The following is a 61,337-nucleotide window of genomic DNA, read 5'->3' as shown; positions in this document are numbered from 1 at the left end:
GCTTTTTTTCCAGGCACCCAACAGAGCAGGGACAGCCAGTGCTGGGGGTCCACCAGCAGCACCGCATCGTCCGTCTCCCACAACCCAGCCTGAGAAATACTTCCCCAATAAAGTTACAAAAAAGCCAGTCTTATTAAATATATGTATTTATAGGCACTTAGAGCACATAGGGTTTCCCTGTGTCACTTCCTGGGGATTTGCTTATAGTACCCTCGTCACAGATGGTGCTGAATGCCTCGATCTGGAGCGAGCAGGCAAGAATCGTTTCAGTTTAATTGCAAAATAAATGTTAAGCTGTCCCCGATACGTTTTGCATAAGGATTGCAAGTGCCACCATAAATACTAATGGGGCAAATATGCCCCAGTGTCAGTAAATCAACATCAACGGATATGAAAATGAATTAACTTCCCTTCAACTTTTCATTAAAGAATTGCAGTAAGATCTTGTTCAATTGAGTGCTAGTAGTATAACAGTTTCCCCTAACTGTTAAAAAAGCTGTTGCTGTACTTCTGCATAAACGCATCTAATGCGATGAGAATGTGTTTAGTATTTACTCTTCCAAAGTTAATACATTTAGGGGAGACATTTTGTGTGCTAAAAATAGTTCCTTGGTCTTGGATTTCCATGTAGGGCTGTGAAGTGATATGTCTGCCATGATTGCAACAGATGAATAATGAAAAATAAAAAGAAAACCTCTAAAAAAATAAACAAATCTATGACTAACCCACAAAAAACGGAAAAAACCCCCACTCCAGCCAAAGCCGACCCTGACTGAACCAGCTGGGTTTCACAAGAGCTGCCTCTGCCTTGACGTCTTACCCATCCCAAACTCCACTTGACAAACTCATTCCCTGCTCAAGTTAAAAATAGACTCGTCCATGTGACATGGAGTGTTTAACCAGGCACCTTTTTTTCATGGAGGATTGGGGGGGGGTAGGAGTGATGAGATGGGGCTGGTTTTGCCTGCGGGCGGCTCTTTCTGCTCCTGTGATGGCCTCATACATCAGAGATCATCCACGGAGCCGTGGTGAGGAGGTGCTCGGCCCCCAACCAAGAAGTTTTGGGGGCACAGGGTGAGCCCACAGCTTTGCCTATACCCATCCCTCATCCATGAGAGGGTGCTGCGGGAGCTGATCCTGGCCCTTGTCTTCGCAGGGGTATAAATCATGCAAATGGCAACCAATTCACAGGGGAATTAGAAGGAGGTAGGAGGAATGTAACCCCCCTCCAAAGCCAGGAGTCAGGTGCTGGGGGGGTGTTCCTGCTGTGACTGCCCTGAGAAATGAGCCCTGGGGGTGTCTGTGAGCTCTGCAGATGTGTGCAGTGGTGGGACGGAGCTTCCCAAAGTGGTGGGACAGCATTTCCCAGCCAAACCAACTCTGCTGAGTATTAGATGCAGTGGTTTTGCTTGGGAGCTGCTGCTGTACATTCAGATGTAACAAAGATTGAAATAATTGACTGCCTGTGCTTATATTCTAAGTGGTACTTTATAATGCTGACACCGAACACTAGGAGAAGATGCAGAGGTTAAAATATTGCTGATACCACTCAGTCATTAGCAGCCCTGCAATGAGCTTGAAACAGCCTGATCAATGAAATGGAGTTTTTCCTGGGAGGCAGGCAGGTCAAAAAGCGAAATAACATGTCTGCAGCCGTAACTCCTGGGAAGATGATTCTCGGGAAGGAGGCACTGGGTTTGTTTAGGATGCTGCTGCCATCAGAGCGGGACACCGGCCACCCACACGGGTCTGGACTAGCCACGTGCTCTGTCTCCATCCAAGCGTCCCCCTGTGCAGGTTGGAGTGCTACGAGTGGCTGCAGGCACCCTGCAAGCAAGAGAATTCCCTGCAGAAAACAAGGTACCGAAACCCCTTCCAAGAACTCTCAGCTAAAAATAGGTGTTTGCTGTATGGGCTACCACAGATAACACTCGTGCTGCGCAGAGGGACCGGCAGGCGGGGGATGAATTCCTGCCCTTAATAAGCGAGCAGGATCAATAAAGCATTTCTAAAAGAAGGAAATCAGCGATTTTTGCAGCTCCAGCTTTAAGACGACTCGGTTTGGGGGATAAAGCACAGCAGCGAGGATGCCAGTCCTTGTGCCGTGCGTTCCCAAAGACAGCTTGAGCCAGGTGCCACGCTGCGGGGCACAGGAGCCCTCGACACCCAGAGAGACCTGCACAGAGACCTGGGGGGGCGGGTGTCCCCCTGAGGGGCTGCTTCTGGAGACCCGTGGGGAGTGAGTTGGTTCCAATCTGCTCTTTAAATCCACGGCACAGAGAGCATCCTCTGGAGCAGCGCAGCCAGAGGCGGGTCGAGGACGTCCATCCTCGTGCCCCAAGCATTGCCTCCTCAGCACCAGCTCTCCTCTAGCAGCGAAATGCACCCATGGTTGATTTTTTTAGGCTTTTTGAGGCGCAGGGATGCTAAGACACGCAGTCGGGTGCGGGACAGCAGAGCCACCATTTATCAGCACAGCAAGAGCCAGACACGGGCTGAGCCGTGAGGACTTTGGTCACTCCTCTGCTCTTGAAGCCTGCAAGCATCTCCTCGGTCCTCTGCATGTGCTAGACAACAGCTATAAAACTGGCTCGTATAAATATACCAGGAGGAAGAAGCACTATAAATAGCCGAGCTCCGGGAGTGCGGGCTGGGAGCGGCGTGGGCACGGCACCGGCACCGGCACAGCCGGAGCCAAGAGTGTGCCGAGAGCAGCCGTGCCTCCCACACACTGACAGCAACCGCAGCCACCTCTTGACAACCCACCAGCCCACCTGCCAGGCATGGGCAGTATTTTCCAACCCCAGCATCAGAAAAGAGTCAGTGAGGATGAAGGAACTGCCCGGTCTGACACCAAAGGAGATGTCGCTGCCACCTCCGGCTCACAGCTGCCTTCTACAAGGGGAAAACATGACCTGAACCTTGAAACTTGGCAAACCTGGTCCTCCCAGCCCTACCAGGAGGAGCAGCTCTGGTGGGAAATACCCTGCAAAGGCATTTCCATCCAGCTCCCTTCCATCCAGCAAAGGTGAAGCTGGATGGAAGGGAGCAAGGACACAGCTGATTTGGGAGCAACCAGCCACCAGCACGTGTTACAGCGGTAACTGAGTGTAATTATCACTCAGAGACACCCTCAAGCTGGGAAAAGACTCAACTGCAGTGCTGCATGGATTATTCTCAGCATTGGTGAGTTGCAGGTAAGCCAAAAATCACTTTGGAGTACAAAGTGTTCCCGCAGTGCCTTGCAAGAGCCGAGCGGGAGGTGCCTCCTCTGGCCATAACCTCTCCGAGGAAGAGGAGGGAGCTGCTTCAAGAAGATGCTGGGGAAAAGCCCCCAGCAGCACGGGCAGTAGCAACCACGCTGGGCCCAGAGCGCAGAGCTGCCCGGGTGCTCAGCACAGCACCGACAGCCCAGTGCAGTCCAGCAGCCCCTGGAAAGCCCAGTTACGGTGCAAACCTAACCCACTGCATGGTCCCTCGACAGGGATTGTGAATGTCTGATGAACAACCTTCCTATAAATCATTTGTTAAGCCTGTCCCTTACAAACCTCCTCCGCTGAACAGCTTGCCAAACGCTGCTGGGAGCCAAGCAAGGAGCAAAGATCAACTCTAAACCTTAGAGTGATGATCTCCTCTCCAAGTCTGGTTGGGCTGAGCTCTACATACTTTCTAGCACTTTAAAAGACAGTTAAATTGGTTTATCTACCTCAGGCCGTTCAAAGTTTCCCAAGTTGAGCAGGGACGTGAACCCCACAGGGACTATACGCTGTGTTGTTCTAGTTCTTGCAGATTTCCTTGTCTTTTACCTAATATTTAGATGTTCAGTGATTCCTTATTTAACCACACCATGTTACCTGTGCAATACAAATGCAGCTGTGACATTTCAGGGTTATTGCCTTTGCAGCATCTGTAATAAGAGAAGGATGAAAAATGTCAACACACGTATGGGACAAGGCAAATATGCACTGAGTAGTCAGGGGTTTTTCTACATGGAGAGAAAGGTAACGGATTGTTTCCCATGTGACGAGTATAGCAGTTGCAAGGGGGAAAAAAAAAGATTGGCTCTGGGTGTTTTTATTGCTCTAGCCCTCCCTGCCCACCTCCCCTCTGGGTCTTGGCAGCATCTCAGCAGGAAAGCTGGAAAAGAGCCTGTTAAATGCAGGGCACAATACGCCAAAGCACCAGCAAACTCAGCAAAGTCTGTGTTGAAACGTCCCTTATGCAGCTCTGCTTGCAAGGTGGCATTTGGGTTTGGTGGTAAATAACAGGAGAGTAAAGGTAAACTCCTCGGCTTTCGTGGTGGTTTTCTCTGAACTACTTCAAAGAGAAGGCAAATTTTGGCTAAGGTGCCTCAAGAGCAAAATTAAATGTACTTTTGAAGGCTGTGAACTCCCCCGAGACGATTATTTTGGACTGGAACAGGGTGTGCAGCAGTGGGGAAGCCCAGGGGTAGGATGGGAGCATTTACAGCTTCTGGCAGAAATGCCTAATGCCCCGATAGTCACCAAAACCAAACCAGAGTCTGGACACGATGCTGAAAACTGTTTGTTCCTTCATTTCGGGAGAAATGGCCTGGATAAATCAAAAGATTTTTTTTTTCCCCTTTCTTACCTCTCTGGGCTTTGTTGAGCGCTGATGAGGCCAGTTTCTGCCAGCGGCTCTGCTTTCCCTTCTGAGTGCAGAAGGAAGAGGCCAACGCACCCAACGGGAGGACACGTCACCTTTGGGGTAATCCATCACCAACGAGTACCCCAATCTGCACCGTAAGCCAAGCTCTGCTCCTCTGGGACCACGCACAAGGGAAGACAGAGGGGCGCAGCACTGGTGCAGTGGGGACTCCGATTTTTTCCGTATTTCTTGCACCTGGGGACTGCTAATCCACAGGGAGTACCTTGGGCCTGGCTGCTTTTGTGGACTGCATAGAGTAAGAGCAGATTTATTTCCCAAATTAAATATTAACCTTGGTGTAACTCTCTGCTTTCTAATGGGGGGAGAGAGGATACCATTTATCGGCTTATGAGAGCGCCCACTGGCTTTTTTTTAGGCTTTCATAAAATCTTTGGCATAGCTAAGGATTCCCATCTCCTTACAATTAAGTGGATAACACCACTTGCCTGAGCAAACAGAATGACCTTACGCTAGTCAATGTGTGGCCAAGCGAGCCCAAGGGCAGCGCTGCCAGCTGGGCAGAAAGAAACATGCTCAGACCCTCACAAAAAAATCACATTTCGTCTGGTTTCCCAGGCTGAAGGTAGTGTTTGCTGGCTACTGAAGAAGAGATGGGATGCTGGCAGCAGTGAACATTCACAAACTCATTTTGCATTTTTTGGTTTCTGTGTGTATCAATGGAAGGGATTCAGTAGAAATGAGGGAAGCGGGGCATGGGGAAAGATTTGTTGACTGGGGCTTGCATGGATTTGAAGGGCTGTACCGCTGGGGTAAATAAGCAAGGAATTAGCTGGTTACTGAATGGCAGGAAAGAACCAGGAGTCAGTTCCCAGCAGCGACTGAAACATCTCCCAGACTCAGCCATCGGCTAAACCCAGCTCAAACGAGCTTTTGCAGCTCTCTGCAGGTAAGTGGCAGGAGCAGAGGTCCCGCTGACAAAACCTCTCCATCCCCTTCACTTGACTTTCTGCCCCTTTGTCTTTCCTGGCAAGGTGTGTGGGGCCAGGGCTGTGTGACCCCCCATGAGACACAGCACTCGGTGCAGGGCTGTGTCCATCCCCCCCCCCCCCCCCCAAGATGCTCCCTTGAGCTGGTATAAGCAGAAACCCTGCCACAGGCAGCAGTTTCATCCACATTTTGCTCTGAGATTTTGACTCATCCCAACCTGAAAGTCAGAACGAAACTCACGACGGGGCAGAGGGGGGGGATGGATGTGAAACACCGAAACCTGGGGGAGGCTTGCACCCGCGCCCGGGGGCAGAAGGCAGTGGGGAGGCTGCAGAGGTCTGACACCAGCTTACTGCCTGGGACCTCCAGCAGTCAGCCCCTCTGCTCCCAAGCCCGGCCTCCCGTGGGTGCTGCAGCCCCTTTTAGGGTGATCTTGGACACAACCCGAGCAAGAGGACGGACAGGATCAGTTCTTTCATGGAGAAATTTGTTCTTCATCCTGTGACACTTGTCAAATATAAATCTAAAGGAAAAGTCTGGACAGAAACACTGCTGTGGCCGACTCAGCCCCAGCTCTGCTCCAATAATGACTGGCCTAAATTCCCCCGCCTGCACGCTGGCTTTGTCCCACACCAGCGCCCCGCACAGCCGAGCTCTGCCACAGCTCGGTGCAGCTCAGCAGCACGGGGGGATGCCCGGCTCCCGCTCCAGCATGTGCAATTAGCACCCTAAATTATCAAGGCAGGGAACAGAACGTCTTCCTAACCAAGACGAGCAGTCTGCAGTGCCGCCGGTCCCAGTCAGGGCTCAGCCCCTGCCTTTCCCTTCCCCAGGGCTCTCATCGCCCCTCAGCGCAGATTTGGCACCTTCACCTGGGGAAGGGGAGGGAGGGGAAGGCATCGCTCGACGACACGAAGAGCATCATCATCATCTTCCCTACGAAACGCGTGAGTCACCTCCGCAAGGCGCAGCCGGTGTCAGCCCGAGGCGCAGGATCCCAGCGCCCTGCCCACACGCTGCCGAAGGGAGCCAGCCAAAACGAGCGTGTTTGGCTTCCCGGCAGCACCCGGCCCCCTCCTTCCTTCCTTCCTTCCCCCACCGCCACTTTCAACAGCCACCAGCTCTGCTTGAAAGGATGCTGCTTTTCAGAAGGTCTTTTTTTTATTATTATTTTTATTGGGTTTTGTGGTCCATCTGGGCCAGCTGGCTTTCAGAAAGAAAAACCAGGGCTAATCTCACCCCTCCCCAGGTTACACACAGCTCTCCAAGCAGTTGGTGTTGGGTCTGATGCAGTGGAGAGGGGTTTGGCTCCAAAGTGAGCTGCCCATCGCCGCTGCACACACGCTCCGCGCTGGCAGCACAGCCCTGCTGAGCACCTCCCCACCCCAGCAGCGGGGATGGGGACAAGGATGAGGACAAAGACAGGGAGAAGGACAGGGATGGGGATCCCCAAAGCACACCAGGATGCTCGGCATCGCCGCAGCCCAAGGGCCATCAGCTTCCCCGGGCTCTGTGCGTGCAGCATTTTTTGCTTAAAGATGGAAACAGGCTGAAGACGTTACCGCGATGATTTTGCAACTTCTCAAGCCTAATTTGATGGCAAAGCTGTGCTCCAGCCCCGCAGGCAGGCGATCGTGCTCCAGAGTGTGCTGGAGACATCGCTGCTCCTCCAAATGACACTGGGTTTTCCCCATGCACCCCTCCTGGTGGCCAGTGGGTGGGAGCTAGGCTGGACCTGGCAAAACAAAGCCGTGAATAAATAAAACCCTCAGAAAAAAAGCAACACTCAGCCTGCTGCAGGAAGCATTTGCCATGGCCCACCCAGCCCAGGGATGGATGGCAGCAGGAGCAACCCAGAGGGATGCGGGGCTGTGCACGGACGAGCAGCAGCACGTGGGAACTGCTCTTTTCTGCAGAAATACGAGGCCCCAGCAAGGTCCTGATGAACACCCCACCAGTGCATGCTCCAGCTCCAGCGCTGTCTCCAGGCAGACGTCTCAGCGCCAGGAAAGACATTTTTGGGAAGTTCAGTGCTACTGGGCTGGTTTGAAGCTGCCGTGGGGATCACACCGAGTGCCTGCAGAGCAGCTTCATTCCCCTGGGATAGCCGAGGAGCAGCTGAAGAAACTATCCCACCGCCCGCCGCGGCGCCTGCTGCACGCACGGAGGGCAGAGGGGCAGCTCCCAGCTTCGGCACTTTTCTTGAGCGCCACGTTAAGCATTATTTCAGCAAACGCTGCAGCAAACCGCAGGGGAAGGGCGGGGAGACGCTGAAATTTGCAGGCTCTTGTTAGGTACAAACGCTGCTTAGCTGCGCGGCAGTTACTTAGCCATGTGGTTTATGCAGAGAAATCGTGCAAATAAATATGAAGCAGCATTTGCTGTAGAGACTGAGCATAACCCGCCTGATGGGAGATGAAGCGTCCCATTTCGGCCGCCCGGGAGCTGCCGAATCCCCCAGCTCAGAGTCACACCGCTCAAAAAGCAATTTGAGAGCTTTTTCAGATGAAAGCTGTGGACAGCTCGAGCCAGAGGGAAATCGGTGCTTTCAAACAGAGGCTGAACTTCTTCTGGAAGTAATTGCAGGCAGTCATCAGGCACAGATGGAGGCTGGGAATAATAGCCCAAGCCTGAGCAGAAGGGTTTTCTATTAAATGCGATGCTTAAACTGTAAATTTCCCACAATAACCTGCAATACCTCTCTCTGGCTTTCCTCACGCAGATGTGAACCTCAACGTGAAATGCCTTTAAGATACAAACACGGCCTAACACCTGTTCTAACGTTTCCTACCCCACTCTTGTTGAGAGAAAAACAATAGAACAAGGCCGGATGGCAGCAACAACCACCAAAAAGCAAAACTGCAGCGAAGATGCCGGATTAAAGAGCATCTCCTTACGCAGCTCCCACCTGCGGGCGCAGCAGCTTTTCAGGCATTAGGGCTGAGCATCCCACTGGCACAACTATACCGATTGTCTTATAGGAAAAACTATATTCATAGAATTTAAGGTTGAAAAAGCCAGTTCCACACGGGAAGAGAGAGAGGCCTTGACTCGTGTTCTTTACAGTCACAATGCGTGGCATCAGCCATCGCCAAGGCTCAGCCTTGGGGTGTTCACGGTGCGGCGGGGTCCCTGCACCCCTCTGGCAGGTGCTCATCCTGCAGAGGGACCATCCTCTGAGCTCTGCTTCCAAGCAGATATGAGTTTGAAGGGCTACCAAGAAGCTGGGGTATACATCAGTGGTTAGAATGGTGGCTTTTTGCACATATTTTTGCTTTTTGCTGGTATTCCTGGGTACGAGAAGCCCCCTCCTGCTGGGTGCTCAGGACCAGTGAGGGGTATGGAGGCTGAGGGTTTCCCCACCTTGGGCCAGGTGGGACCACAATGAGCCCGGCCTCAAGAAGAGTCACTGCCTGCACAGCAGCACCCCTCCATCCTGCACAAATCTGCATTTTATGCTACAAGGGATGAAGATCCACTGTTCTCACAGCCATCTGATAGGAAAATTATTCCTTGGGAATTTCCTGAAGTGGGGAAGAGAAAAAGCCACCCAAATCCAGGCAGAACACCGCAAAAGCCTGCTCTCCTGCGCAGCCTCCACCACCCAAGGCAGGTCCCCTCTCCCTGACCCCTTGTTCTCCCCGGGATGCCGGCACCCACTCACATCCTGCACACTAGTGGTTTTTAGCCAAAGGCCACTGCAAACTCGACCGAGATCTTCAGCTCATTTTGTGTTAGACACTAAACAGACATAAGATGATCACTTCAACTTAATTATATAATAATTAAGCCCTCGTATTCCTGTCATCTGCAACTGTCAACGGCAGTCTGAGCAGAGCTGCTGCTCCCCTGGAAGAGCTGTCACTCATCGCTGCGAGCTTCTGAGAGGTGTCAAAATAGGGGTAATTTTGCCTGCAATGCCGGCTAACGGCTGTAAACAAGCGATCGTGCTTCAACTCGGAGCTCCGCCACGGAGCAGGGCCTGTGGGGATGGAGAGGTCCCTCTCACCAGCAGCGTGGGATAACATCCCAGGGCAGCACAGGGGGGTGCAGCAGCCTCGGTTCCCAGCACAGGGTCCCCCACGTCCCAGTGGTGGCACCGGCATTGCACCTCATCAAGTGGAATCACCTCCTTGCCTTGTGCGAGCGAGCTGCCTAAAACATGTGTATGTAAGCACGTTATTAGGATAAGTCAAACACAAGCCAGCATGGACTTTTCCCTGCAGGAACAGAAAATGAAGGCTGAGGATGGAAACGCGTCTTCATTTACAGTTCACCCAGAAGATACAACCCCCCGAGGCGCAGCCGAGTGCAGCCTCCACTCCGGCACGTGCCGAGAGCTGGATGGGCTCCCTCTCTGCTGGAGGAGACAGCAAGGAGACCATGTCCTCTCCCAGCGCTGCTGCTTACCGGGCCTCATCCTGCTCCCTCCCTGCATCTTCTGGGGCTGAACCGAACAGGCTGTATCATCCCCACTCTCCTGGGAGAGCTGACAGCCCCGGGAGGTCTATACATAAACCTAGGCTTTCTCTGTCCCCTTTGGCTGCCTCCTCTCCAGGACGAGTCACGGAGCTCCCCTTGCGTACACACACTGCTGGAATGACCACTTTATTATTATTTATTTATTATTATTTCATTTTCAAAAGCACTGTGTGCAGCTTGCAAGCTTTCATTGAGAATCGCTCCCTTGCTTGTCAAAAAATCCTGCCACCTTTGTGGTTTCCGAGCGAGTCATTACCATTGCTCCAGCAACACCCCATCAGCTGATGGGCGGGTGGAGAAGAATATCCATTCAATTAAAGCAATAATTATTACAGGAGAAGTATAACAACTTATGTGGAGCGTTTCCCTCACCCTTGGCTGGTGCTGCTCCTGTGCAGCAGCATGCACCCACCGCTGAGCTTTTCTTTCTCATCCGTGGCTTTCATCAATTCCGGATTAATCACCCTGGGAGGCAGCCGTGCCACATTGTCTCCTCCGAACAAGCACCTTCCTTACCCTGCCTGCAAGGAGCCTGTTGACCTCTCAGCCCTGCCTGCAGTCGATGCAGCTTTTGGATGGTCCTTGTCCAGACTGATTTGTTTGGGCGAGCCTGGCAGAGCACGCGGGAAAATAAAAGGAAATCCAGGGAGAAAGAGTCGCCACGTGCTTGGCACGTGGCACCGTGCCAAGCAGTGCCAGGGGGCACTAGCAATCTAAAACTATTGTGAGTCGAGAGAGCTTGATGCTGACCTTCCTCCTCTATCTGCTCTGTCCTCAGAAGGAGATTTGGGACGGGGAGGCTGGAGGAGGGCTGGCTCACGGCCCAGGGCAACCGCAGTGTGGTGCTGCCAGAGGTGGAAGCACCAGGATGGAGATCCTGAGCACCAGAGATCCCAAGGAGCCCTTGCAGCTGCGGTTATCATCACCACGGAGCAGATCGTACCCCGCATGCTGCCGGAGCACGAGCAGCCAACCCTGCCCCAAGCTACCCCCGTGCCCCCGCCGTCCCCAAATGCAAGCAGAGACATAGAGAAAACGCAGGAGCAAATCGGAGCAAAGCAGCTTAAATCTGCATCTCACACACGACTTTGTGCATCCACGTGTTTTTGCAAGGGAAAGCCATTAACCACGTTATTTTTCCCGGGTAACTCATCCAAAAAATATCGCTGCTCGTTGCAAGGGTGTGTTGGCTCAAAATAAGTGCTCCTCTGCCTTTTCTGACCCCCCGAGTTTCACTTTCTGTTGTTTTCCTCCATAGAGCAATTCAGTGAACAGCTGCAAAGGCTGTTTTGTTCCTTGGAAAGAATTCAAGCCTCTTACACCAGCTCCCTACACCGAAGTTCTGGAGACCATTGCACAACTCCCTGAGCTCCTAAAAAACATCAAGTGTTGAGAGGTTAAAGATTTTAAAGCCTGCTGCCACCTATGGATGGAAAGCAGTGAGAGCAGGAAACTCCTGGGGGCACGGCTGGCTGAAATGACAACTTGAACTCTGAATAAAAGCCATGGGTAGCGGGGAGATGCCAGCAGCCCTGGGCAAGACTCGAGCTTTCTCCTTCTTCAGACCAACTCAACAAGGCGCAGGACACAGAGGGCTGACGGAGGGTATTGGGAAATTTGCTACCCATCATGTGAATACACGTCGTACAAGAAAGGAAATAAGCCTTTTTATTGGCTTGCTGGATTAATCTGATTACGAGGGTTTTATTGACAGACCGTAGCTTGCCTTCTCCTTTCCCTAATTGTTCTGATTTAATTAAATCCTTGAAAAACCTGTACATATTTGCATTCAGATTGCTAAGGTGATAATTTCTGCAATAAAACTCTGCAGAATACCTAAAATGTACATTTGTGGGGCCACGGAAACTACAGGGTGGCGTGTTCTGCCCTCACTGGAGGAAACAGGGTTATCTACAACAGAGAGGAAATGGTGTTTTTGTAGCATTGTACGTAGAAGGGCTTTTAAGTCATGGATGAGGCTATCTGGTCCGTGGCAGGGGACACCTCCCACCCTGAGAGCATCCCACCTGCGAGGGGAGCAGTGCTGCCCTTCCCTGGCGGGACCAACCTCATGCCTTAAAGCAGACAAAGAGGAGAGGGTAGGGAGCACGGTGCAGACAAACGACCACAATTCAGTGTTACATGAGACAACGTTCTATACATCATAGTTAATGCTCATGCACACAGTATTCATCTCTTTTTTTGATCTGGTTATGGGCATGTGTGCTTTGAAAGTGGAAAGCTAACCAAAAGCAGGCACGGTCTAGTCTGCCGGTCTCGGACATCCACCACAACCACTGCCTTACTCTTTAGAAAATACTGAACACTTTCAACTCAGGGTTAAAAATGTCCTATTATTTTATTCCTTTTTGTAATCCCATGGGCTTCAACTTCTTGAAAAACCTGTTTTTCTTTTCTCCTGACTCATTTCATGAAGAAGCTATTGTTCTAAACTGTGACTCATCAGTTTGCATCACCCGCTCTCCAAACCCCTCAGGGCCATGCGGGCTTCGAAGCAGGCAATGGCAGCCGGCCTTTATTTACCAATAAATCGGCACTTCAGCGCTGCATTGACTCATCCCTATTTAAGCCTCGTTTTGTTCCCACTTCCCAACCATGAACCCGGAGTGATCATTCTGTTTGCTTTTGTAATCGTCTCTTATGAAGAGCATTCACACGAGGTCTTACTGCCAGTCTGCCTGCTGTTTACGTACAAAAACTTGTAAGGAGAGACAAGTATCTAAAGGCTTCTGAAATACCTGCAAATACCGTGTTTCCAGAAGCCAGCCTGCCATGAGGCAGAAAACACAACTGCTCGTTACTGAGACATACCTCCTATACTCAAATTCATGGGGGAAAGGAGGCCACCATCGAAGTTATCCACTTCATTGAAGATCTTACACGGATATTAATCATACATTTTTGAAATCCAAGTCCAAAGGAGTTCTTTTGGAGCTAGACTCCCCTCCGCTGCCCAGAGATACATCACCCCTGCCCAGCAAATGCAGTGTCAGCAGCAGCATGGGAGGCATGAGCAAATTTTGCATGAGCAAAACTGAGCCTTAAGAACACAAAGGTGCAAAACGAAAGGCTTGATCCTGTTTTTCTCATGCACCTAGACCTCAGTAATTCTTCTTGTGTACTTCTGCTACTGAATAAGTATCAATAAAGCAAAAGAAACTAAGGAGTTTGGATGCATTATTTCTTCTAGATCCCACAGTTGTCAGGACCAAATGATACTTCAGCGCCTTACCCTAAATATATGATGCTGCACTTTCTTGTGGGACGTAAATCACGGCTCTGATCTCCTGCAGCCGTAGTGCTGACTGGAGTCAGAGGGAGTTGTGTTTGTGGAGAGCCTGCTGCGAGCTCAGGCTGCTCGAGCAAACCCTTGCCGTGGTTCAGTTGGGTTGAGATTCATCTCAAGGGCAGGAGGATAGCACAGGGCACAGAGCAGCCTTAACGCTAACAGTACTGTCTGAGGCAGAGAAAAGCATGAGAATGTCACTTGAAAACCAGTAGGAAGACTAAAAAGAATGTCCAGACCTATGACTACGATTATTTCTGTTAGGTACCCCAAAAGTGGGTTGCACACCATGATGAGCCTAATGTGGGGCATAAATTCCTGGTTTTCTCTAACAGCCTATTGATGAAATTTTACATAGTTTAGTTTTTCTTGCCTTCCTACTCTTCTATGCCAACCCTTTCTTCATTTGCCTTTAGAAGGCTAATAGGAAAACCATCTGAAAGTCATCTCTAGCCAAAATTTCCACAGCAGTCACCAACACTTTACTGCTGGCAGGGCTGCCCAGCATGGGGCACAAATGTACTTTCATGGTGGAATGAGCCAAATTTGGGGCTTGGGCTTTGCTTTGGCTCTTGAGCACCAATTGAAACCTCCTCATCTGGCACAGCTTTGCACCACCAACCCCTCCTGTACTGCAGAGGCTTTGTGGGGGGGATGCTGCTCCTTTCACATCACCCCACAAACTTCCCAAAGACTGGTGCTGAGCACAGATTAATCCCTTGGGAAGCTATAGAAATATAGGCTAAAGGGAGCAGGTGCAGGGTTGCAACACATGCCCTATAGGTTGGATTACACATGAGACAGATAAAGGCACACACTGCTCCAGGAGGTTTGGGGATGATGGGTGTGCATGGAGGGCCCTTGCTGCAGTGAGGGGAGAGTTCGATTGCTTCTTCTGTGCAATGAGAAAACCAGGAATGAAGTAAATCCAGGATCCCACTGGTCTCTTTTTCCTCCATGTTTTTGCTCTCCCTCCTCGCATGACTTTTTCACCCAGTTTTCAGGATAAGCTCTGGTTTTCCTCCCACCTGCCAGCGCTCATCTGCCTGCACAGGCAGAGGCAGGCAGGCTGCTGCTCGTCCCAGTGAGCTCCTGCCCAGTGCAACCCAGTGCACAGCCCGCTCCCTGCCCGCTCTACCCCCTCTGGCAACGGGCTCTGGATCCCAAGGAGGCTGCTGAGCCTCCCTGCAGCAGCGAGCTACACCGAGTATGGGTGCTGGACAAGGAGACACCATGCCAGGGCAGACCTATGGTAGCCCTTGAGTACTGGGGGAGAAATTAAGCATCTGGGGTGGGGAGCATCACCGAGCTTTGCGCCTGGGCTCAGCGCTGGAGCAGAGCAGAGATGCCAGGGACGGTCCCAGCAGCTGCAGGTGGGACCCATCTCCTGGAGAGGAGCAGCAGCAGGGGAGGGCATGGCTGAGGCAGGCTCCAGCGGAGGACTGGGGCAGGACCAGCTCCTTCCCCACCGCAGCCTTGTACTGTGCAGGTCACCACTGGTACAAGCCAAGCAGCAAAGCACGAATGGCTCACTTCTCCCACAGCTTTTTTCCCTTCTTTTGCAATCTTGACACAGGGGTTTTTTAATTTTGCAGGAAGGGTCCAAGGCTCAGCTGCACATCCATTTTAACAAGAATTTATTTCAAATCTGGACTGTACAAAAGAAAACCTTTTTTGCGGTGATCTGTTTTTCTAGACGCTGTCTTTGTGAAGTGCTCTTAATATCTTTCCTTGTGGATATATTACAGAAACTCACAGCACCATCCCTCTTACCTGGTAATATACTGGGTAGTTTCTTTGCTTGACCTACTTCCCTTTCAATAAACATCTTCCAGCAGCATGATGTTCTGCAGTAAGTTCAAATCCACTTTGTACTCCCAGAGAGGTGCAAGACCAATGACAGCTGACCAGGTCAGACAAGGACTTCACCACCACCATCTCCACGGCGTGCATTTCATAATTTCATGTTTACAGAGACATAAATAGACTCCATCCCACAGTCACATGCGTGAGGATCTGTTACACATTCTTTGCTGCAGTCAGATTTGTAGCAGCTCTGTGAACTTCAACTCACCACCGTGACTGTAATTTTTTTTTTGTTTGTTTCTCCCTGCAAAAAACCAGCAAATGACACACGTAAATCTTTTACTGGTTCTTTCTTGCCTTCTGCCTGACAGCGGCTCTGGAAACACAAGCAGAATTTCTTCTTTGATAGAGGGCCCCCCTTAGAAATTTCTTTCCCAGGATTTTAAACAAACTGTTGGAGAAAAGCTCTCCCCAAAACAGCCTGAAGGAAAAAAAAAAAAAAAGTCATCTGTTTTTTTTAAACTTAGGAGGCAATTCAAATTACAGATTAGGAAACAAAAGGATATTACAGAAGTGGTAATAGCAGATGGCAGTACTAGAGGAGAGCTAAAAAAAAGAAGACAATAAATCAAAAAGAACTAAAAAAAGAAAGACTATAAATCAAAAGAATTTCGCTTTACAGACAAATTTTCAGGTACAAATGTCAAATCAACATAACCTTCTTTTGGGGATCTTCACGGGAGCTCTTGAGAGCCAGCTGTCACAGACAGACAGCAGCGAGTGGGAGCAAGAGGATGGGACACGTTTTCTAAAAAAACGCTCGAATAAACACCCCATTTTGTAGGAACACCCTAACTTCTTTACACCAATGCTAAAAGCGTCTCTGATGCCAGTAATAAAGCATAAGCTCTAAAAAAAGGCAAACTATATTATTAGCTCTGCCTCCTCCTGTCGTGCCTCAACGCCGTTTCTCCAGGCAGCACCCAGAACTCCAGCTGCTCTCCCCGCTGTAGCTGCACATCTGAACCTCTCCCACAGTATTGCCTGTAATTATTTATTCACCAGTAAAGCAAAGCTTTTCATTTGCTCTACTGCAAACTGCTTCTGATTCTTCCAGCCTTTAAAACCCCGCTATGAGCGCAGACTTTCACTAAAATGTCCTCCGCAATTTCATGCTAATGCATCTCAGTAACAATATTTTGAACAGATTTATTTAAAACCTCTTGTGTATATATATGCATGCATACATATTTATATATTATGTTACATTCATATACACACACAGAGAGCAAGGAACAGAAGAGTTAAGTGGCACACACAGGAGTCTTCCTTTTACAGTTCCAGTTTACTTGAACCTAAACCAAAAACCTGCTCTAAGAAAGCAGAGAGAAAACAACATTCGGGCACTGGGGCTGGAACCAACAGCCTAGGCTGAATTCAAAACCCAGCTCCAAGTGCCAACAGGCACGAGAGTGCTCAAAATACGGTTTAAAGTTTTGCAGCTCGTGCTTCTCAAGTCAAATACGTTAAATGAGTGACCTCAGCTTTGTCCTTGGGGAACAGTCAACCGAGGATCAGCAGTTTTCAGTGACTTAGCAAAAACCAGCTTAACTGCAGAATACTGGGCTGATTTCAAAACCACCTGACAAACGCTGGCATTACCATAGCATGCATGGACCGATTGAAACACAGCTGCTATCACTACCTGATTTCTCGCTCCCCCCTTTGCTTTCACAAGCACCCGTGTTTCCAAATACCGGCCCCAGGGTCAGCCCACGAACAAGCTGTGGCAGAGCAGCGTTAGGATCCCTGTTCATCACTGTTCTCCCTCTTACCTCGCTGGCAAGAGGATGTTTTTCAACCCAACTAATTTTCCCATTCCTCCAGCTGGCAACTTGGTCAAGTGTCTCCTAGAGATGCTGGCCCAACGCACAGGGTGGCCCCTGGGCCACGGTGCCCAGCACTGACCCCCTTCTGCCTGCTCACTGCCCCGCTTCCTGCTGCTAGCAAAGTTTTTGGGTTTCCACAAACCTTTGAGAAAAATTTGAACCAACTCTAATCTAAAATAAATTCCGACCTTCCTCTCAAGAGACACGTTCTCACGGAAAAGCAGCTTCGTTTGCTCAGAAACCCCATGTGCTACAAAACCCAAACCACTTCGGATCCTCTCGACAGGGTGGGATGAGGTTCCTCTCCTTAGCTCAGCTTCCCCACCTGCACATACTATTGCAAGCGCTGCCCCAACCCTTCCAGACCAGCAGCTTGTCACAGCACACCCCTCACCAACAAACGAGCTAAATCCACTCCTGGGTTTGGGTACTCAACTATTACTGCATTGCTAAGATCAGGGCTCCGACAGCTCATCTCTGCCCCAAGGTCCCGCTGCTCCTGGGAGTTATCAGACCACTTTTGACACTGAACTACCACCTTTGTGGGGGCAAAATCTAACCAAACCATGTAAATTCACGTTTGCCTGTGCCAAAACCAGGTATTGGGACCCAATACTGGAAGTATGCCTTTAAACTCTCCTTTTACAAGGATAGTGTTTATTTACATTTAGGAAAGAGAACCAGAAATCACACGTAGATCCAAGCTCTGCCCCCACTCCACACGTTGCAAGCTTTTGGGCTGTTCTTTTAACTTGTGAACTACTAAATATTGTCATAGTTGGGTGCAATGCAGTGACAGTGAACGGTACCCACGCTTAGAGCAGCTTTTCGCGCTGAACGCAGAGCAGGCGCCCCAAAATGCCCCCGATTTACACGCGGTCTGCGCAGTATCTTCAGTAGCTTGCATGTGATGAAGGCTTCTGTCATCACTCTGGGACACAGGCGAACGGAGCCAGGTTACAGGAGGCATTGCTTCCTTCGATGCTGCTGGCGGCTGCTGCGAGAGCTCCTCTCACTCAGGCAGTGACCAAGCCTGACCTAATCCCTCCAGACCTCACCTTCAACCACAGGTTAAACAAGGACAAGAGCCCTCTGCCTCACCAGGATGTTGAGGCAGCATGGGCAGGTAGAAAGCTTCGAGATCCTGGCATGAAAGGCATCCAAGGCTCTAAATATTATTATAAATTTCATACTGTGATGGGACACGTGCCATAAGAAATGGGGTCAAAAGGAAAATGAGGGATATGTCTTTTTAATGAGTATTTTACCATAACTGCTCACTAACACACACATCTCTCTTTCTAGTTGAAAAGCAATCAAGTAAGAAATAATTTGAAAAATGTAAATGAAGGAGAACATGTACTTAGGATTGGAAAATAGTTCTCTACCACAGTAGCTTAACAGGCTTACCTGGGGGCTGTCCCTCACAGGGCGGAGGGGATTCGGTTTGATAAGCACCTGAACTCAGTGGCAATCCCCACCCAACACAGTCCCATCGACGCTGCAAATCCCAGAGGGCAGCTGGGATCTAAGGCAGCATCATTTGCCTGTACGACTGGATCCTTCCAGCTCATTCTAAAACTGCAACAAAGGAAATGTCATTTTTTCAATGCCCAAAGAGTTTGAGTAGAGGATTTGCTTCCACGCACCCATGAACAGACACCCTAGCAGAGACTGAATTACTATTACACTCAGCTGAAAAACCCCAAACGTACTACTAGACCATTAACTGTCAGCACACCTTTTCTTCCTCGTTTTGATAATTTGACAAAACTATCTGTTTAAAACTCCTTTTCTTCAAATTCCAAACCAGAATTTTATTTTCTGCTGTGAATACTTAAATTTCAAGCATGAGGTGGAAATAACACCATAACAGACACATTAAGAACAGGTTTAAGAACACTTTCATTATTATATAAATTACAGTTTTAAACATTTAGAGCACTCGCATTTCAAAACAGAAAATGTTCAGTTCCACACTGAGATACTAGTGCAAAAAGTGGTTTATCTACGTGCAAACAAGTTACATGTCCCCACTGACAGCCAATGGATTAGGCTGTTCTTAATGTAACTCTGGAGTCCACAACTAACAATTACATTACCCGCTAAATCTGAGCACCTTGTAGTCAACAGAGATACTGGACTTTGGTAACAACCAAATACTCTGACAGTACAAACAAGAGAAGAACAATTCGACTTCAAGCAGACCTGCGAATTCACTGGGATTGGAGACCACCACCATCATGTTCCTGACCTGACTTTAGTTATAAATAAGTGGATGCCCAATGTTCTATTTGACACTCAATTCCAGTCATTAAAATGCAATAAAGCTCACGTGCATGCAGGTATTGTATTCCAGTGAATGCCACGGATCATCTCTGGCACATGATAGTCCCTGAACACAGGAATATTCATGACAAAAATCTTGATCTGGCACGAGGATAAATGAGGATAAACTCAAAATATCCTTCCCATCTCCAACACCAATAATTGTTGCTGAAAAATTTATTAAAACCAAGACTGAAATACAGCAATGCCTCTCAGTTACACAAAACATACTAAACACCAAGTTTCACTAGATCCAAGCAAACCAGAGCTTTTTCAACCCACAGATGCTAGAGTATGGGGTCACCGCAGTGAAATACAGGTCACTTTGTCAGAAGCAGTTACTGGTATCTTTGAAATCTGCGTTCATTTCTCTTAAAGAACTGTTACAATGTAAAACCAAAATGAGACACTTCATAAATAACATCTTTATTAATGGATTTTCTTTTTCACATTCTTTAAAGTGATGTTTAATTGAAATCTGCATAGTCAAGAGTGAAAAAAAAAAGTTTTTCATAGAAGTCAGACCCAAACGTGAACGTTGCTTTTTAAGTTCAGTAAGACTGGTCACAATCATGGGAATAAGCAACCTCTAGAAAGAAACGACCAGGTAGATGTGGAGAGGGTGGGGATGAAAACCACCAGAAAAACTCTCATCGGTGTATTTGTCTACAAATGAAGTCTTCACACAAAGACACACAACACCCATTCACATTCCTGTGCGTAACAGAACGTAAACTACAGAAGAAAGACGCTTCCTCTACTGAATGAAATGAAACAGAGCGAGATTATTTGTGTATTTAAGCGGGGGTTGATCAGCGATTCCCAGAACAGGAACCATTACAATACCCAGGTGGATAAACACAAGGTCCAGGTTTCTTCATGCCCTTACTACAACCACATTTCAACTAGCATCCTACAGTGGGAAACATGAAATCTGAGGTTTTCCATAATACGAGGAATTACTCTTATCACACACTTTCAAAGCAGTATCACCTCCCTTCTTTTTTAATCCTTAATACTATCACCCCTTTCCTTACTTCTAATGTTACCACAGTTGGTCGGAAGAGCAGGCGAAGAGGACCTCCCAGTGCCCACATAACGGCTCAGCCTGTGGAAGCGGTCTGCAGCAGAACACCTCCAGCTTCATTTCCATAAGCACAGGCAACACAGTCCCAAGTCTCCCACATCAACACCACCACGTGACTCTGCAAGTAGTATTTTTTTAATATTTACACCAACTACTGATCCTTCTGCTGTTCTCTGCACTATAACCATCATCAGAAAAATGTAGAGGAAAAAAAAAAGCAGTCTGTCCCCTACGTAACGGCTACCCCTACACAGGCAGTAAAGACTCACATATTGTCCACATGCTGGTGAGAAGGCCATTCCTTAGCTCCAGTTTTGATTTTGGCAGACACTACTTTACAGCTGAGCACTAGTTTAAATACAGGATTCTCTTCTGTTGGTCGTTTGGAAAAGCTATCCTATGCCGTCACTCCGACCTTCACCACGCACGAACCAGGCTTAAGACTTCACATACAATTGTGCGGTAATAAACCTCCGTGACAATTTACATTACTTAAGTTCTGAATTATTCACCTCATTCAGATGCACAATCTAGGACTGTGGGGAACTGATCACCAATATTCAATCATACAACTTCAGATCTGGGCAAGGAATAAGTCTCATTTATTTTCTATGACCCTATAGGCTTTAATTCTGAGATTCAAGCCCAGCAGGTCAAGAGAAAAAAGTTATTTATGAAATCAAACCAGTCAGAAACACATTTGCTGATGCAGAGATTGGCCACGTAAGGCCTAAAGTATTTTTGAGAAGACCTACAACAGGGAGTAAAAGGGATTCAGTCAAAACACTCACAGCAGTTTGTACTTGTGCAAGGGGAAAACAAACTACACAGTGAAACTCAAAGCCACCATGGTGAAATGGTGACTCCAGGGCTGAAACCCTACCCTCATTCGACAGGTGACAGTAAAACAGCCCCAGCACATGGGAGCACCATCCACAGCTCCATGGCAGTGTCAGACAGCGTCAACAAGACGCTGACAGACACACGTGCTGCAACACCCTTTCTTCAAAAATAACCTGCTTTCTCCTCGGGGAGCTACTGCACTCAGGGACGGGGAAAAAAAGAAGTCACAAGTCTGGAAACAAGGACTACAGATAACCAAATTTACCCCAGCAATGAGCCACTTGGGCAGCCAGCAGCTGCCACACTGGCGAGGCTTCAGGGCAAAACCAGAACAGACAATCCATCCCGTCCCAGTTCAAAAGGCCAAAAATAAAATTGGCCAGTTGAGTGTGGGCTGATAAATTTTCACAAGCAGCAATGGCAGCGTTGTTGTTTTTTTTTTTTTCCTGGCAATTTCACACACAAATCTTCTGGCAGGCCCGAAATCTAATGAAGAACAGAATATTTAGTGCAATGGTATTCTTAATTTCTTCAGAAAAACCCCTCTATCTTATGTTGCTTCAGGAGTTTAATTCAAGAGACCAGTAGAGTAAGACCACTTTTGACATCAGTTCAAGATTTACCTTGGCACAGCTGATTTATATGACTTATACTTTTTAATGGTGGTGGTTATAAGGGCATCGGATTAGATTTTTCCTTTACTAGTGCAAAATCCTAAAATAAATGCAATTTGTAGTCTGAAAAAAACCACCTTACCCTAACATACCATGAAACTACTTTGTGGCCTTCTGTGTTTCAGGAAAATATCCCACATATTCAGATCATCAGGCAGCCTCACTAGTTAAGACACATTAAAATGAAACATTTTCCATTAAAGTTGCCAAAAACTGGATTTAGATTTATTGCATGACGTTGCATAAGAAAGTATATTATTGAAAACCGTAAGGCATCATGCAATTATCCATCAGCTAATTATTTATTATTCCTTGAAAGATGGTTATATACTCTAAAGTTATAAAACCAGTTTCAAAAAAGTACATAAAAAAATTTAACATAAGCATTAAATATTTTTCACATGTTCGTAGTTTTTAGCTGTTAAAAAGTGCATTCAAACATACTGTACTGGAAAGTTGCTCTGACCAAAAACGGTGCCGGAGACTCGTTAAATTAAAAGCTGCAAAAGAATGTTGCATGGGATTAGAAAGCTCACAGGTGTGGTACTTCAACTCACAAACTTGCTTGAAATAATTCTTCAATCCTCATACTTACAGTTTTGCATACATTATATAATTAGCTAAAAATGTGTATTTTGATAACTAAACAGTCAAATGAATTCAAGTTACGTACACTGAGTGATCAAATAAGGAGCAGACTTAATATTCAGACACGGGACAGAACGTACTGAGGCGGTTTTGGCGTTAATCGATGTACTGTGCCATCCAGCGGAAGCCTTCTCCGTAGCCTTGCCTCTTCAGCACGCTGCACATGAACACCTCCAGCGGCCTCGCATTCAGCTCTTTCAGGGGGACGCTGCCCTGCGGAGAGACAGCAGCATTCCAAGTGACAGCACTGCTACAAGGCTACTTTACCTGGACATTTGTTCCTACGGAATGCCGTGATTTAACTTGTGTTGGATACTGGAATTTTAGAAAATAATCCGAAACGTGTACACATTACTAAGATTAGGGTCACCTGAGAAACAAACAAAGCGTGCATCCACATCTGGAGAGGGTGAAGTACAACCAGGACGCAACAGCAAGGACGTGCACAGAGAATCTGAAAGCTTGTACTTGGTTTTCAGTCACAGTTCCCTGCTCTGTTCCTAAGAGCTTTCCAAGCAGACTGAAAAAAGCATCTGCTACCAATCGTAGGACTGACCATAGCAAGAGTGCAAGCGGCTTGCTTGCCAAGATCAGCACAGTGTGATAAAGCCGTTGCTCGGCTGGAGATTCACAATGGCATCATCCTTCATAGACTAGTGCAGTGTGGTAAAAACCAGGGCAAGATACAAAAAAAAAGGCATTACTAACTGTTTATAGCCCATTACACCTACCCTAAAACTAACCCCTGCGATTCTCCTTCATGCAGAGAACTAGAAGGTAAAGGTTTGTTCCTGCTCAACCTACACTGCCTGGCACTGAACTTTCGGGGGAGCACCTACAAGTAAACAAGCCAAGAGGATTTACAAGACCAGGTGCCCTCCCCAGCAGAGCCACAGCGCTGGTCATCTAACGGGAGCCGGGACAGAAGCCACCCCAGAACAGCTTTGTCAGCTGCAGAGAAGCACCTTTCCAAGGGCAAAGGACAACGGAGCAGCTTGTTTCTAGTGCCCTGTACCCAAATGTCTCCTACAGCAGAACACCGTATTTATGTTAAATTAAGAAGAGCTGAAGTATCACCAAGATCCAGAACAGAAATCTGCCTTCTTGTTACAGATGCCAGTAGGAACTTTTTTTCCTCTCACAACCTACAAACTCAGACTTCTACGATGGTGTAAGCCTATTTCTAAGCTTTAGGTGAACAAGTACAAATTCTACTAAGCCTGCACTTTAAATGAGAAAAGTCACTTACTGAAAGCCTTTATTCAGTTTTCTCTTACAGTTCTCACTAGAACTATAGCCTGTGAAAACTTGCTCATCATTTAAAAATACTGCATAGGAAGGCTGAAGCGTCAAAAGTTATCCTAAGTACAATTAAGTTTTCTCTGAAAAAACGTGGCATTGAGTATGACATCAAAAAGTTGTAGTAGAGATGCACCTAACGCACACACACACACAAAGACTCCAGAATTCATACCATATACAGTTATTACGGACCATTTATTAGTACTTTATAAATTAAAAACAATTTATTTTGTGTAGCTGGAGTGAACTGGAGTCAACACACAAACATAAGGCAAATAAACCCCCTAATGAAAAAAAAACAAAACCCAAACTACAAAACCACCAAAAGGAGCGTTACCTTTCCTGTTGTCTGGCCATACAAACCAAACATCTCTCGTAACCTCTCTTCGCTGATGGCTTCAGGTCTGTCAATCTTGTTACCAAGAATTAGGATAGGCACATTAGCAATAGTTTCATCTGTCATTAGTGACTACAAAGGAAAGGAGAAAGGAGGAGAGATTAATTTAGAACACAGAAGGTCAAATGGCTACTACTCATGTCCAGGTGGCAGCAGAGCTCTGTTGAATACTGAGAATTTGAGCTTATTTCTTAGAAGTTAAAGTTAAAACTTTCAAAAACTTATTTAAACTTACATCAAGTTCTTCTTTTGATTCAAGCAATCGTTCATGATCTGCACAGTCCACCAAGAACACAATGCCATTAATCGCAGGCAGATAGTTTTTCCACACTCTGCGAGCTACAGGGAAGATGTGAATTAAAAACAAAAGGAAATTATCCCAAAATTCAGAGCGATGCACAGCAGCGATTAAGCAGCCACAGGGTTTTTTTAAGTCTTAGTTTATACTGACAGTCTTCAGGATGTAATTTCACATTTTACAAAACTTGAAATAATGGAGCAAATGCATCGTTCCCTTTACTGTTACCCCCACTCTATCTCACATACACACTGATGTACAGAAACCTTTCATATTTCCCCAAGAACTATGTCAACAAAGGTAAGTTTGAAGCTTAAAGGTAAACATAAGCGATTCAAAGTACAGAATCCTCTTCAAAATACAGGTAACAGTCAAAAAAATCGCTGCTCTACCACAGAACTGGTCTGCAGCAAACACGAACTACTACTCTTGCCAAATTGTATTTGGGATTGTGGTAAGTGGTGGAGATGGACAGAAGAGCAGCAAAGGGGTTTTCATGCTGTCAGTGTGGGAAGTCAATCTCTGCAGCACGGTCCTATTTCTGATCTGAAACAAACGGACTCCGGACAACTCTTAGCTCAGTGAGGCAATGTATTCTCTTACCTTGAGCATGCCCTCCCAGATCGAAGGTAGTGAAAGTCATGCCAGCGATGGTCAGCTCTTCTGAAGCTAGAAATACACAGAATTGTGTTCTCTGTGAGGATTCTGCAGTGCATTGGAACAGTCTACCCTTCTAGCATGTAAATTTTACTTTCTCTTGGTTCTTTTCAGTGTTTTGTTATTCAAGAAACAAATCAAGATTAATACATTTTCTCTCAAAATCAATGACACATTTGTTTAACAACAAAACACTATTAACCACTAAAACACATGTGAAATATCTACAATGAGAAGAATAGCAGAGAATATTCATACATTATTTATTCCTACACATTACACAAACAACAGTTGGCTCCGGCATCTGGTTTGCCACAAAGATGGCATTTCATGTACAGCACTGTTCCAGGTTTCTCCTCTTCACATCCTTTCCCAATTTCACATCTCCTTACAGGACTTCACCAATCCACATTTTCAACCTGTGTTGAACTTTTTCTCTTGCGAGCCTACCAGGATAACAATTACACAGCAACCTCTGAGGCCCCCCCCTCAAAAAAATCAAAACAGTGAACAGAAATGCTAATTTTCCAGCTACACAGAGAAGCTACGCCCAAACACTGCAAGCCTTGATTTCCCACAGCTTCTGTAATCTACACTCTCAGGTCCATCAGTCTGCTTGTTACTCACCTCTTACTTTTAAATATACCACACTGAACTATCCTACACATTTTTTTTTTTTGATATTACTTGAACCATCTACAGATTGCAATCCCAGAAATTCCTTTGTTTCTCCCCAATTACACTGTTGGTCTGTATGACCAGATCCTGCTTTTCCTGCCACACTTTAAATACTTTCTAGCTACGGAACCAGCAATATTAACTTACTGGGGTGTAACGTGGGGACGTGTTGTCCCAGTCTGTCATCTTTGAGCATGTGCAGCAGTGTAGTTTTTCCAGCATTGTCCAGTCCAAGAAACACTAGTTTGCCTGATTTCTTGTACAGTCCTAGAACAAAGAAGGACCCAGTGAACAACCAGTTAAAAGTGGTGGGAGTTCATTTCTAGCACCAGAGATGACTTTGCTCCCAGGACAAACGGTTACACTCACGGTACAAAATACAGCCCAGCCAAGCTCCCCCAGCACTTTATCAACGCCCTTTATCCAGGTTCTCCTGCTCGTACAGGCTGCAGCCACACTTGCTCATGTACCCACTGTCCTACATGTGCCACGGGCAGCTTAGGGGACGCTTAGCAGGAGAAGGGAGGCACATAACTGATGTAAACGTGTCACTCACGTAAATGTATTGATGTTACCTTAGGAAAACCACAGCAGAACACGGCTAAATTTTGTCAGCGTGACTTACTCTGCCCTCAGCAAAAGCACAGATTTGCTCACAGGCAGGGGAGAGGGGGGTGTGTGGGTACAGCAATAACAGCAGGCTCTAAAATATGGACATCCTGGACCTGAACAGAGGGGGTTCTGTTCAGCTGCCTCCAATTGTGACAAAACACTTGTCTGAGGCACAAAGGAAGTTCAGACCTCAATCAGCATATCACAGAGCAACTGGTTTCAATGTCAACAGTCATCATGAGTACATGCCTGAATTCTGTTACATTGGTTCGGAGGCCATTTTGACAAAAAGTACCGTTCACCCATACCCCCAGATAAACTGAACGGACATATCCTGAATGGCATCATCAGGGCAGTTCTGACACACTTGCTGTCATGTGATAATGCTTTCATATCAGGGATAAGAAACTTTATTTTCACTGATTGTCATCTTGATAAAAAAGCCTCCTCCCCCCTTTCTTTCCCCCACTACCTGCAACCCCAGTAAATGCAACAGTTGCTGTGAAGGAGAGGAAAGATGATTAAAACATGAATACCATATTTTCTTAAGTTTGAGATTATCAAAGGGCAATTTTATAACTTTTATAACTTGCCAACACTACATCCTATGCCAGGATTATTTTTCACTGCTTCAAACTGATTGACACTCAAAGTAAAACATTTTTAAGACAAATTAAATTAGGGGGAAAAAAAAAAGAAATCACTTTCCGTACTGAAAAAAAACCCAACTGAAGTAAGAATGTCTTAACTTTGCCTTTTTTAAGCAGAAAATCTTCCCTTATTCCATTTTCAAAGACCTGTGGCTGGATACTACATGCTGCACATCCCCTTAGGGACCATTACTGACCCCACAGCCTTCACGAGGGCTGAAGAGGGCAGAACACTTGCACCAGAGGGTGAGGAAATATATGTATGTATATGCTGAAACTGCATTTCTTCAAAAGCAGAAGCGAGCTATGTTCCTAACAAAATTCTCTCTTTTTTTTCCTGTATAAAAAGACTTACAAAATACAGTCAAACACTGCAATGTGGGAGGTTTTTATATCATCAGGATCTTTTACTATATGATGTCGTAGTATTATGGTGCTGAAGAAACGTTTATTTTATGACCACTGCAATGGTACAGAAACATTTTGTGAAGCACACAACCAGACTTCATTGTCAAAGCTCAACTGTCCCATCGCTGCAGTCCCCCCATTTAACTGCACCTTCTCCTGTGAGCACACTCAACGCTGCAAACCACACACCGACGGCCCCGGGGCCGTGGGCAAGGGCTGGTGGCCATCCAAAGGGCGCATGAGCAGCCAGCCAGGGTCTCCCTACGCGAGGGAGGCAGCAGGAGCCAGTAACTCTAGCTTCTGGAGCCCTCATTTTTGCTCCTTAGCAAACACATTATCCTCCTACAGGTTTTATTTGGTGGGATTGTAAGCGATGCTGTGGCTGCTCGGACAGCCCCGCCGATGGCGCAGCGGGACAGGGGCGTACGTGGCCCTGCCTGGCCGACCTTTACACCGCTGCTGTTTGCTCACCTCTCCCTCTGCCTTTCAGCTAATCCAGCAGGACGTGTTTTGTAACTTGTAGGAATGAATATTCTTTCACATTCCTCAGCTTATTTCATTAGTGATCTTTATTACTACAGTTATCGTAAGGTGTCTTCACAGTTATTTCAATACAGCTCTTACTTCCTAAACTCACCTTCTCACACGCTCAAATATATATTAACTATTAATCTACAGAGTGGAGGAGAAAGTATTAACATTTACAGAGAAAGGAGGAGTGGGCAAACATTTTCATAATATTACTTATGTCACAGGAGAAACTCCAGTTCACACTTACGAGTTAAACAAAATTCTACTAAACCATAGGAAAACAATAATATTTTTGCCACTCTCAGCCTGGACATCCAGGAGCCTTTGCTCCCAAATCAGGTGCCGCTGATTTCTCTGAAACGTTTCAGGCTTCCCAAGCATCTTTCACAGAAGCACAAGACAAACAAGCAGCAATACTTCAGCTAGTAGCTACACCAAGACCAGAGGTTTTTACATATATAAAAAAGATTCTTTGTGCATTCTAAAAGTATATGTGTGCAAAGATGTACTTCATAAAGTGATCTTATCAGCCTGCTGACAGGACAACACAGGGGACTGCAGGGAATTTCCCAAATGTATAATTGGCCTCCTTCGACTGTAAATGTAAATAAGAATGAAAAGAGGAAACGTTTCTCCTAGAAAGAGAGGGACATATTGAATGTAATTCTCCTTCCTACTTCAAGCTCCAGTATCTCTCGCTAGAACTAGACTTTGCACAGGAATGGGAAAGCTGGACAGCGTGCAGTAACCACTGCTCAGCTAAGTAAGAGGAGATAAGAAAGGTTAGTCAACCTAGTTAAAATTTCACTGGCTAATATTTCAATAGTAGGCCAAGGGTCTAACATTCAGCGAAAAAGTTTAAACTTTCGACTGGTAAAAGGCAGGTGGCACAGCTTGCCATCATTCCTTAATCTCAAATGTTTTTTAACCACTTCAATAAAATCCTTCGAACTTCTAAATCAATCTGCAACTTGTGTTCCTTTTTTTTAGTATCCTGACTTTCCTTTTCCTCCTGGTTGGTTTTTTTCCTCCCCTTGTGCTGTTCCCACCACCACCACTCCTGTTTTGCACAAGCTAATACTTCCCCTGGGATTGATATGGATTGCAGACTCTTTTAGCCAGGGAATACTTTCCTGAGACTCTTCAGCAGATGCCAGTGAAGTTTCACATTGATTTCAGTGATGCCAGTCACAGAATAACACGCCGCCGAAAACAAGCAAAGGCTTCAATACCCAGCCCTAATTTTTTGTAGGTACTCCCTCATATTTGGATTCTCAAGTGATATCCTCATGTGTAAAAGAAGTGAACTACAATAATTGAGTTCAGTTCTTCACAGCAGAGAAAAATCAGGAGCCACTCCATATAAATCAACCTAATTACGCCAGCTTAAACACAGTATGATTAGAAAAATCCAACCTCTTATGTTCATGAAAGAAAATGCCATTTTTTCGAGAGGTCAAAGGATTAATGCAAGATTGAGCGCAGAGCACACTCTGGAAATACTTAGTATAGATAAGCAAAACTTTTGTTTGAGTGTTACTGAATATACACCAAAACAAATATTATTATTTAACCAGCGGCTACGCTTGAAGATAACAGAGGTGATCTGACATTTATACAAGAATAGCAGAAAGAAAAAACTCCAAACAATCAAAACTTACCTAAAAACTGTAATACGCTACTGAAACCACTGTAAATCCAATCAAATATGAAGGACATATCTGAATCTTATGGTCTGAAATAAACAGAAAATATAAGGTTTAAGATCTGTCAGAACAGCACATTAAACATTGTAAGATACTTATAGGGAACAAAAGTAATTCAAAGTCCCAGGTGAAAAATAAAAAACAATTTAGTTTTGGTAAACTGTATCATGGATCAATTAAGTGACCCCACAACACACTAAAAAATTAGTGTAGAAATGGAAAACAGAATCCAGACCTTGTGATACAACAGCAAAGACCTTTCCCCCCTTGGAAAATGCTACCTGGACATAAGTCTTTGCAAGAAGTAAAATTATTTTTATCTGAAGTACAGTTTGGTGGAGGTGGGTGATGTTCCATCAAAGATTTCAAACGGGATCTTCACATAAACTTTTCAACTGGGAAGAAGTGGCACTTTCAGAGAGGGGAAGAGAGGGATGTCAGCGCAGAGTCTGTGCTCCAGCTGCCCTTGGGAGCTGCTGGGGTTTCGAGGAAAGGCGATATGAGGTGAAGAAATTTTGTGAAGTTGAACCCCGAGAAGTTTGACACCAATTAAATCCCAATTGTCTGCACAGAACCTGCTTGTTTGGCTTGTAATGGGAAATAACTACTTATAGCAAAGTGCTGGAATTGCCATTCAAAGACTGTGACCTCCTATACTGTCCTGCAGAGGCTGCCCCAGTGTAAAATTGAAATGCAAAACTTATGTTTAAAAAATAACTCCATGTTTCCCACTGAATTCCTTCAGCTCAGAGTCAAGAACAGAAGGCTGAGCTGAGAGCAGCGAGGATGACTATAATCAACGCTCCTGTTGTGCCATACAACCACCAGCCAACTTCAGCTGACTGCCACAGGCAGGACACCCCTGGCTACCAGGATGAAGCTCTGCTACTCCACGACTACCCCTTCTTTGTGGCATGGTTCAAAAAATATACAGTTGCTATGCTCGTTCCTGGGAAAGAAAGAATGGGCCAGGGTGGATTGCACAGACTGATGAATTCAGTTCTTCCTGCCCCAGAAAAAACCCTCTGCCACCAAAGGCAGTGCTGCTTCTGAACAAGCAGCCACGACAGAGGTGCTGGGGGAGCTCTGGCCCTCCTTGAGTGCCCAGGGGGACAGGTAGCACAGAGGAGGAACCACCACCACTGCCAAAGCGATGCTTTGGGGTGCAAGAATGAAGCCATCACCGTGCAGCCATGAGCAATTAATTTCTCAGTTTTCATCTTAATTTCCTCATTATTTAAAGTGAGGATAATCACACTGAAAGCACCAGTTTGACACAGCAAATGAGCATCTAGCATGAAAACCTCCCAAAAGACTAAAGGGCAACATCCTTACAAGCACTTAGCCAGCTAATTCCTACTGGAGAGCATAACCCCTGCTGACGTCAGGGGACGTTGGAGCCCGGCTGTCCTCGGGAAACTGGACTGCACGGCTAAGCGCGGCTGGCAGAGGCATCCACGCTGCTGTGGGCTGTCCTGCCGCCCTCATTTCAGCGGTGCCTTTGGGGTCACGAGATGACTTTAGGGCAGCTCTGACCCTGGAGCACAGCACACAGTAGTCAAAACACAGGTCACAACCAGACCAAAATCCAGGCATCCGTCATAGCAATGACACTTGTGACAAGGAACACAGTTTCTCCCCTACACAGCAATATGTGTATCATAGAAAGGTAACGCAGAAAGATTAGGAAAGAGTATTTTCATCATGTTTGCTTGCACTGGAACAAAATCTGCTCAGATGACGAAGCACTAGAGTCTTGGTTTATCCATGACTAATCACGAAACCCTTACTCACGCCCTCCGTTACTCTGAACAACTGCCACATGGCACAAATTTTAATACAAATCAAATACACTTGTCGACGCATAAACACCCAGCTACACCACGTCACGACTGAAACTGTCCCTTGCGTGGCTAAAAGGCAAAGGTCAAGAATAAGCAAACACGGCAGAACACACACGTCAGCAGATTTATTTATTGCTTGAGCAAAATGCCGATCGAGAAAAGCCTCTGTGGGGCTTAGAAAAACGATCAACTCAAATAACCTGCAAATCAGGGCAAACAGTGTGATGTAAGAGAAGTGCTCAGATTACTGAGGTGGGAATAACTTCACAGCATTTAGCTGTATTAAGCTTTTCCTTCTATTAAACTTATCGATAAAACAACAACAAAATAAAATCTGTACGCATTACAGAAAAGACTTTAAGATTCAAATGACCAAAGTGAGGACAGGATTACTCTGCAAACACAGCTGATGTGGCATTAATATAGGTTAAATTTTCATCACCACAAGAAAAGTGGCATTACAAACAGTGCTATCCAAACACACCCAGAACAGTCCCCATATGAGCTGGCAGCGCTTAAAGGAAAATACTTTTAAAATGGGGAAAAAATGGGCAGCTAATTTTAAAGGCACATTGGTAATATTTGAATATATATTAAATCTCCTCTTATCACATAAGAAAAGTAACTACAGAATTCACAGCAGTGTCAAATCAAAGCATTGAAAAGCCATAGCGTCTCTGCATTGGCATCAAGAGTTGTTAGCTGCTAACAGGTCCGAGCCACATTGAACTGAGGGGGAAGCTGAGGCTGTTCAATATACACAGACTCAAACTCTCAGGCTCGTGTTAAAAACACCATGAAAGTAGAACAATGAAAACTCTGGCAATCACTGTTCACAAGCCACGATGAAGACAAAAATACTATTTTAAGGTTACTTCAATCATTCCCTTGAAAATAATCAGCTGCAAGCAGACACAAGCTTTTCATGAAAAATTGTACTGGACACAAGACAATCACTTGATACCAACTATTTTTACAGACATCACCAGCTTACTTCTGCCTCCTTAACAGAAACAGGAAACTTAATTTTCTAGCATCACCTCAACAACAGACGGTTATCACTTCAAAATGTCACCAACGACTCTGGCTAGTGTTACAGCAAAGTATCCTTCAGTAACTCCCGTGGAGCCCTGTAAGCCCAAGGAGATGGGTTTGCTTACCGGAACCACTTCTGACCATGGGGATGTGGAATTCTCACCCAGTGGCTTTGGTAACACCCTGAGCCAGCCTCCTGAAGGGAACATCACTGACAGCAAGGACAAGCAAGCAAACACACTCACACTTACTTCTTTTATATTCTGAAAAAAAGGAAATTTTTCCCCCCTATACTCCACCTGCATTCTTCTAGCTAAAAATTCATCATTTCCCTTCTAAAGCAGTTAGAATAGCTCTTACTTCCAAAGTCTGTGAAACTTTAGATAAGAGAGGATATCAGGCTTTTAGAGACAATTTTAAATACCTTTATGGAATAATTAGGAAACAGAAACCAGTGACACTCGAGCTAATAACTCTTGCAGCAACTGGAAACACACTGTGCTGCGCCTGGATGGGTGCTGTCAGCCAGAGCTGGGAAAGAAACCTCTGTCCAGGCAAACTGCACCAACCCTGCACCCCAGCCACACTGAAGTCTGAAAACACAACGTGCAAGGGAGAGCTTAAAGTCTGCTGTTAAGGATGCCTTTGCAGTTTTTCAAGTAGGATCTAAACAGGATCACTTAAAGTTGTAACTCCACATATGATCATTTTAGCATCGTAAAATGTTACTACGGACAACAAAAATCAAAATCCCTAAGAAACTCAGTGAATAAACTGATACCAGTCTTCCACAGTACAGTTTAATTTATGTTCTGAAACTGCACTTTGATATAGTATTTTAAAAGTTGAAGAAAGGGACAGAGTTTGAAAATGAGCTAATAGCACAGATTTTTTGGGGGGTATTTTAACCTGTTTTTTGACAGCAAGTCATCTTTGAGATTTCAGAAAGAGTAATCATCATACTGGTGCATTACTAATTGGGTTGAAACCCAGAAAGACCATATATTGCATAGCAGATGACTTAAATTTAGTTATATCACACCTTTTACTCCGAGACAGCCTACCTGAATTTAGCAAAGACCTTAAGTGCATCTGAAACAGCAGTTTATCCGTGAAGACGGCACCACAACTCACTCACAAGTTCCTAAGGGCATCTAAGGCAGAGGTTCAGCTGCAGCCCGGCTCACAAAACCCAACTGTCAGAGCACACTCCCGACGCAGGGCCTGCTACAGCCATTCAGTTACTTACAAAAAAATATAAAATACTAAGAGTTATAAATTCTGAAGAAATAATAGTAAGTCTGGACAGCTCGGTACGAGGTGGCAGACAGCTGCAGAGCACCCCCAGGCTGGGGGGGGTCACTGATAAGGCACCCCTCAACGCCCCAGGCCCCCCGGGGGGGCACAGCCAAGGCTACAAAGGAGCGGCCGAACGCCCGTGAAAGGTTCACCTACCGGGCGGCGGCACACGGGCCGCGACCCCAGCCCCGGAGGCCGGACGAGCCCCAAGGGCTCTCCCCAGGGCGAGTGAGGAGAAGAGGGAACGGGAGGGAGCGCCTGTCCCCCCCGGCCCCGCTCGCAGCGCGCTGATGCCCACGGACCCACGCAGGCCGCGGCCTCCCCGGGCGCCCAGGGACCCCCCGACCAGGCCCAGCCGCGGGCCGGAGGCCACTCCGGGTCGGATACAAGGGCGGCCTGGAGTTGACCCAGCCGCTCCACCGGCCCCCGGGGCGGCCAGAGCCCCTCACCACCGCCCTCGCCTCCGCCCCCGCCCCCCCCCCCCCCTTGCTCACCCGCCGCCGCCGCCTCCGAGCCTGAGGTGCGGGCGCTCCGCCGGTACCGACACCCACCCCGCGGCTGCGCCCCGCTCCGCCCCCGCGCGGCTTCTTCCGGGCCCGGCCAGCCGCACAGCCCGCACAGCCACCCCCCACAGCAGCGGTTCGGTTCCGCGCTCCGCCCGGCCCACGGCCACGGGGCCCGCCCGGCGCCGCCTCCCACCCGCAACCCAGCCACCCCCCCTGCCCCCTTAAGGCGCCAGGCTCCGCCCACTGCCGCAGCGCGCCGCTCCCGGAAGTGCCACGTGTACGTAGTGCGCCTGCGCTTGATGCCCGGTAGTTCCGGTGCGGGGCCCGTCCCTTCCCTCCTCCCCCGAGCTGGGCCGGGCGCCGCCAGACGGGCGGCACCGCCGAGCCGAGCCGAGCCCGCCGCCATGGCCCAGCCCGCCAGGCCCCCCGCCGGCTACCCCAGCCAGAACGGTGCCGGCCAGCAGCCCTATAGTAACGGTGAGTGCGGTGCTGGGTCGCCCCGGTGGCGGCAGCGGGCCGCAGGGCCTGGCCGCGGGGAGAGGGCCTGGTGAGGGGCGACTCCCGCCCCAGCGGCGCTGCCCTAGGCCGCCCTGCGCCCGTTCTCCCCGGTGTTGCGGGGGCAGCAGGGCACGCCTCGGCCCGCGGTGCGGGGGAGTGAGAGAGGGCCGGTGCCTGCGGGGCGGAGGTGTTCGGAGCGGGGGAGCCGGCGGCCGCGGGGGCTCCCGGTGCGTTAGCTGCTCGCCTCGCTGAGTTACAGCCCGTAGGAACGAGCGGCGGCCCCGGGGAGAGGTTTGTGTCCGACGCCAGCGGCGCCCTCGCCGCGTCCCGGACACCCGGTGTCCCAAGGGGAATTCGGGGGAAAACAAACCAAAAACAAAAAAAAACCGAGAAAAAAGTGGGTATTGGTGACTGACGCCTTCTGTCACACACCCCCCCCCAGCGGCAGCGTCCCCCGGGCTGTGCGAAGACACGGGTGCAGCCCCGGACGGGACGGTTGGGAAATGGAAGGTACCGGGGGTCGCCGTAGGGAGCGGCTGTCCTGCCGACAGCGTCACTGAGGAAAACGCGGAGGTGTTTATCTGGCGAAATAAACATTCCTTCCAATCTTTTTTCATGATAAAAGTGTGGGGTTTGTGCGTGTCTCGGCTTATAAATGGATAAAAGCGCCTTTCAGCAAGGCTGTGTTTATGCTGCCTGGGGAGAAGGTACGGCCCGAGCCGCGGCGGGCGCTGCTGTAGCCCGTGTCCCGGCGGTGACCCAGCCGGGGCCGCGGCGGGAGCCTGTGACCCTTTGGAACGGAGCTGTACATGTGGCACCGTGGCTGTTGCTGGCGGGGGGGGGGGGGGGGCGGGGGGAGACCGGGCTGAGCACAGGCTGCAGCGCAGCGGGATGGTTTTATCTTGTCATTCACGTAACGCTGGTGTGATCTTGTTCCGTGTGCTATGATCTGGGAAAGTCTTGATGACTTTCTGCCCCTCAAAATATTTTTTTTTTTTTTTAAATGAGATGTTGGAGGTGAAACTGAATAACTTCCTAGCCAGCCTTTTAGGCTAGGAGGAAAGAAATACAAGGCAAGCCTTGTCTCTGTGTCGGTTTTCTTTGCGTGCGTGGAAATCTGGTGCTGTTGGAAGCGTTTCCTGATTTTGCTTATACAGACAGCATCCTGTGCACTTTATTATACGCTTCTGGGTTTCAGCAGTTGCGCTGCATCATAAGCAATTCAGTTATAATGAGATCTTTTGATTTTTCTGCTTTATGCCTGAGTAATTAAATGGTTTGACTTGTCTTCCCCCTCCTCCTTCACAGCACACTTATTATTTTTCCTCAAAGTCATCTGCAAAAGGACGTTTTACAAACAACTGTACAGTTGCTTCTGTATAGGGTCGAGAAAGTGGGAGGTGTACGAGTACAATCTGAAGAGAGCCTGTATTGTGGAGAGCTTGTGGTCTAAGGAGAGAATGTACAAAGAGAACGTTAGCTAATGGAGTAATCAAGCAGGATGATTTACAGACTGGTGTCGCTTTACATTTGCTGATTTCCCTGTAGTCGGATTAAGCCCATAATGGAAGTTCTGGGGAGGCTGTTGGAGGGGGAGGAGGAATTTCAGGCTACCCGGCTGTCAGGTGTATGAAAAACAAAGGACTGACGTTTAGAGTTATGCAAATACAAGGTAATAAAATTAAACAGTTGTTATGGTATGTTAGAGCTAAGGTTTGGGTTGCTGGCCTTTTGAATAAAGCGTGGACTGTTCTTAGCAGTGTTTAAAATACACATCGAGAAGGTGCTGTGATCCTTGCCCTTTACAGTAAAACCTTTTTCAAACAGTCCGGAGGGTGCTGAGGGTACTGGCGTGGTGCTTACAGCGGTCTGCGAGACCAGAGAGCTGTCAGCAGAACGGAAAGTCGTTACGGAGCTGTCAGCTCTTCCTCTCGACTTGTTACGTGTGTTGCTGTCTGCAGGTGACTCCCCGAGCTCGCAGTAAATCCCCACGGCAGCACCCAGTACTGACCGGGAAGTTGTTGAGCATAGAGCATCGGGTTGCTTGGCAACAACCTTCCTCTGCTTCATTTTGGTTTGATTTCATACGACCAGTATGTTGTCTTCGTTTCACTGCAGGTTACTAATATGCTTTCCAATTAATACTGCAAACAAGAGGGAGAAACAATCTTTTAGGACTGTTTTGCTCTCCTCATGTGATACCTCAGCGTGGCACTTTGAGATCATGAGGTGCTTTGGAAGCTGTTGTGTTTGGAAACCAGTGGGTCAGAGTCAGCTAAGTGGGCGTTGGTGGTGACCGATCCCATGGCAGTTCGGCTGGGGTGCGGCTTTTCAGTGCGTTTATCCTTGCATTTCCTGGGAGGCTGGAGAGGTGGCACCTGGTAGAAGTAATGTACTAAATAACTGGCTTGGAGTAGGTGGTGCTGAAATTCTGTATGGCAGAAAACTTGACTTGAATCCTAGCCTGCCGTGCTAATATTGTGACCCCTCGTTTTAGAAAACCTTCAGGTGATGGTTTGTATATTCTGATGCCATTCCTGATCTCTTAGAAATGTTAAATGACCGGGTGTTCCTATAGAGGTGTCTTTAACTGTTAAGTAGGTGGTCTTTCCTGTATTACTGACTTATTTCTGCTCTAAGTGTCGGTTGTTTTGCTGCTGTGCAGGTGGTCCAGCTCTTCAGCCTGCGCCGAATCCCTTGTTAGCACCTGGCTTCACAGAACAGTGCAGGAAGCCAGCGGCAGTGGTTGGGGAAAGCTGGAGAGCCTGGATGCTCTCCGACAGGCCTCAGGAAAGAGGTGGGGGCAAGATGGGTACCTGGCAGCAGCAAAACAGCACGTCCTGAGAAGCCCTTTGGAAAGGGTTTGCATCCCTCAACGCTGTTGCTTTAGTTTTATTGGCAGCTTTACGCAGGCTCGTCTTGGAAACACGGAACTGCGTGTCGGCTGTCGAGACTTTTTGTTGTGCTTCTGACTTTAAGAATAAAAATAACAATTTGGAACGTTGTGCTGTGGTGAACTTGATTTCTAAGGCAGCCCGCCTTAGAAACACTAGCCAGAATAGAAAATATCAGGTCAGTCCCTTTTGGGTTTCACCTCACTTCCGTTGCTTTATCCTCAAACTTATCCCTCAAGTAGGGAAACCAGTGCGTAAGAGAGCAATCCAGGTACTCTGATTCCTGCCTAGGCTACAGAGTCATGCTCGAAGGTGAATAATCAAGTTCTTAAATTAATTTGTGTGTGTTCTGTATTTGTCGTACAGCTTGTAGTAATGTTGTTACATCAGTGTACATGCTGATGCAGTCAGGAGGCCTGGCATCACATAAGAATTCTTCCTCATTCTTGGAGTTAGCAAGTTTAATTTGTAACGGATTTTGTAAGTCGGTTGTTGAAAACCTGTCTGATACACTGCAGGGTAATTTTCAAAGGTGAGTCATAATTGTTAGCATTTCCAGCTTTTTGTTTAGACACCAGTGATTTTAGAGAATTATTAATTACAAAGATTTATGAGCAGCAGTGGAAGGACAGGGGGGTATAACTGGATTTCCTAACTGAACGATAAGTAGCATATTGAGATTAATGGGCAGAGAATAATCTGGTATGTACTCTTTATGCACCACCGACAGAGGCGGTGAGGATGAGGTCACTGGCACTGTAGTACTGCCTTGGCTGTGTAGTTAGTGTGGATATGTACGATATTCAGTGAAGTGACAGCTGTCTGTGAACTGCAGCCTAAGGCTTTCCAGGGAACGAGTTGCTGAATGACTGCGGGATTTGTCCAAACTGAATATTTCAATGTATGCTGCATCTAGCTTAATTTATTGCCAGAAATGCCTGAGTTCAAAGATATTTTGACTTGGAAATGTGAACTTCCTCACCTTTTGAAATTTAACTAGAATGTTTCAATAGGAAGCCAGCTGTCTTTGTTTTAGTGTTAAATGAAATTCTGTGACTTTGTTCTGGTGGCAGCTGTTTCCAGTACTTGTATGGTAAATATATCTATATATATATCTCTCTCCACTCTCCAAGCTAATCTCTCTGGCATGTTTTTGAAAATTTAACTGTTGAATCCCAGGTGTTTCTGGTCTGGAAAATTAAGTGCTTTTGTTTACTGAAGTTCAAAAAACCTGCCCAAATCTTAACTAATTCTGGAAAATAGTACACAGTTGCTGAGAAAAGAATCTCTAAACCGTGAAGAGGATCTTTTCTGCTTTTGGGTGTTTAACTGTGTATGTGGAATGTCTCCAATATTCAAACTGTGTTTGGACGGGGGGGACCACAATACAAATGGCTTAAATAACCGATACACCACTGGAAAGTGTTCTAGTGAGTTTTAAGGAGTCGTGGCTGGCTGCGGTATGCGTTGTCTAGCTTATTCTGCTCAGAAGGATCTCCCTTGAAAATTTGTAGTCTCCCATCAGAATGTCCATTTTGTGGCAATGGTATGAACAACCTGTAGTAGGAGCTTTCTTGGTGGGACTCTTATTGCACTGGAGATCTCATGGTGTTCTCTCTGTGTTCCCACATACAGCAGAAATCTGATGATGCTCTTGCAGTGTCATTCACTGTTTGGGGAGTTATTGATCCTTTTTTGATTTTTTTTTTTATTATTTTTTTTATTTTTTAAATGAGTAAAACTTAGTTCAGCTATACTGACCAGCGAATACATAAAAAGCACCGTCAACCTATCAAGTTTTAATGTCTTGATTGGTGAATTATTTTATGATGAATTTACTCTTCATTCCGTGTTTGTGACCAGTTGGCCGCTCACATGAGCGGTATGTGTATGAATAGTTCTCTTACCAAAATTAACTGCAGAAGCTTTAATAGATTAACTCTGTCACGTGAGAAATAGCACAGTGACCTGTGCTGAAACTGGCTCTTCGTGTCTTTGCTGTAAGCTAAAGTTTGGTGTCAATTGTGAAGTGAAACTGAGTTGTTGTGTCGTGGATGCTTCCACTTTCGGTCTGCTCGCTGGTACTACTGACAACTGCGTGGGAGAGCGCTCCTCTTTGGTCGGGTTGCTTTTCGGTGTTTCTGAAGATTGAAAGTGTGTTGTGTGTGTGAATTGCAGTCCAGGAGGGTGGATTGTGCTCAGGCGCTGGAATGCTTAGTGGTTGGGAGGCTGCTGTAAACCAAACCGAAGATCTAAGTGTTGACAGCAGAAATACTACCAAATTCATGTCCCCTGCAGCAGTACTTGTGCTGCTTGTACCTGATTGTTTAAAAAAAAAAATTTACTTTTATGGCTTGGAGACTAATAAAGTCCTAAGAAAAGAGATTCCCAGGAACATCTCTTACTTTCACAAGTGATGCGCATGACTGACTTTCTAAAGGGTTTGTGGTGTCTTTTCTTCCAGGTCCTGTTCCAAATCAGCTGATGCATTCATCAGACAGCCAGGGATACAGCCCTTTGGTTCCAGGATCGTATCCTCATCAGATGCCAGCGAAGGTTCCTCCCCATCAGGCTTCTGGACAGTACAGCTATAGTAGCTCTCAGAATGTTTCTCAATTAAACAATTATCAAGGACCTGGGCAAACTCTCAATAAACCACCAGTGGCACCTTTCTCCGGGTCACCAGTACAACAGACAGGTCCTGTTCCACAAGTGCTGCAGCCTGCACTGCAAAACTCAGCTGCTATATCATCTGCTGGTAGCTTTCCTCCTGGAGCTAGCCCACCAGTGCTTTCAAACTGGCAGTACAGCCAGAGTCCTGGGAGCCAGCCAGTTGGGTCTCAAACAAGCCATTTGGCTCATGTGACGGGGACAGGGGCAGCTCAGCCACCGTCATCGTTATCAGGAAATACAAATCCTCCAGGAAATTATCAATATGCTGCTTCTCCGGGAGGTCCTCCACTTCAGAACAGCTACATGAAGCCAGGTAACCATAACTTTTTGGTATTTTTACCAATGTCCACTTCTCAGTGTTCCTTTTTTTAAAAAAAAAAAAATAGAATTGACTGCAGCAGGATTTTGCTGGTGGAATGAGGTTGTCAGAGCAGATACCTTGAGAAGATGCACATCACAAATACTGGGGTGGTTGCTTTGGGTTAGAAATGGAAGTCCTGTGCGCAGTCACAGTTACCGCAGTGGGTAACTCCTGAATGGTGTTTTACTTTGGGAAGCTGTGTGTGGGTAGTGTGGTATCTGTGACCTTCACCGTTCTTGGGGTGGCTGTTGGAGCATTGGCATGCTTCAGCCAAGTGGGGACCTGGGATAGTCACAGTTGGAAACTGCAGTCCTGTTTAGTGAGTGTGGTCTTTTGCAGTTTAAAACTTGTTAGCCTCTCTGTTAATTGCTTGATTGGGGTAGTTCCCCAAACAGCCTGTCAGGTTGCTGCAAACAACTTGAGCACAGCCTGGAAAGGAAACTGAAAAGTATGCTGTGCCATGGAAGTAGAGGCCAGTTCGATGGAAAACCTCCTTCCTCCAAACTTGTGGTTTTCCCTGTTTAATAACAATCTTCAGTCTGTAGAAAGTACCCTCAAAGCATGAGACTCAAAGAATTGCCACTTCTGTTTCTGCCGCTGGCGTGCTGGTATATGCAGCAGTGGAAAGCTTTTCTAACACTGAGTAGCTCTATTATGCAACTTGTGATTATTATGGAAACAAAGTTAATACTCAGATTTTGCTTTGCCAAACTGCTATTTGTTGTTATAGAGGTTTTTCTAACTGAGCATGCTAATAGGAGGTACACGCAGAAATATTTTAGAAGTTAAAGCAAGTATTTTTTTCATGTGGAATGTTTTTAGACTCATTAGATATCTATCTTGATGCTGGTTTTTTGTTTTGTCTATTTTTGTTAGGTTATTCAGACTGTCTTAAGCTCACAGAAACTATTGTTGGCAGTTTGTTGGAATAAACAATTAGTGCTTTGGAGTTAGGGAGGAAAATGCTGAGAAATTTTGGAAAGTGGCATATGAAACAAGAGCAAGTGTCTGGGATAAGAGAATTCTCATATCTGTTCAGTGGTGAATCCTCTTGAGCAATTTCCCTGGTAGTTTTTTGTAGAACAGTGATCACTTCTAAAATTAATTTAGCTCATTTGGTGATCATGCCCATTCTTAGAACAAAGGCCTGACAGCTCCCTGCCTGCCTGCCTGGCCAACTTTGGACAGGCTCTTAGACACAGAATCTTGTCCAAGTTCTGTGATAGTGTCTCCTGCATGTAGCAATTATTAATTAGCTTTGCAGCATCAAACGCTAAGTGAACAAACAGATAATTTCACTGCATGTGATTTTTTTTTTTTTTTTTTTTAATCCTTTTTATCTTCCCCTCCTCCCCTGTGACCATACTGTGCAGGCTGAAGTTGCAGGTTTTGTGTGGTGGGGAATTGGTCGGTGTGCTTTGGCGTATGGCTTACAGACTTCTGTACCGTGTTGAGACCTGGTGATACTGGACAATTTGACCTTATCTTTTGAAAGGCTAACTTTATATAAAAACAGTTGGTGTCTTCCTAGAGGTAAGGGACAGTTAAACTGGCCTCTGGAATAATAGGGAACAAAGAGGTGGAAGTGCTCTTAGGATTTGGCATTATTTGAAGGGAAGAAAAACAATTGGGTTTCTAAATGTATTGTCTTGAGAAAGTCCTAGAATTTTTAAATAGAAGCAATTAAAAACTTTGCTGTGACTTTTAACATGGAAGGTTAAACATTTCAGAGCAAAACACCATGCTCGCACGGCAAGTTTATTCAAACTGCATATTGCTGCTGCTTTCCCAAATTAAATTTTTTTCCAAGTAATTTTAGTAGCTATAGAATCTGTATGTTGCTGTTTTGCATCAGATTATTGAAGTGGAAGAGGAGTGTCCTGTCAGAAGGAATCTGTAGACTATTCCTAGTTTTTCTCTGTCAAGAGCATGACAGAAACAAGCTAAAGCTGTGAAACCTACACACACACGTATCTCATGCTGTGTGTCATTTGAATAAGAAGAATATTTACAGTTCAATCTGTGCGGTTTTGTAACAAAACTTTTCTGACTTTTTTCAGCCGGGTTAAGCCCTTTCTCAAAATTAATCTCTTTACAGGATCTGCACCTCCACCAGTGACTCAGCCTTTAATTCCACTCCACCCTCCTGCAAGGCCACCTTTAGCACCTCCACCCTCTGGTGGTCCACCTTTAATTAGGCCATCAACACTGATAGCAGGACCGCCTAATCCACAGTCTCTGCTAAATTCAGCTGCAAGTCAAGAAGGTAAGAAATAATTTGCTTTTTTTGTTGAATTTGGACATCGCAACTTGCTCTAATATGCAACCTTTAAAGTCAAGTAAACTGTTCTACTAGAGGCTCAAATAGTAAAATTGATACTGATACAGCATAATTTTATCTGAAAGGAGCAGGTGAGGACCTGGAAGGAAGTAAAATATTTCTTATTGACAGTCATTAATAAAAAATAATTAACGCTTCAAAAGAGATTTCTAAGTGCTGTATTGTTTTATTCTGCAGGGAAGGCTAAAATGTGGACCCTGCAATTCCTTGTCTGTTTAGATAGCTGTACCTTATTCTTCCCTTCTGTGTAAAATCACTGAAACACATATCTTGGATTTGTTCATTTGCTGAAGGTTGTTACTCGAGGCTGTTAAGCGACAGCTGTTGAAGACAGATACTGGGCAGGTTATTCGAGCGTGGACTGTTCTTAGCACAGACCTTCTGTGGGCCCTGCACAAATATGCCATTGTTCAAGAACTCATCAGGGTTCTGTATCAAAGAGACCTGCAGTTGTGTTGCATTTACTGCCCATGCTAGATGGGGCCATGTGGTAGTCAGCCGTTTTATTTTTACATGTATAGTTTGTTCTATCAAAGCTCTTGGTTCCTTGCGTGCTCGGATTGACAGTTTCTTGTGTGTGAGTACAAAAATAGTTTATTCAGATTTAGCTTAATTTTGAACTCATGAAATGCGTTAGAAACTGCTTTTGCTTAGAAAGTATTTTCTTCGTAATGGAGAGAAACATTTCCAGGGCCCTGGAGGGATAGAAGTGTTTAGTCTGTGAAGTAGGTTGACTGCTGTGTGTTAGCAAGATTCAGCATATAATGCAAGTTCCTTTCATCGGGTCATCTTTGAGGATTTTAATGATAATAAAAAGTAAATTGAGTACCTACTTCTCCTTAGCAATAGAGAGTTGGGTTTGTATATTTAGACATAATTAGCTTACAAAAAGACGTCCTTTGGGAGCGCTCCCTCAATGTCAAGGTTTTTCTTATCTCAGCTAGAATTTATATCTTAACTGGCCATATCAGAACTGTTGGTGTTTGGTGAGCAGCACTGGACTATGTGTGTAAGTGAAGGGAATTTCTGTGAATTGTCAGTAGAAGAGTTCTTCAGAGAGCTCAGTACCTGGATTCCAAGGTGCTTTGAAAGCCACCATTAGCCTACAGACACTTCCTCGGAGAAGTGTCCCCTGACACGTTACTGCATATCAGCTTGGAAGTTACAATGAATAATCTGAAGTAATCTTAAAAAATCATTCAACCAGAAGTGTAGGGACTTTTGTTTTCCGTGAAAGAAACGCTTGTGGGGTTTTGTGAATGTCCTTTGTTGAGGTCATGTCAGCAGGGGAAGTGTGTGTGAGAAAGAGCCTAAGATGTCTATTTAATTCAGTTTCCTCCTGGGACAGACAGAAACAAATTAGATCAAACTATGCTAATCTCCATAACTGTCCAGCAGGTAGGATTTTTTCACAGTTCCCTCATTTCAACTTTGTAGTGACTTGGGAAAATTTTTACTGGGACTGTCTTTCTTGACAGGCGATGCTACATCTGCTGCCAGTGATGGGTCTGTGGTGCAGAACAGCTACGATGCAATAGAAGGTGGTGGCCTCATGGGTAAGGCTTTGGAATTAAAAATGTTTACTGTTATGTCACTGTTTCTGAAGAGTCTGGGAAAGACAGAAGTTTAGGCATTTGTGTGCAAACATATGTACTTGGTTCCGTGTCTGTCTTGAAACTAAATAGGAAATTGGAAGCATTGGCAATAGTCATGTCTTTGCCTGTGAGCATGGCAGAGCAGGTAAAGGCATTCTGCAAAACTGACTGCAGTTGTCAGTTGTTTACACGTAGAAACTAAACAGCAGCAAAGCGCCCTCCTGCTCTATCAGTGCATTGAGCAAGCTGCTGTTCTTTAGCAATTAAAGTATTTGTCTTCTTTGCCTTTAGCAACTCCACATTCTTCTCCTGCACCCCCAAATCTTAAGATGAATAGAAGTGTTGGGTATTCTTACCCTGCTTTACCTCCAGGCTACCAAAATACTTCTCCACCCGGCGCCCCAGGAATGCAAGCATCCACTTTGCAGTATCCAGACGGATCAAAACATTTCCACCAGGTAAAGGCTGGCTGGGTTTTCTCTCGGTACTACCTGGTGGGTAAAGAAAAGGGATGGTTGGTTGTGCCTCTGTGGGCGCTGCTGCCGCAATTCAGGGCTTGGTGTGCCATTTGTTCGGTATGGCAGGCCTAGCCTGCAGTGAATGCTTTTGCTGTCGGTGTGCCAGCACTTTCTGAAGCGTTCTATCCTTGAATCTGTTCAGAATATTTCCCTTAAGATTTTCAGCTGCTTTTGGCATGTTTTACTTCCCTTGGGTTGCTATTGTTAGCTGAAGTATTTGGTTTTTTTCCCTGAAATTTCAAAGCAAGCTGACCAGCGCTTTTGCCAGCTGAGCCTCTGGATTTCAAGAGCTTTGTAGCAAATGTATGCTAATTTTTACCTCTATTATGTTACATGCCCAAGTCCAAGTTTGTGTAACAAGTAGTATTTCTAAATATATCACTGTAATACAATGGCAGTTAATACATAAACAAAGCAAAAAACCAAAAAATTTGAAAGGGAAATGTGTTTGCTTTTTAAATGAACTGTGGGTTTCATCAAATAATTGGTGTTAATTTCTGAAATTTTATTTGACTCTAGCCTGCCCTGGCCACTAATCACTTAACTGCATCTATGGGTGGCCTGAGTCTGCAGCAAGAAGGATTAAGACCTGTGAATCTTCTTCAAGAACGAAATATTCTTCCTACGGCCCTCTTGAAGGCTCCTGTCCCAAACTTGCATGAGGACATCCAGAAGCTCAATTGTAACCCTGAGTAAGATTATCCATTTCCTATCGTTCATCAAAATAAATAGAAGTATAAATTTCAACTTGTAAAGATAACTCTTCACAAAATATTTCCTTAATTTTGTGAGTAGAAAACATTGAAAACAGGCTTGACTGTGTTACAATAAAAGGCGGTAAGTGGTTTAAACTTTGAAGTGAGGAAAATTCTGTGTGGAAAATACGAGGAAAAGTATGTTGCTTGCAAGGCAGCTATAGATAGGTACAATACAGAAACTGTACAATATAGCTGGCAAGGAGTATGACTGAGAAAAGATCTAAAACAGGCGTTAACTCACTTGAGTGAGGTACACCAGAAAGATTGTGAATGCAGAATCATGAGTGACCTCTGCATTGAAGTGCATTTAAAACAATGGAGTAAATGGAATGTCGGACAAGAGGCTGGCAGTTGGTTATTCGACTCATCTCTCTGACGACCAACCAAACTGTGTATAACCAGGTGCTCCTGCTTTGCGGGTCTTCTATGATAGATAAAGGAAATAACAATTAATAATCTGTGTGGAGTTGGTCGTACAAACAAGCTGGGCTGGATTTGCAGAAGTACTGTGCACCTCTGCAGTGCGTGGAAATCATGGTGTTCTGAAGTCCCTGAAATGACTATGGGGTTGTTTATAGTCATTTTGGTGTCATTCTAAGACAACTTTTTAAACTTTGCCGGTTCAGATTGGTATATAAGGCCATAAAGATTTAGTGCAACTTTGAACATTGTTAGGCTTAACTTTGACTTGAGTGACAAAATGACACTCAGTTCTGTGTAAAGAGCGTGTGTTTAAAATAAGAACTCAAAGTATGTACTGTGGGTGAAACTCGGACTAAAACAGAACAATTTGACAGAGTTGGAGAAGATCCTTTATCTGGAAACAGAGATTCACCATCACCAGCTCTAGAAAAATATAAAGGATGCTCTGTACTACTGAAATCACCATTTTATTATCTGAAAGCCTCTGAAAATAACCATTTGTCCTCCATGTAGGTTGTTCCGCTGTACCCTGACTAACATTCCTCAAACTCAGGCCTTATTGAATAAAGCCAAACTTCCTTTGGGGCTCCTGCTTCATCCTTTCAAAGACTTATCGGTATGACAAATGTTCAAAACTTTAAATGCTGAAATATCAACTATGCCTGTATTAAAGTCCAGAGCTGGACAATGAATTATAAAAGAAGGGCAAGCACATTGGCTAATCTTGGCCCAGAAAAATTACCCTGGTAACGGACATTTCCCTGTTCCATACGGATCATTGACTTTTTCTGAGATTTTTCCCCTGCCTTTTTTAAATTTTCAAGCCTCACTTCTTAATTAAAAAAAACCCTCCCAAACCTCAAAAAACCAGAAGCTTAGAGGCAGCGCAGCACTCGGACTGTGACAGAAGGCAACACCTTTAAATTCCGGTATTGCTTAAATAGCTTTATCTTGTCACACATCAGCTGTAGTTATTGATTTCCTATACCAAACCTAGAACTAATTCTTAACTTAATTAAGAACGAACAAAGTTAAAGGGGTTTGGATGTCCTCAGATAGCCTGGAGACTTTGTGAATTTAGCAGTGCCTCTTAAATGTTGTTATTTTTCCCAGTTTAAGTTTTTCAAAGATGTGGACTTTTTTCTGTTTGTTTTGACCTCCGTTGAGTATAGGACTTGGTCTTAAACCATTGATGTACAATTCAAGACTTCAGAGGCTTGAAAAGGGAACCTCTACAGTCCAATAGGTTAGAGGTTGGTTCCAACCAGTCATCTTATTAAGGAATTGTAGGAGGATTGTGAGGATACAGAAATACTTCTTCCTTCACCAAGTGTGCTTGGGCTGGCTAAACAGGATAGATAACAGTGTAGACAGCGCTGTTACCGTAGTGTGGTGATGCTTTACGACAGGAAGCTTTTCTTTTCCAGCAATTGCCAGTGGTCACTTCAAGTACTATTGTGAGATGCCGCTCCTGCCGGACGTACATTAACCCTTTTGTCAGCTTTCTAGACCAAAGGAGGTGGAAATGCAATTTGTGCTATAGAGTGAACGATGGTAGGTTTTACATGTGCTTATGGCTTTAAACTTAACCTTAACCTTTCCTACCTTGGCCTTCGAGGGGGTAATGTTGTTGGCTGTATCAGTACTAGTGATTGTCATCAGTCCTGCTGGGGCTGCGAGACAGGAGAAATGTTTCCCATGGGCAAAGGCGCCATCAGTGGCATCACTGATGACACACAGGAAGCCAGAGGTAGTCTCCCAAGGTACCCTAGCAGGTGACAAAGTAGCTGCCCTACCTAGTGTTGTTCTCCAAGAAGCATTGCCCCACAGGCACAAAAGAGTTGATGTGTTTGTTTTAAAATGCAGCACAGCTAATACTAGTGTGAAGTAATAATATATTAAACTTATCTGCATAGTTCCTGAAGAATTCATGTATAATCCTGTGACAAGAGTTTATGGAGAACCTCATAAAAGACCCGAAGTCCAGAATGCTACTATTGAGTTTATGGCTCCATCTGAATATATGGTAAGGCTTAATTTTAGTTATTCTCTCCCTTTGTTTTATTTCCAGAGGGAAGTCAGAAAAAGCCATGTTATTATAGAGGATGCTTTCCAGCTCAGTAGAACAGTTGCTGCCTCTGAGAAGTCTTGGGAAGAACTTCAGATAGTTCTTCATTTCTAAACATTTATGATGTCAAAGTTCCTCTGTATTTAGAGTTTGTAGACCTACAGACAAAGGTCTTCTGGAAGGAAACTGTAATTCTAGAATTAGCCAATAAGAGACAAATGCTCTCAGAAGTTTTAGCTGTCATCTGTGTGCTGTTTTAAGAGAGTTTAAACTTGCAGTGGAATGAATAAACCAAATCTAATAAATGTCAGTTTGGAAACTAAAGGTAATCTTTCCTTTGCTCAGCTACGTCCACCTCAGCCACCTGTGTACCTCTTCGTGTTTGACGTCTCTCATAATGCAGTAGAGACAGGATACTTGAATACAGTCTGCCAGACCTTGTTAGACAATCTGGACTTGTGAGTACCTTTTTCTTAGAATCTCCTATTTTTATTCCTCTTACGAAACTTGGGGCAGACACCAACATGCCAGTACTTCCTGGCTGGAAGAGAGATTCCCTAGCGTTGGCTGGCAATGGCCAGCCTCGTGTTAAAATGCAGTGTGAAGCTGTCGTGGTTTTCCCGTCACAGCTGCACGGGTATACAAGGTAATTTTGAGGCTCTTCCTATCTGCTTCACCAATCCCAAAAAGGAATAAACATCATGTTTATGATGTCTTTGAACTGTATTTTTTATAAGCTGAAATTTAGATAAGTATTTGCTTAAAGGAATGCATACATCTAATAAACCTTTCATAATATACAGGCTGTTTGAACTTACAGAAAAGCTGCATGGTATTTTGTAGCTTGTTTCTTCTTTTTTTTCCATTTCTTATTATCCTCTTAAAGAATTTCTTGCATGGCTGCTAGGTGACTCTACTATGAGCTCCTTTTTTGTTCTTTTTTGGTTTGGTTTGGTTTTTTTCCTCTCCAAAAAGACTTGGTCAAGCTGTTGCAGTGTAGCTTAAGTAGTTAAGCTAGTACTTGGTAACAACCTTGGACAGGTGCAGTGAATGTTTTGGGGGAAAAAAAAAAAAAAAAAAGCCTGCAGAAATTAAATTTCATCTTGAACACCATATGTCTCATTTTTCAGGCTTCCTGGGAACACTAGAACAAAAATAGGCTTCATAACATTTGACAGCACAATCCATTTCTACAGTCTTCAGGAAGGTCTCTCTCAGCCTCAGATGCTTATAGTTTCAGATATTGAAGGTATGCAGAAATAAATTCTGTGATTAATATCTACTAATGACTGCTGGGTTTGACAGCCTTTTAAAAAAATCTGTCTGGTGGGAGTTTCTAGATCAGATCGTTAGTCTCTCTAGTACTGGCTTTAGAAGCAGCACATGTCTGTGCTCGTTTATGAAGCCCTGATGTCTGAGCAGTGTGTGGCTGTCCATGACTTAAAGCATGACATGAGGACAGCCCTCCTAACGTCTGGCTTAATTGGTACAATTCTCTTATCATCCCAAATACTGATGCTTGGTAAATTGCTTTAGATTCTGTGGTGACTGAAGTGTAGTGCTTGTTCTTCTGCCTTTAGTTTCAAGGCGCCTGTCACTGTACGTTATAGGGCAGGGCAGAAGGAACACTAGAAAATCTTTGCTGTGTGTTTTTACTTAGTCTTGATTATCCTTCAGCCCTGTTGATTGCTACTGTGGCATTCTAGCCACAGGTATGCTTGTGGGATAGAAGAGATCCACATAATTATGTTTAAAAGGGTTTACACACTGATACTGTGTTCTTTTTTCAATAGGTTGGCAAATACAATTGAGGGAAGCTTGATGTGTTTTTAAAAAATAACTTAAATACTTTTTTTTTTCCTTCCAGATGTATTTATACCAATGCCAGAAAACTTATTAGTAAATTTAAATGAAAATAAAGAGGTAAGAGCTACCTTAAATATCTAGCGGTATTCACATAGTTTGGGATAGGCTCGATAATTTCTGGATTACTTAATGCTCTTTCAACACCTACAGTTTAAATGCCAAGTTTGAGGTGGAAAAAAGAGGTCTTTTGATTTATCTGTGTGACTGTAAACTTCTACCGAGCTGAAACAAGACAGTACTTGACTTCTGCTAGGGCTTTTTCTTTGCTACCTTAATATTAGAAGCATTAATATGTGTTAGTGTATGTTCAGCAATCAGCTCTATAAAGAAGAAAACTCCCAAGACTCCTGCCGTAAAACTTTCCTTTTCTCAATTGTAGCTAATTCAAGACCTGCTGAGGACCTTGCCACAGATGTTTACCAAGTCCCTGGAAACTCAGAGTGCTCTGGGACCTGCATTACAGGCTGCCTTTAAATTGATGTCCCCCACTGGAGGTAGAATCTCTGTCTTCCAGACACAGCTTCCATCTGTGGGAATGGGAGCCCTAAAGTCACGGGAAGAGCCAAACCAAAGAGCAACCGCAAAGGTTAGAAAAGCAAAAAGACTGAGAGAACTGACTACCCTGTTCTGTACACGTGGGTGATTCTGGAATTGCCTGTTCTGGGTTAATTTTGTGATTCTCTTGTTGAGCTAACCTTCCTTTGTTAAAGTAGTAGGAAAAAACCAACCAACCAAACAAAAAAACAAACCACCAAACTTTATCAATGTGATTAATGATACGATTTTTTTTTTTAAGATATCACTGTCATCAGGGATGGAGAATCAATTCTTAGTGTCCCTGAAAACAGGCAATAAGCGTGTTAATCAGTTTGAATTTCCTTTATTTTGTATTTTGTAATACTCTGTTGTATTAACAGGACATACACCTGACACCATCGACTGATTTTTACAAGAAGTTAGCCTTGGACTGCTCAGGGCAACAGGTTGCAGTGGATTTATTTCTTCTTAGTGGACAATATTCTGATTTGGCTTCCCTGGGTAAGTCACATTAAGCTGTTTGGGGACGTGTAACTCTCGTAGTTTTGGCAAATACATAGAATCTACGTTAACATTTAGTACGTGAACTTGATTGGAGTGGATCTGGTGTGCCAAGATGCAAATTCCTCCTTGATGAGGGGTGACAGTGAATAGAATGTCATCTGTCAGTCCTTCCTGATTCAACCTAACTGTTTTCGTATTCTCCCTTGGTGAGTCAGGATTCTTGTGATCCTGGTGTAAGTGGCTGAAATACTTTCCTTCTTTTATGCCTTTTAACCATCAGGCTATGCTTCATTAGCATTGTAATTATTTTTTTTCTACATTTAACCAAACTTTCAAGTGACAAAGTACCTGTAATTTCAGACCACCGGAAAACTATTTCACACCTGAAACCACATCCCTACAGTTGTGGTACATCTGTGTCTGTATGTGGGTCTATAACTGTGTAACAGAGCTATTTGCAGGTGTGAACAGTTCGATAATCGAAGGGAATGTTGCAATCAACTGGTGTATTTGAAGACCACAGCAGCGTCTGCACTCTGCTAATGGATGTCGGTTTTGTTTCAGGCTGTATATCGAGGTATTCTGCCGGTAGTGTCTATTACTACCAGTCTTACCATCATAAACACAACCCTGTCCAGGTGGAGAAATTGCAAAAGGAGCTGAAGCGGTATTTAACCAGAAAGATTGGGTTTGAGGCTGTCATGAGGATAAGATGCACCAAAGGTTAGAACACAGTTCTTTGGATGTTTGCAGGGGGCGGAGGGGAAGCGAGTGTTTGCTGTTGTTTGGGGATGTTTTTATTGGTATTATGTAAGCCTAAATGGTTAAAAGACAAATTCAGTACTGGGAATCGGACTGTTTACTAAAGACTGTATTTGCAGTATCTTTACTGGCATCCAAGTTCATTTTACAGTGGTTAAAACTGGAAATTTTGTTGTACTGCTGTTGCAACAAGGGACTGCTTTTATGGTCTAGGAACTTACTACTGTTCTGCATTGATTTGACTTCTCTCTGCTTGGCTTTGTGGATTCTGGGGATTAGTCGTCTGTTTGGGATACTCACTTTTCCTGAAGATACTTTATTTCATTGAGAAGGATCTTCACATTCAGATACAGAGCCATCTGACAGTGGTGGCAGACGTGTAAATGTCTCTGCACTTCACGACTATCAAAATAAGCATTGCATCAAATCAACTTTATCTTGTAGGTCTTTCCATTCACACCTTCCATGGGAACTTCTTCGTAAGGTCTACAGACTTGTTGTCGTTGCCCAACGTAAACCCAGACGCAGGATACGCTGTGCAAATGTCAGTAGAAGAGAGTCTGACCGATATGCAAGTTGTGTCTTTTCAGTCAGCTCTGCTGTACACATCCAGCAAAGGTAAGAGGCCCAGGGAGCGTTAGCTGCGTTAACAGTATGGGGTTCGGATGAGTCTTCTCGTGTGCCCTTATCAGCTGCAGTAATTTACACAAACTAGGTTATCTGATGTCAAGATCGCAGCTGTGATGTGTTACTGCATGTTGTTGAAGTTATTGCTGCTTCCAGACCAAGAAGTTTCTTGGGAAACTTAGTTCTGGTCTGAAAATAGGCAGACTTTACCCAGAAACTAAGAACTAACCATTTTTAAAAGCTACTGAAAATGGCCTGATTCACCATTTCTACGAGAAATTAGCTTAAATCTTAATTTTTAATTATTTTTTTTTCTGATGAGTAAACAGTGGCGTTTCTTGTATTGTTTCATAAACCAAAAGTTATGTCTGGAGACAACAGTTTTCTTTTCTTACAGGCGAAAGACGAATTCGTGTCCACACTATGTGCTTACCTGTTGTAACAACACTGAGCGATGTCTACCTGGGGGCAGACGTACAAGCCATCACCGGGCTGCTAGCCAACATGGGTAAGGGTGATCAGAGCTTGTTTGGATATGTATGGGTGATATGCCTAAAGCTCTGAGCGGTAATCCTCTGGGGAGCAACATTAGAAGACAAGACTCTCTCTTCCTAAGAGTGCTTCCTAAGTTGCAAACCTAAGAGGGTTTGGGTTTGTTATTTTAATGCTTGGCTTAGAGTAGCAGTACAGCTGTACGTAGTCACCTGGAGTTGGTCTTGCTCTGGTGCATCATCCCGGGCCGCTGGCTTTTTTCCCCCCTGAGTTGCTCGTCTTGACTTCCTCTAGCGTCACACAAGCTTACTAAGATGTGTGGAGGTGTACGTGAAAACGAGGAAAGTTAACAAACGTGACTGCGTTCCTACCAAGGGAGGAAAAGCCTCTCATTGGAGCTTTGTGCTCTGTTTTTAGCTGTGGACCGATCAGTCTCTGCTACCTTGAGTGATGCTCGGGATGCCCTGGTCAACGCGGTGATCGATTCTTTATCTGCTTACCGCTCATCAGTCCTCAGCGTTCAGCAGCCTGGTCTCATGGCCCCCTACTCACTACGGCTCTTTCCGCTCTACGTACTGGCGCTCTTGAAACAGGTAGGAGTTACAAAGGAAGCCGTGCAGGAGGATGATGGGCTGTTTGGCGAGTCAGCCCGAAGTAAAAGGTCACTTCTTTGATGTACAAAATGGCAGAGCTATTCACACCCCTTGATAGGGAAATAACTTCAGTATTTTTGCAGGACTCAACTGGGAAGTGGCTTGATTTAGATCCTTTGATAAAACCATCCTTCCTGCAGTTTGCCTTTGCAGTGCTGAGATATGTGACAGGTTTGAGAATGGTCCTTCTTGCACAGATAAAATTCACTCAAGAGAACAGTTCCATTTCTCTGCACCCCAGAATTCAATGACTTGAAAGTTCAAAGCCTATTTAACTGTTTCTCAGGCCTGGGTAGATAACATGATTTTACGGGTGCTGAATATTTGTTTTTATCTTGCAGTCTGTTATGTTATGAAAAATTGAGGGATTTGGAGAATTGTATGGAGCAAATGGATCAGGGTGATGGACAGGCCTTCTGCTCTTGCCTGCAGAGAAGAGCAGTAGGGAATAGAGAAGGTGTTTAAAGAATATCACTATGGAGAATGACCTAGTTGAGATGCGGGAGTTTAGGAGTGTGTATTAAAAAAGTACAAATGTTTTAAGCAAGGGAATGGGAAAATAATTATTACAGACACTGACTAGTCTAGAGAATGTGGCAGGGTACTGGTAGAGCGTTTTTTCAGGAGTGATTTTTGTGCATTCCTGGAAATGTAGATCCACACAGCAGTTCAGTGTGGATTAAAAGAGCTGGCTGGCAAAGCAATAGCTGGCTGGCTCTTCTTGCAAAAGGTTTAAAGCATTTCACAACATTTGCTCAGCGTAATTGTTTTTTTGATTGGATTTCCCTGAATTAGAAGTCATTTTAAGTGTTGGACAAGCTGGCTTTCTGGTCTAGAGAGAATTTTTTGATTCATACCTCTTAAGAAGGTATTAACCAGCACATTGCTAGGAGCAAGTTCATACTGATGTTTGGGCTTTTTCATCCAGAAGATTTCAAGTGTTTGACCCAGTCAACTGGGAGGAGTGAGCCCTTGTTTCACTTATAGCTGGGGTTTTTTTGTCCCAACAAGTCAGGACTGTACCTTTGCAAATCCAGAATTACCTAAGATTCTGTACATCAAAGCCAGACGTAAACTGCTCCAATATTTATTCTTTTAACTTGCATCAAGTAGCATTTTTGAGGTGTACGTTAGAAGAGACATATTCCAAGATGCTTTCGAGTCGGTTTTAGTGCTCACTGGAAAGGATTGATGGTGCAAAGCCATGGTTAATTCTAGATCCCAGAAATGGGAATAAGGAGACTTGTAGGGTTTATATGTGAAACATGGAAGAGAGCTATGGAGAGGTAAAATAGCACTGGTAGAATGCCACACCATGAGGAAATACAGCTCGTCTCTAAGGCTTAAGTGAGTTAGAAATAAACAATAGATGCTGTGCTAAACTCAGCTTATCTCCCTTTGCTCTAACGGCCCAATTAAATGCCTGGTTGTTTGCAGAAAGCGTTTCAAACTGGGACGAGCGCTCGTTTGGATGAACGCATTTTTACCATGTGTCAAGTGAAAAACCAGCCCCTTGTTTACCTCATGCTGATGACCCATCCCAGTCTGTACAGAGTTGATAATCTCACAGACGAGGTGGGTATTTGCATTGCCACAGGGTCTGTTTGATCCCAAAGATTTGTGTGATGTGAAAATAAATTTGTGTTAAAAATCTCACAAGTTTTCCACATTAAAACTGCGTAGCTAAAATTTACTGTTTTGTATTGTTGCATTTGTTGTTTGGGACTGGGTTGGTGAATTCTGGAGAGATGTGCTTTGGCTAAGGGTGGATGGGGAAGTTTGTATCTCATTTCTTATTTCACTTTTTGCCTTGTGTCGTTATCTTGCACTGTAAATCACATGTACATAAAGACAGTGTAGCATATGCTTTAACTTTTTGTCCCTCTGTAGCTTCCTTTATTTTAAAATGTCAAAGTAGTTCTGTGAACAGTGAGAGAACATTTATGTAAAAGCCTGAATAATTTTGGAAATCACATCTTTTGTATACAACAAATCTGATATTCCAATTCTAGAACTAATTAACTAAGATTAAGTTGAAGTACATCCTCTTTAAATGAAACATTCAGAGATGTATTAGTAAATGGTGCACTTGAACTATGACTTGAACTAAACTGAGAATCAGGGTCCAGCTTCAGTATTCAGTGTAATACGTCCTGTTTTTATTTAAACTTCTGCTCTTGTGCCTCTTTCAGTGCACCAAGACTGAACCAATGTTTCCTACTGCTTTTTCCTTTAGGGGGCTCTGAACATAAATGACAGAACTATACCTCAGCCACCCATTCTCCAGCTGTCAGTGGAGAAGTTGAGCAGGGATGGTGCTTACCTGATGGACGCTGGCTCTGTAAGTCATGTGGCGGTGGTGATTTCTAAAAGTATCCAAATTTGCTTGACCCATTCTTTCTGAGAACTCAAAATGTGTAGGAGACTGCTGAGGTGTGATTTTGTGTTGGATTAATGTTGTTACTGCTGGCTGTTTTTCAGGTGATGTTCCTGTGGATTGGGAAGAACTGTGGGCAGAGCTTTCTCAGCCAAGTCCTTGGAGTTCCAAACTATGGCTCAATCCCGCAGATCATGGTAGGTGCTTGCTTTGCTGCCCACCAGCCTTGCTTTGCTGCCCACCAGCCGTACGGTGCCACCAGAATATTATTTTCATGAGAGCTAAAACACCACTACTCAAATATTAGTTGTTATTCACTATAAATCCAGATTCATGGAAAGAAATCATTTCGATTTACCTCTCCTGGAGTTTCTCCAGGCTAAAACTTTATAGCTTTTCCCATGAAAGCACAGTAGGAGGAGGCTGGCAATGACTGAAGTTTCTCAGAACTGTGGGAGCAGACTGTGAATACTTGTGAACAGTAAGCACAGTGGCTTAGTGGGAAATCCTTCGGTTTCTGCAGCGGAACAGGTGCCGATGGCAGCTCTGCCGTCGCCGTGCTCGTAGCCAGTTGCTGCTGCCAGTTTAGGCCGCCTGGCTGCTTCAAGCCCTTTTGAAGGAGACTGGATTAAAACCAGATATCCCAAACCAAATCTGTCTGGGGTTCCTTTATACCTGATTAGGGTAGAGTTGGGCTCTTTGAAGTGTTGCTTTCACTGCTTTGCTGAAAAGTGATGTGTGTTCATGACTCCCTTTGCCTCTTAGACGCATCTCCCGGAACTTGAAACTGCCGAATCCATCCGAACAATAGCTTTCATTTCTTGGCTGAGAGAACAGAGACCTTTCTTTCCTATCCTATATATAATAAAGTAAGTGGGTTTTAACCGTCTTCGTGCTTCTTTAGGGACCTCTTAACAATACGGATTTGGATATCATATCCTGAGCTTTCTCAATGGAAGTTTTAACAGCGGTGCATGCTGTGCCCCACAGATTTGACAATAGATACAACTTGTTATGAGTTGTCTCCAATTTGAGTTTCCGCAGACTAAAAAAGACTCAATGTCACAGAACAATCTTTAGTTAATGTCAGATAAATGAAGTAAATGCTGGTAAGTGCCTTTGGTAGGATTAATCACAAGGGCTATTTGAGATCCTCTTTTCATATGGCCTTAAGCTCTTGAAATGTCTTGCCAGTTGACCTGTACCTTTATTAATGCATTGCACTGTAGAGCTTGGTGAATGCTTTATTTCACTCAGACACTTGCATTTTTATTTTTAAGGGATGACAGTCCATTGAAAGCAAGTTTTCTGCAAAATATGATTGAAGACAGAACAGAATCAGCCTTATCATACTATGAATTCCTCCTTCATATACAGCAGCAAGTGAATAAATGAAACACTAGCCGTTGGCTCACTTCTTTAAGGAAAGATTTTGCAGTAAGGAACGATTGTGCTTGTAATATCTACATTAAATCTGTGGCCTGAGGCAGTTGATGAGAAGTTCTCACTGTGATTTCAACGAACTAAAGCAAATAAAGGACCACATCTGAGAATCAAATGTGCAACTACATAATATTGTACCTTAAAAAAAAAAAAAAATCAAACTGTTGGAACTGGTTGAGCACCTTTAATTTGCTGCAAATCATGTTTTTACTGTACGTAGTTGCAGCATGAAGTACATTTACAAAGGCAATACTGAAAAGGTGAAAAACGTTTTGTAAAATAAAGAGTTCTTTGTTGTTCAAAATGTATATTTCTGTAACTCTTTCCATTATTTTTTTTTTTGCTGCTAGATATAAAAGCTCACAATATTGATCATGATTTGCAGGGAAATTCTTTCTAAGTGCATCCAGTGATTACAGAGAGAGCATCTCAACGTTCCACTTAATGCTCACAGTAGCAATGAAACAGCTGTTCATTGTGAAGCGAACAAATACCTTTGAGGCGTAGAATCCAGTGCTGGGATTGGATTATGGCTGATAGGACTAAGGTAAGCTCAGCCTGGACAAGAGGGCTGCCTTGTTTAAAAAGCTTTTAACACGTCAGTATTCCACTTCAAAACCAGCGGGGAGGAGCGGGCGCTGGGAGAGACACACTTTGAAGTCAGTGGCTGAGCCAGCAGCACCAGTAGACGTAGGGAGATGGCCAGCTTTGTTCTTCGGTGAAAGTAGTTTGGATTTCGGTGTTTGAATGCTGTGGGAGGGGAAGGGCACGAATCAAGCTGGTTTTGGTTTACGTTTAGCGGACTTTGGGCTCTTGTTTACATTCACTGAATGTCAAGCCCTTGAAACCTCGTGTGTTTCTGAAGTGAGTTTGTATTGACAGCACTTAAAACCTAATGTTTCAAGACAACATTGAATATTCTGATGTTAAAATTGGAAAAGAAATTATTTTTCCAAAAACAAAAATAGATTGTGTTTATGGTTTGTTTATGGTTTGGACATGCTTGAAGTTTTCAGAATTTTCTTTTTCCTGCCGCTGCGTCACGAGCCGAGGCCCAAAGCCAGTGTGCGCCCAATAAAAGCTTTAAATGTACTCTCAGATCCCTGCCACAGCTACAGCTGGAAGTTGACATTGGACAATTTATAATCAAAATATTTAAATCATTTTATGAAGTGTATTAATAAGTGTTCTGTTTTGGAGATTGAGCTATCCTTGATAGCTACAAATGTAAAGAGTATTCAAGTTACTGTATCCCTATGACCGTGGAAGTGTTTCATACGGAAAAATCTTGGTTTGCTTTTTTGTTTAACAGTGGTGCACTTAAAGGTCTTGCAAAACCTGCTTCCTGGGGCAAGTAACTTGAAGAGGTAAAACACTTGTAAGTGGTCGCACACGTACTGTGATCAGGCTCGTTAGCTTATTTGTGACACAACTGTCGGAGGGCACCGCAGGGTGATCATCTGCCGCCCTTTCAGGCCGTGGCTGCACGCGATTGTCGGGAGTTGCCTTACTTCAGGGGAGTTTCTTTGGGGAAACTGCTCTTGTCGCTTGAGCACAAGAAGCTAAAGTTCAGAACAAGGTCTGAAACAGCATGAAAAGACTATTACAGAACCAATTTAAGCTTCCCTGTCTGCTGTCTCTAGAGCAAGGAGGAATGTATTTACTTGAACAGCTTTTCAGAGAATTGCACAGTTTCTAGTCATAGCGAAGGGGGGGGTTAAGTTTTGACAGTCTGATTTTTTTTATTTTTTTTTTTTTTTTCCTGAGGATCAGGGGTCTCTCCATTTAAATCATAAATAGAAACGATGCACTTGCATAGGTTATGATGTAAAACTTGGGTTTGGGGTGTATTGTCACTCAGATGTTGAAAATCATTCTTCCATCAAACAGCCCACCCAAAGTCTGTTTCTTACTGTGACTGTATTTTGCTACTATATCCCTTATTTTTTTTAAAAAAAACCCATAAATGTTGGAGGTGGCTTCACTGCTTTATGTACACCAGACTAATGGCTAAAGGAGTCAGTCTGTGGCCATGAACAACTTTGAATTAAAGTCCCAAAGTTTTACAGAGCAAAAGGTTATAAACGAGAATCAGGTGAAGCCTCTTGGAGTTCTCTTCGCTTTGGAAGAAATTCTGTGTTTAACTTCGGTAGTTCACCCCCTGCTGTCCCCTGGTGCTGCCGGAGGGGCAGAGCAGGCAGGCGAACCCACAAACTACCTGTGAGGGGTCATTTTTACCTGCAATCGAAAAATGAGGAAAAAATGAAGATGAACTGCAAAAATAGGCGAGAGTGGCTCTGGTACGTTGATCTCGGCACGACAACTCTACCCCTGCAAACATACTCTATTTTTCTAGTTGAAGACTTGTTTTTTTAAAAAAAAAAAAACTATTTCTGTATTTGACACATTAGTATTCAGCCAACATTGTTACCATCCATTTTACTTTGCTTTCATTATCGTTTTTAATTTAATATATTTGAGTCTAAGTCCACATAGACTGTGTTGCAATAACTAGAATGATTCACTTTTATTTAGAATTAATTTCTTAACAGAATTTAATCAGTGGTGCAGAATGGCTGTTAAGTAAGGGACCATTAAATGTGATTTTAAGGTTCTGTTTACTATTATGGATGTAATCCTTATAGTAAATTTAAATTTGTAAAGTAGTGTATAATATTGTAATATTAAATCTGTTTTCTGAACTCAAACATTTGATCTTCAGTACGAAGTTATAAATCTTCCCCCTTCTGAATTTGAGACAGGATTTACTTGTCCTCCTTTTTACAGTTTGTAATTTTCACTGTTTTATTCCTGTAAAAAGTCATTTGTAACACATGCAAATGCTTATTTTATCTGTGCTAATTTATCAGATTTGGCTACTCAATAAAATCAATTGAAAGAAGTCACGCAAGTCCTTCAGTCCTTTCTTATAAATAAAAATAATGTATTTGATCAATTGAGATAAATACCGTGCAACTAAAATGTAATATTTAGGTGATACAGGCTCAGAGGAAATTTGAGAAAATTAGTCCCAGCTGACTCAAAACTTTTCTTCTGCCACTGGCATTTCTTGTCCCTCCAGGGCATCTCTAGCGGTTGGCAGTTACTCAGTCCCACCTTGGGGTCTGTTGTCCCAGTAAGCCCCAGCGGTGCCATACCCCGCTGTGTGGTACCCTGCCATGTGGCTGGGAGTTGGTCTCAAGAGCCAGCTGAAACTGATGGCTGGAATTCAGCCTTCAGCAGTGTTCCCAAGATGGGGATCCATTTTATTGTAGGTAATGCTGTATCTTCATCCAACATCCTCTTCTTTCCACACCTTTTGTAAAAGTCATTCCATCTTACGC

The 61,337-nt window shown here is 44.9% G+C and overlaps 2 protein-coding genes across 6 annotated transcripts; one reads left to right on the top strand and one right to left on the bottom strand.

The window, feature by feature from the left end:
* Positions 1-19,856: 19,856 nt before the first annotated feature.
* SAR1B (secretion associated Ras related GTPase 1B) lies at positions 19,857-34,634 on the bottom strand. 4 transcript variants are annotated; one of them, XM_086470739.1, is made up of 8 exons: positions 34,592-34,634; positions 29,875-29,948; positions 26,160-26,279; positions 25,281-25,346; positions 24,615-24,718; positions 24,320-24,451; positions 22,761-22,893; positions 19,857-20,633 (listed from the first exon to the last, which is right to left on the bottom strand). In XM_086470739.1, exons 2-7 carry the CDS (start codon positions 29,930-29,932, stop codon positions 22,777-22,779), a joined length of 597 nt encoding a protein of 198 aa, XP_086326865.1. In that variant the 5' UTR covers positions 29,933-29,948; positions 34,592-34,634; the 3' UTR covers positions 19,857-20,633; positions 22,761-22,776. The 4 variants fall into 4 exon arrangements, with proteins under 4 accessions (XP_086326865.1, XP_086326864.1, XP_086326863.1 ...); XM_086470738.1 differs by lacking the exon at positions 19,857-20,633 and adding an exon at positions 22,082-22,532; XM_086470737.1 differs by lacking the exon at positions 19,857-20,633 and having other exon boundaries at positions 22,082-22,893.
* A 373-nt stretch (positions 34,635-35,007) lies between these two features.
* Positions 35,008-58,301, top strand: SEC24A (SEC24 homolog A, COPII component). 2 transcript variants are annotated; one of them, XM_086470743.1, is made up of 23 exons: positions 35,008-35,080; positions 40,460-40,981; positions 43,128-43,295; positions 44,849-44,926; positions 45,257-45,423; positions 46,003-46,175; positions 47,178-47,280; positions 48,092-48,218; positions 48,581-48,690; positions 49,078-49,190; positions 49,863-49,981; positions 50,600-50,655; positions 50,978-51,184; positions 51,516-51,636; positions 52,204-52,362; positions 52,846-53,019; positions 53,426-53,536; positions 53,938-54,113; positions 55,611-55,748; positions 56,410-56,514; positions 56,655-56,747; positions 57,316-57,419; positions 57,831-58,301. In XM_086470743.1, the coding sequence occupies exons 1-23, from the start codon at positions 35,008-35,010 to the stop codon at positions 57,943-57,945; spliced, it is 3,312 nt and encodes a 1,103-aa protein (XP_086326869.1). In that variant the 3' UTR covers positions 57,946-58,301. The 2 variants fall into 2 exon arrangements, with proteins under 2 accessions (XP_086326869.1, XP_086326867.1); XM_086470741.1 differs by having other exon boundaries at positions 40,436-40,981.
* The last annotated feature ends 3,036 nt before the right edge of the window (positions 58,302-61,337 follow it).

The sequence above is a fragment of the Leptosomus discolor genome, chromosome 10 (assembly GCF_034619465.1).
Source record: "Leptosomus discolor isolate bLepDis1 chromosome 10, bLepDis1.hap2, whole genome shotgun sequence".
NCBI classification, from domain to species: Eukaryota; Metazoa; Chordata; class Aves; order Leptosomiformes; family Leptosomidae; genus Leptosomus; species Leptosomus discolor.
The sequence above is the reverse complement of the archived record's forward strand: the minus strand, read 5'-3'. Positions and strand labels throughout refer to the sequence as shown.

Coding starts and splice junctions, on each gene's coding strand:
- SAR1B (XM_086470739.1), bottom strand. CDS start 29,932: ATGTCCTTCATATTTGATTGGATTTACAGTGGTTTCAGTAGCGTATTA. Junction 24,719..25,280: donor TCTGGGAGGGCATGCTCAAG/GTAAGAGAATAC, acceptor TCTTCCCTGTAG/CTCGCAGAGTGTGGAAAAAC. Junction 24,452..24,614: donor AATCAAAAGAAGAACTTGAT/GTAAGTTTAAAT, acceptor TTTCCTTTGTAG/TCACTAATGACAGATGAAAC.
- SEC24A (XM_086470741.1), top strand. CDS start 35,008: ATGGCCCAGCCCGCCAGGCCCCCCGCCGGCTACCCCAGCCAGAACGGT. Junction 40,982..43,127: donor GAACAGCTACATGAAGCCAG/GTAACCATAACT, acceptor ATCTCTTTACAG/GATCTGCACCTCCACCAGTG. Junction 51,637..52,203: donor TTCTGATTTGGCTTCCCTGG/GTAAGTCACATT, acceptor GTTTTGTTTCAG/GCTGTATATCGAGGTATTCT.